This window comes from Eretmochelys imbricata, chromosome 10, assembly GCF_965152235.1.
Source record: "Eretmochelys imbricata isolate rEreImb1 chromosome 10, rEreImb1.hap1, whole genome shotgun sequence".
In the NCBI taxonomy this organism is placed as follows: Eukaryota; Metazoa; Chordata; order Testudines; family Cheloniidae; genus Eretmochelys; species Eretmochelys imbricata.
The window spans coordinates 39,753,733-39,825,821 of record NC_135581.1 but is presented as its reverse complement, the minus strand read 5'-3'; the positions used below and the strand labels follow the sequence as shown (position 1 = coordinate 39,825,821).

General features: G+C 47.7%; 2 protein-coding genes across 2 annotated transcripts in view; one reads left to right on the top strand and one right to left on the bottom strand.

The window, feature by feature from the left end:
- The window catches only part of ISLR (immunoglobulin superfamily containing leucine rich repeat), a 1,269-nt gene extending 884 nt beyond the window's left edge, over positions 1–385 (top strand). The window contains exon 1 of the mRNA XM_077829121.1: positions 1–385. This exon is cut by the window's left edge and continues 884 nt beyond it. Coding sequence (XP_077685247.1) covers positions 1–385 — 385 coding nt within the window.
- A 13,377-nt stretch (positions 386–13,762) lies between these two features.
- Positions 13,763–58,718, bottom strand: STRA6 (signaling receptor and transporter of retinol STRA6). Its single transcript, XM_077828459.1, is given in 19 exon segments — positions 13,763–13,941; positions 14,563–14,700; positions 15,654–15,817; positions 16,711–16,812; positions 18,061–18,178; positions 24,402–24,535; positions 24,852–24,927; positions 25,316–25,352; positions 25,354–25,415; positions 28,436–28,619; positions 29,347–29,408; positions 29,993–30,063; positions 31,957–32,024; positions 36,146–36,268; positions 36,708–36,874; positions 37,885–38,024; positions 40,879–40,964; positions 42,284–42,362; positions 58,609–58,718. Coding segments are annotated over 19 exon segments (2,100 nt in total).
- Positions 58,719–72,089: the final 13,371 nt, after the last annotated feature.

Genomic DNA, 72,089 nt, shown 5'->3' with positions numbered 1-72,089 from the left:
TGCTGGGGGCTCCAAGCAGAGTGCAGAGCGCTTCCTGGTCTATGGAAACGGCACCCTGGTCATCCCCCACCTGAGCAAGCACGAGGAAGGGACCTATACCTGCCTGGCCACCAACGAGGTTGGTACTCGCAAGGTCTCAGTCAATGTGGCATTGGCCAATTCAGAAAACCCGGCAGAAGATCTGCTCAGAAACAACCTCGCAACCAGCAAGCTTGGAGCCAAACACTGCAACAAGGAAGCCCAAGCCAATTCCTCCCAGGCTGGAGAAAAGCTTGTGATCATCTACCGTGTTCCTGCAGGGATGGGGAGCAGTGATGGAGGCACTCTTCTGGAGTCACGTCTCTGGGCTTGCATGTTCTGTTTAGTTGTTTTCCTTTATTGCTAAGGAAAATGCCAAAGGGTTTCTCTGTATTTCTGTATCATTTATATTGACATAGTGTCATGCATGCACTGAGCTGCTGGGAGCTGTCTGAGGCACTAATCAAAGCTGGGGCTGAGATGCAGAAGCCAGGTCTGACTTTCAAACCTTCCTTCACCCCCTAGTTTCGTGGCATTCAGAAACATGTGCTTGGTTCAGCCAACTGTATTAAACAAGCCAGCTGGGAAACCTGATCCAGGATCCCAATCCCACCTCCAAGTCTAAGGTGTTTAGATCTGCAGGCAGGGGTTGATTTCAACTCATCTTTGGTATGAATGTGCTGTTTCAGGATTAATGGCAACCCTGGTGCAATAACCCATATCTGGCATGACCCCACCTTTAAACTAAATAGACCCTCTATTTTTTATTAGCTGTCAATGTGTACAATGATGGGTGAACCCTGGAACAGATCCAGAGGTTTGGTTCAGATAGAAGCCAAAAGCATCCTTTCATCTACCTTCATTAGGGAAGATAAGTCCACCTCTGAATGGTAATACCAGACGGCTGAACAGCTGGCACCTTCACCAGCCAATTAGGTGCTTCCTTTCAAATTATTACCCAATCAGTTTGTTAGCTCCTAGAAGATAATATGATTGTAAGGAATAGCCAGCGTGGTTTTGCCAAGAACAAATCATGCCAAACCAACCTAATTTCATTCTTTGAGAGGGTTACTGGTCTAGTAGATGGGTGGGGGAGCAGTAGACATGATATATCTTGATTTTAGTTAGGCTTTTGACACCATCCCACATGACATTCTCATAAGCAAATGTGGTCTAGATAAAATTACTATATGGGGGGTGCACAACTGGTTGAAAGATCATTCTCAAAGAGGAATTATCATCAATGGTTCACTGTCAAACTGGGCAGGCATGTTTAGTGGCGCCCCTGCAGTGGTCAGACTTGCAGAGGTCAGTCTTGGATTCACTACTATTCAATATTTTCATTAGTGATGGATAATGGGAGTGAAGAGGACACTTATAAAATCTGCAGATGAAACAAAGCTCAGAGATGTTGCAAGCATTTGGGAAGGCAGGGTTAGAATTCAAAACTACCTTGAAAAATTAGAGAAATGTCCTGAAATGAACAAGATGAAATTCAATAAAAACAAGTGCAAAGTACTTCACTTAGGAAGGAAAAATCACATGCACAACTACAAAATGGGGAATAACTAGCTAGACAGTCGTATTGCTGAAAAGGGTCTGGGAGTTATAGTGGATCACAAATTGAATATGAGTCAACAGTGTGATGCAGTTGTGAAAAGTCTATCATCATTCTGGGGAGGACAAACAGGAGTGTCATGTGCAAGGGACGAGAGGTAGTTGCCCTGCCCTACTCAGCACTGGGGAGGCCTCAGCTGGAGCACTGTGGGTTCTGGGCACCACACTTTAGGAAAGATGTGGACAAATTGGAGCGAGTCCAGAGCAGAGCAACTAAAATGATCAAAGGTTTCGCAAATCTACCCTATGCAGAAAGGTAAAAAAACCTGGGCATGAGAAAGGAAGATTGAGCGGGGGTGGGGACTGATAACAGTTTTCATAGAATCATAAAAGATTAGGGTTGGAAGAGACCTCAGGAGGTCATCTAGTCCAACTCCCTGCTCAAAGCAGGACCTTTCAGATAGGTTAAGAGCTGTTATATAAAGAGGATGATGATCAATTGTTCTCCATGTCTTCGGAAGGTAGGACAGTAAGCAATGGGCTTAATCTGCAGCAAGGGAGATTTAGGTTAGACATAAGGGAAGATTTTTAGCTATAAGGGGAGTTAAGTTCTGGAACAGGCTTCCAAGGGAGGTTGTGGAATCCCCATCATTGGAGGTTTTTAAGAGCAGGTCGGACAAACCCCTGTCAGGGATGGTCTAGGTTTACTTGATCTCCGTGCAAGGGGTTGGACTTAATGACCGCAAGGTCCGTTCCAGCCCCACATTTCTCTGATTCTAGAATACCATTGTCATATTAATAAATAAGAGCCTAAGGGTGAATGGCTGAATGGAGAACCATGCTAGTCCCTGGGGGAGCAGCCAGTTGAGATGACTATAAGTAGATGATCATGATCTATGGGAAAAGGCAAAGGAAGAATGGACTCACCCACAGCAAACCCCTTTAGCTGGTCCTCAGCCAGTGTCCTATCCCCTTATTGCTGCCCTGAGACTTCATTCTGATGATCTCTTTGGATTACACGAGGGGCAGGGGTATCTGGTGCAGTTCACACCACTAGATGGTGACTCAGAGGCAGACATGACAAAGCCCCGGCTGGGATAATTTATTTGGGGTTGGTCCTGCTTTGAGCAGGGGGTTGGACAAGATGACCTCCTGCGGGCTCTTCCAACCCTAATCTTCTATGATTCTATGATTCTGTGCTTTGTAGCTAGCAGAGGATGAGCGTATGGTTGAGCTGAGGCAGAGGCTGGGCTTCCAGCACTGACCTTTAGACCGAAGTACATGCATGAGTAGAATCATAGAATCATAGAATATCAGGGTTGGAAGGGACCCCTGAAGGTCATCTAGTCCAACCCCCTGCTCGAAGAAGGACCAATTCCCAGTTAAATCATCCCAGCCAGGGCTTTGCCAAGCCTGACCTTAAAAACCTCTAAGGAAGGAGATTCTACCACCTGCCTAGGTAACGCATTCCAGTGTTTCACCACCCTCTTAGTGAAAAAGTTTTTCCTAATATCCAATCTAAACCTCCCCCACTGCAACTTGAGTATTCCAGAGCTTTTCCACACTTCTATTCCTTTTGTTTCCCCAAAAGGCCCAATCCTGCTAGAATCTGAGTTAAGGATGCTCAGTGTATTGCAGGGAGTGCTCAGCACTTTGCAGGACTGGGCCCTTCAATCACAATTATCCTCCTGTCCTACAGATGATGCATCAATTATACCATGTAACTGACTGATCCTTGACTCACTTTTCCCATTGAAGTCAATGGGCCAGATCCTTAGCTGGTGTAAATTGTCAAAGCTCTGTGGAGATCTAGCATCAGCTGAGAACCTGCCCCACTGAGTTACACCACTGTAAAAGTGAGAGGAAAATCACAGCCCAGACCCTCAATCTTCTCTTCATGCTCATGTCCAAATGGGGCTAAGCAGAGACCCCCCCACAGTGCATGGGGAGAAAGAGAGATGGGAAGATAAGATGAGGGAGAGTGAGTAACTGAGCTGTACTGCCATGGATGTGACATCAGAGCTTTGTCACATGTACTGGGGGCAGGGGGGGACCACGATATGGGCTATAGCCCCTGCTGTCCCAGGGACCTATGAACAATCCAGCTGTTCTACAGGGAAAGGTCAGGGTACTGTACAGCTGTTTCTCAGATACTTAAAGCTCTCTTTCCCAGTGTGTTTTTCTAACACTATCACCATAGGAGCTAGAACAATATTGCTGTATCCACCTCACATTGTTATTTTCAGAACTACGTGGCTGAAACATACAGAGTGCAATAAAGATCTCTATAAAATGACCCTCCCCTCTGGCTGTGGCTCAGGGGGTGAGGGTGAGAGCGCTAAAGACAGCAAACCTCAGCCAGTGGACATGAGAGCAGGATCCGCCACCTTGGCGGTAGTAAAGCTGACTGAAATCCTGACACCGCCGTGAATCACCAGCTGCAGGCTACAGTTAAAGTGTGGGGTGGGGTGGATCTGACACCCTTTGGAGAGGTCCCATGGGAAAATACCCAGCCATGGCTTATGGAATAAACAGAGAATTCTCGATTCAGGTGTGATGGCTGAGGCTGAAGGGAAGTAACCTGGGCTGTCTCCGCTCCCTCACTATGGAACAGAGGGGTCGGGGAGAAGGGGAAAACATCAAACCCCGGGGCTTCATGGGGAGGGCAGTCACCAGCCCCACCCCCACTTGCCTTCTGGGTCTGAGGGGCCATGGGCATGCGAGGGGGAGGGGTGACCCTTCAGGGCCTACTAACCCTGCCAGGAGAGCATGCTGACCCCTCACCCTTTGTGTGTGCCACCAGGGACACATGAAAACAAGCTGAGGCCCTAGACCCCCTGGGACTCCACCCCCACTTGGAATGATGGTTCCCCACACTCCGTTTAGGAGAGCCAGGGCAGCAAAAGGGGTCCCTTCACTGCCACACCCCAGAAGCTGTTAACACCCTAAAGAGTTGCACAGAGCAGCTTACCCATCCCAGTTACCTGCAGACTCAGGCAGATGGTGCTGCATTGGCTACAAGCCGGTCATGGTCCCAAGCATGACTATAACATTCACTTAGAAAAGAAAAGGAAGTTGCAATTCTCATACAGTCACATGCCTCCAGGAGGTGGGGGCCCAGGTAAAGCTAAGCGGTGGGTAGGCCCAGATGCTGCCTACATAGAAGCACAGAGGAGCTAGCCTGTCACCTGGCACTCCACAAGCCCATGCACTTCCCCTACTATCTCATATGACAGCACATGCTGGGCATTCCCTCAGTTCTGAACTAGGGATGGCTGGGAAGTGTCACACTGAGAGGCAGATGCTGGCTGCTCACACTTTGGGCAATTTGTTACTTGCTAGATGAAACTCCAATCTTGTACCAGCAACTGCTAGTGAGCCGGGGTCAACCTGAGCATATCCCCACCACAGCAAACAGCTTAGAATGCCACACCCCAAACTGGGACCTGGCCTGGGCCAAGCAGGGTCCAACGCAGGATCAGAACGAAATACTTTGTGAGGGCAGCTTGGTGATTAGGGCCATTCATCTCCAGGGTGTAACGCAGCATGGCAGCTAAGTTAGAGCTGTGCAAAACTCAAATTTCCATTGCAGGGAAAATATTGACAGTATGAAGTTTGTTTTCATTTCAAAATCACAATGAAAAAGATTTTCAAGATTTCCTGCAAAATGCAAATTCTGAAGAGTTTTGGTTTTAGAAAATTTGTGATTTTGAAATTTCATTTAGAAATTTATTTTTATATTATTTCATGAGCATGTCAGTAGTACATCGTACATAATACTACTGACATGTCAGGAAATAATATTAAACTATAAAAATGAGAAACCCATTTTAGTTTAAGATTCCAAGCTCTTTTGAAATTTTCAAAAACAATGTTTTTCAAAATGAACCTTTTCATTTCAAAATATTTTTCCATTGCAATTTTTTTGCCAAAAACAAAACAGTTTTTTCACACAAAAAATACTTTTAGTCAAAACAGCTTTTTGCAAATGAAATACTGTTTAGACTAAAACCAGCTCTATGCTGAACACCTACTTCAGGGGTGGCCAACCTGAGCCTGAGAAGGAGCCAGAATTTACCAATGCACATTGCGAAAGAGCCACAGTAATACGTCAGCAGCCCCCCCATCAGCTCCTCCCCTCCCCCCATTTCCAGCGTCTCCTGCCCACTGGCTGCCCTGCTGATCAGCGCCTCCCCCTCCCTCCCTGCATCTCCCAATCAACTGTTTCATGGCATGAAGGAGGCTCTGGGTGGGTGGGGGAGGAGCGAGGGCATGGCAGACTCAGGGGAGGGCACGGGAAGGGGTGGAGTGCAGGCAGGGCCTGTGGCAGAGCACCACCTGTGGCAGAGCACCCCCTGGCACATTGGAAAGTTGGCACCTGTAGCTCCAGCCCCAGAGTCGGTGCCTATACAAGGAGCCGCATATTAACTTCTGAAGAGCCACATGTGGCTCCGGAGCCACAGGTTGGCCATCCCTGACCTATTTCAAGGAAACCACGTATATTCCAGTGTGAAAGCTGGAAAATAATGTGACCACAGTTTATGTAGGACCTAACCAAAACCAAATTGGGGGATACATGGTTGCAGCCTTTTTTGGCTGTTATCAACAGCTTACTGCATGGTTCTGCCAGCATCATAGATGTGTTTGTTTAAAGCAGGAGGAAATAGGAAAGACATTAATTTCAAGCTCCATCAAAAACATGAGGGGAAATATCAATATCTGGCAGACTTAAAAATAAAAATAGCAGCTCCTGTTTTCTGCAAGACCTACAGTGTTTTCTGGCTTGCTGCATGAAAGGGAAGGATACAGTCAGCAAAGGGCTGTCATTGGCAGCCCTGTCTGCAAGATGTGCCCCAAGAGAGTCACTAACCAGAGGGCACAGTCCTGCAATGCACTCTGCAGCCCCTAGGAGGTGCTCAGCACCTCAATGGATCAGGCCCCAGAAGAACCATGGGACTGTCCCACTCCTATGAAAACCCAGAAGAACAAGCTCTGCCTTTGGGGGAAAAGGACAGAACAACAAGAGCATTTTAAAAAACCTCCTTGCTCAGAGTAACTCTTTGAATTACACCTCATAGGTTGTACTGATAGACGGCAGCATGGTCCATTTCCATCGCATGCCTCTCACAGTGGGGCTGGATTTTCAAACTTGGCCTCCATGTGTAGGCAGATTTTTGCATCAACAATCCACCATCCTCCAATACATAGAAACAAGGTTCTAGGCAAAGATACTACAGTCTAAATACCCTACTGCACCCGGAAAGTGAGGGAGATGTCACAAGACAGCACTTGTACAACAGTGTCCCCAAGAATGGAGGTCCAGATGGGAGTTCTGAGTTCTGCTTCCTATAGTCACCCATTCTCCACTCTATCCCAGGCTGATGACACTTGAAATGCACACAGTTTAAGGGGCACTATTAGTGCAAGGGTGTTGACACCTGAATACCTACTGGCTTGGATTTTTCATTAACCTGACCAGCTCCTTCCCCCAAAAGAGGGCTGCACAGCTCTTCACAAATGCTGGCTAATTAAGATTCCCAACAACCTCAAGGCTAGGGCTGGGTGGAAATTTTCCATCAAAACAGAAATTGGGGTCTGACTATATGAAATTGGTCATTGAAAGTGACTGCTTTGGGGGGATTTTTTTTTTAATTTCCATCAAAAAACCCAAAGCACCCAAGCAAACAAAAAAAACCCCCCACAATATATTTTGTTTTGGCTATGGTACTGCAGTGTCTTCTGGGAGCTGCAGTTCAGGTGCTTCAGTCCTCTCACAAAAATAACATGTGGTTGGACAACTAGCAAGGTTACCATAGACAATAAAGGGGAAGGGAGGCAGATCACGATAAGTAAAGAATGCATCAGAGATCTTCTGACCAATTTGAATGAATTCAAATCAGCGTGACTGGATGTTATTCACTGCAGGGTGCTAACGGAATTATCTGAAGACATCTCAGAGCTTCTGGCAATAATATTTGCTAGCTCATGGATGACAGGAGAGATTCCTGGACACTGGAGAAAGCTAACATAGTGCCCATCTTTAAAAAGTGGGGAAAGGAGGAGCCAGGAAATGAACTATAGAACTATACAACCTGACCTCAGTACCTGGGAATCTACTAGAGCAATGTATAAAACATCCCATTTGCGAATACCTGCAGCAGCGCTTTACCGTGCCTTGTGTGGTCGTGGCACAGCGCTGGGAGAGCTCTCTAAAAAAAACCTCCATGAGGGGCGTAGCTCCCAGTGCTGGGGCACTGTCTACACTGGCGCTTTACAGCGCTGAAACTTGCTGCGCTTGGGGGGGGGGGGAGGGGTGTTTTTTCACACCCCTGAGCGAGAAAGTTGCAGCACTGTAAATTGCCAGTGTAGACAAGCCCTAAGAACAAATCATGCCGAACCAGCTTGATTTCCTTGTTTGGCAGGGTAACTGGTTTGGTGGATGAGGGAATGCGGTGGACATCATATACCTGGACTTCAGCAAGGCTTTTGGCACAGTCCCACATGGCATTCTGATAAGTAAGCTGGAGAATGCAGGCTTGATAGAACTACCATTAAATGGATACGTAATTGATTAAACAACCACAAACCAAGAGTAACTATTAATGAAATGATGTCAGATTGGAGGGTGTCCTCAATTGGGGTTCCACAGGGATCTGTTCTGGGTCCAGTGTTGTTTAACATCTTTATTAATGATCTGGATGTAGGAATAGAGAGCATACTGATCAAGTTTGCAGATGACACAAAGCTGGGGCAGGGCGCCAATACTTTGGACGAAAGACCTAAAATTTAAAGGGATCTTTATTAATTGGATAACTGGGCTATAGACAACGAAATGAAATACAATAAAGAAACACGTAAGGTGTTACACTTAGGGAAGAAAAACCAAATGCACAAATACAGAATGGGGGATAACTGGCTTGGCAGCAGCACTGCTAAGAAGATCTGGGAGTTGTGGTGGATCACAACCTCAACATGAGTCAGCAATGTGCTGCTGTTGCAAAAAAAAGCAAATGCAATTTTAGTTTAATTAACAGAGGCATAGCAAGCAATTCACAGATGGTACTGCTCTACTCAGCACTGGTTAAGCCTCAGCTGGAGTAGTGTGTCCAATTTTGGTCACTGTTGTATAGAAAGGACGTACAGAAACTGAGAAGGATCCAGAGGGGAGTGACAAAGATGATCAGAGGGATGAAACACAAGCCATAAGAGCAAAGGCTGCAGGAACTGGGTATGTTTAGTTTGGAAAAGAGATTAAGTGGGGATATGACAGCAGTCTTCAAATACTTGAAAGGCTGCCCTAAAAAAGATGGAGAAAAGTTGTTCTCTTTTAACACAGAGGGTAGGACAAGGGGCAATGGGTTCAAACTACAGCATAGCAGATTTAGATTGAATCTCAGGAAAAACTTCCTAACTGTAAGAACAGTAGGACAATGGAACAGACTGCCTCGGGAGGTCACGGAAGCTCCATTACTGGAAGTTTTCAAAAGGAGGCTGGATAGCCATCTGTCCTGGATGGTTTAGGCACAACAAATCCTGCATCTTTGCAGGAGGTTACACTAACCCTTCCTCTGCATCATGGGCAGTTCTTGACCAGTTCATGGCCATAGAGCACAGCCTTCAGCAGATGATCTTGAGGCATGCACTCCATGTGTTCCAGCCAGGGAATCCTGCAAGCATCCAGCATAGTCAGCATAGACTGTAGGCCGGTGATCTCAAGGATCTCAGTATTGGTGATCTGTTGGTCCCAAGTAACTCCAAGGATTTTTCTGGGACAGTGAAGGTGGAAACTGTTCAATCTCCGCTCCTGTTTGGAGTATGTTACCCAGCTTTCACAGCCATACAGGAGGGTACTAAGGACACAAGCCTGATAAACAGACATCTTTGTGTTCAGGATTAGCAGCTTGTTGTTCCAGATACATGAGGTAAGTGTGCCAAAGGTGACAGAGGCTTTGCCTATTCTAGCATCACTTTCCCTATCAAGGCTAACTGAGCTGTTTAAAATTGAGCCAAGATAGCAGAAGTGATTCGCATTGCCAAGAGCTTCATTATTGACATAGATTTTAGGATTTTTATTACCTAGAGGTTTACCTGTAGTAAAGGCACTTACATTTGCTCTCACCAATACAGATGGAAACAGAAATATACTTATGATTTCTTAAACTAACTTCCATTCCAAGCCTCCTCCCCCAACCCATGTGGCTAACTTGACCCAAATTTAAATGGTTTTTGTATATAATTAAATACCAAAACCAAAAAAAAACCCATTGTTGATATTCCCCTGGTGTTATCTGGACCGGTGATCTGCTGGGTCATGCCAATCTTCGACTCTGGGAGCCAGCTTTACCCTGCTCTGCTGTGAGAACCCCCACTCCTGCGCTGTTCATGCACAGCCTCTAGCATGTAAGCTGTTCCCAGTGAGTGAGCACTTTTGGCCAGCTGCTGCTTGGATTGTGCAACCAAATAACTCTAGCCAATATCTCTGGTCCCAGACACAACCCTAGGAGCCTCTGTCTTGCAGTGTCCAGTTATGCCCACTGGATGCTGCAAGCTTATATGAGTTTGTCAATGTAACAAATACATTGATATGTACCAGGCTTGTTATCCCAAGGGGAGTCTGACACACTTCAAAACCAAATGCACTGTTTCAGGTAGAATAAACAAACAAATTTATTAAATACAAAAGATAGATTTTTAAGTGATTATAAGTCAAAGCACAAGAAGTCAGATTTGGTCAAATGAAATAAAAGCAAAATGCATTCTAAGTTTAAGATTCAGAATGTGCATTTACTTTTTATTTTCTTAGGTAGCTATCCCTGACCTTTATACCTATCACTTATAATCACTTAAAATTTATCTTTCTGTAGTTAATAAACTTATTTTAATGTTTTATCCTTACCAGTGAGTTTGTCTGAAGTGCTTGGGGAATCTGCTCAGATTACAAAGGCTGGTGCAAGTCCACTATCCTTTGGTGAAGTGGCAAACTAATTAACGAGCTTGCATTGTTCAAGGGGAGGTCTTAAGCAGTGTAAGACAGTACATTTCTAGGGTGCAAGGCTGGGGGCTCAGGCAGATTTGCTGGTGTTTCCCATTGTATAGTTCACAAATGGCTTGGAGAGCATTCATGCAACATAGCAGGGTGTGTCTCTTCAGGCTGGTGGCTGAGTGATAACAGCTCCTGGAGGGGGTTGCTGCTTGTCACTAGCAAAGCATTTCAAGAGACAGCCCAGGCTGGAGAATTCAGAGGGCACAGCAGTACCCCAGTTCCAGACTGTACACTGGGGATCCCATCACACCCATTAACAACTACCCACTAACCAGGCAACCCGGTCCAGCAAATAATTCCATGTAGACTACTCTGCAGTGTAGAGGACAGCACTGTCACTACATCCACTGAATGAAAAGTTATATAATGTATTCTCCATTTCTCAGGCACTTTCCACCCACAGAATTCAAAGCCTTTTTAAAAAGGAGGGTGAATAGCTGTTTGAATCTTACAGATGGGGAAACTGAGGCACAGCATAGCAAGATCACACAGCAAGTCAGTGGCAGAGCTAGGAATAGAATTCTGATGTCCTGACTCTAACCACCATCTTGCTGCCTCTCGTGGTACTTTCCATATACCATATTCAGCACACACACGCCTACCCCCAGCTTCTGAATTGCAGTGGAGTGAACAGTTCAGGGAGAGAATCCAAATCCATTGGAAGGAGCTACACTAGAGGCTGCCTGCCAGCACCAATGGTTCAGGGGAGAAAACAAACTTCAAACACTCCCTTGTGTCTCCGCCTCATGATAATGCACACTGGTGGGTGGGTGGGTGGAAGGGCCAACAGCATGAGCAGCACCAGAACATATCTGCCCATTGTGGAAAGGGGTTTTGGAGCCTGCAGGCCCCCCAAAACTAGATCCATTGGTAATTAAAAGGTCTGGTGGGATTCAGGGCCCTGTCTACACTGCAGCATGGACCATGTCAGGCAGAGATGCCTTAAAATGCTGTTCTACTTTGTAGGCCTCCAGCAACCTTTGCTGGGTCCCCAAACTAAAGAGATAACTGGCTTTTTAACAGACAGCTCTAATGAGATCTGATGGCAGGAAGCTGGACAAATTTAGACTAAAAATAAAAGGGACAAAGTCTTAAAGGGGTAGCTCTTTACTGGAACAACTTACCCAGGGTCACAGTGGGTTCTCCTTCCCTTACAGTCTTTCAGCCAGGATGTCTTTCTAAGAGAGACATGCTCTAGCTCAAACAGCAGTTATGGGCTGGGTGCAGGAATCACTATTCGCAGGACACTGTTATACAAGAGGTCGAACATCATGGTCTATTCTATGAAGCTCTGGTGATCGAAGTAGACCCGGTTAGAATGATATGCCCCCTCCCCCGCCCATGGAAGATGTGGGGTTTTCAGTAAAAAAAAGTTCTTCTGAAATGTCGCTGTCATGCTCCACACTGAGGTGACCATGGCTGCAGGGAACCCAGCCCATAGAAAAGAATGAGGAACCCAAACTACATCTCCCTTGAGGCAGCATTTCAGAAACAAAACCATTTCAGTTTTCAGGGTTGTTTTCTTTAAAGAACAAAGTTTCCCCACAGCAAGCAGCTGTTTCTCTCTCGCACACGCACACAGTTGAAAACCCACTGAAAAACACTTGAAGGAACATTTGCAGCCAGTCCTATTGTGAAACCTTGTGCTGTCCGTGGCTTAATGGACAATGGTTAGGTCCCATCTACACTAAATCATGGAAACCTGCTTGTGTCTGGCTTTGCTTTCCTTGTGGTTTGGGATTGCTGTTGTGGGGTGCAGAAGAGTGTAACAATGCCCCCAGCCATGCACCAAATGGCCACACTAACCATGGCAAGAGAAGGTCATATTCAAGGGCCCTGATACGTCTCTTCCCACTGTTCTCTGCCCTTCCCCCCTCCATTACCTCCATCACCCTTGTGCTCACCCTTGCTTTCACGGGAGACCAAAAACAGAACAGGCACTCTCCAAGCAGTAGGAAAGAGGCATATTATTTATTATTCCCACCTCACCATTCCAAGGGGGTTTAAACTCACTGTACTCTACAACTACTAGCTCAGCTCACTCCCAATCTGACCTGCCCACCTCTCATAGAATAAGAAAAGAGGCCAAGGAATTATTAGTTTAAAAAAATAGGGCAGGGGGAGCAGGAAGATAGACACCTCCTGTTTGCCAGAAAAGTGGAGGCAAGGACATGAGCAGAGTATGAGAAGCCAGAGGGACACGCAGCATAGAGGATCCACACAAAACAGAGAGATCGCTCTGCCGTCTTGCTGTGAAAGCATCGAGGGCACATTTCCAATTTTACAAAGCTACAGTACCTGCAGTCTATTTATCAGCAACTAGGACTAAAAACTATAGAAAAGACGTGAACAATATATTTAAAAAGTTATTCTTTTTCTTTAAAGGCATGAAGACATATTCCTTCATAAATGCTTCATCAGAATCTCTTTAGTGCTGGGCTCTTCTGTGGAATGGCTGTCTCTGCATGAAAAAGAAAAGTTACCCTGACACAAAGGCAATCTGAAAAAACCTGCCACTACCTGGTGTGTTGAAGGGGATCCAGGTGAGACTCCAATGCAGGCTCTTGAGGGGTGGTGGGGAGGAAGATGGTGGTGCCTTCTGAAATGCAGAGTAGGTCATTCTGGTTAGGGGCAGATCCAGCTTCTTCCTCTCAGTTTGGCTAACACCCCGCAATTCTGTAGCTCCCCTTCTCTCTCCCATTCAAGCCCCCACCTCCTCTCAGCAGGGACTCAAATGTGCCAAACTGCATGGTGGAAGGGCAATTGGGATAAAAATTTGGAGACCACCAAACTCATTTCACTTGTGAGCCCAGCAGGATTTGAATCGGAGAGATTCCTAAGGGGGACCTTTGAGCTGCTTCAGGTTTCCCAGAAGCATGGGGGGCAAAGACTTGGCTTCGGGTGGCTTTAAAGCTCAGTCTCTGGGCAAGATTATCAGGCAGCCTGTCCCCCTTAGCTCCAAGCTGCCCTAAGGAAACAGCCCTGGTCTCAAAGGCAGGCAGGCAATGGGGCGCAGCCATGCTCTAGGGCTCCGCAGAGCCAAGGTCGCTGCTGTGGGGTGGTGGGACACACAAGAAGGAGAGAGGAGGCAGTGAGCAGAGCTGGAACACTTCCCAGAGAAAGGGGAGGGCTCTTCTGTGGAGGTCAGGGCTTGGCAGGGCGAGACTGGGTCCCGTTGGCTGTGGGGTCGGAGAGCACAGTCTTTCGGCAGGCCAAGAGTGATGGGTTGTTGAGGAGGGTGTAGGCCAGGCCCCACCGGGCTCTCGTCTGCTTGGACTTGGATGCCTTCAGCAGCCCCTTCACAGGCTGCATCAGCTGGATCCCTGCAAAGGAGGAAACCTCAGCGTCACTCCCTCCTCCTGTCTGCCTACAGGGCGGGCTCACCATGTCTCTGGGTGAAGGGGGATTGTTCTCCCTGCCCTGCACGTGCCCCTGCACAAAGATGGAAGGAGGAGAGGAACCCACAGCCTGGCAGTGCAGAGCCAGGAAGGAATCTGCACTGATACCCCATATCACCAGGCTGCTAGTCAACCATGTCACACTACGGAGAGGAAGAGGACATGCAGCTCTGAGGAGAAAGCATTATGCAGGGCATGAGACAGTGCATGAGCATCCCCCACCAGGGGGAGCAAGTGGGGCATTTCTACTGACACTGCCCTTGGCAGATTGAATTCTGCACCCTCCTTTGTTCATGGCACCTCCTGCTCCTTTGGTGAAAGGGTGAAACCACTCCCCAGCCCTCCCTTAGAAGGACAACCAATGCGTAGACCCAGCCTATGAATGAGACCAGAAATTTTCAACATGAGCTGCTTGCACTATCAGCACCCAGCATGGGAGTCTGTCCACAGACGCTCCCCCTGGCACCAGGAAATTCTGCTTCTCTTGGCTAGCAGTTCTTTAGCATTCACTTAAAGCTGGGAAGTGGGGAGGAAGCAAGATCTCACCTTCTTCCACATCAGTGGGTTTGAGTCCTGTCTGCCCCTCTGGGCCAGGTACTTGGAGAAGCAAGAAGCAAAAGGCTTTCATCACAGGGTGTGATTGGCTGACCTCAATTTTCAAGTAATGACAGTAAGTACGGTAACCTAGAGGGAACACAGGCCATGTATCATAGAATCATAGAATATTAGGGTTGGAAGGGACCTCAGGAGGTCATCTAGTCCAACCCCCTGCTCAAAGCAGAACCAATCCCCAATTTTTGCCCCAGATCCCTAAATGGCCCCCTCAAGGATTGAACTCACAACCCTGGGTTTAGCAGGCCCATGCTCAAACCACTGAGCTATCCCTCCCTCATATATCAGAGCGTGTAGCAGAGTCCAGAGCGTGTGCACGCTCATACAGGTACACACACACACACACACACACGGAGGAGGGCAGAATTCAGGGTTGCATCTATTTGGTTTTTTCCTCCTCCACAGACGAATGGACTGCAGGGGGGCGGGCAAATCTCAATTTGAGCTACTGCTCTGTAAATCCAGAGCAGTTCTGGAGTCGCTCCAGATTCACACCAATGCAATCAGATATTAGAACCTGGGCTGTGGGCTTCACCCCCTAGGCCTCAGCAGCTTTGGGTGTCAAGAGAAGTCAAGTTTCACCAGAAACAGCCAGGGGGGACAGGGAAACCTACAACATTTAAAGGAAACAGGTTTTCAATAGCAGATAATCGTGCAGTAGTGTTTGGGAAACCAGATTCACCCCCACAGAACCCCAGGCAGGCAATGCCAAGCTGCCCAGGCCCTGTTTCTCATTTAAATATGGCAGGATGGCTAGCTAGGTTACTCCGTTCCCAGGTTCCATGTCCAGGGACAGTCCAGGAGTTAGATCCCTGCATCAGATGTGATGCACAGGATCCTTAGGTTAGCCTCAGACAGACATTCCTTGTCAATGACCCGGATCCTGCCAGAGTCATATTCCCCAGGAGCACCCCACTGGCTTTACAACATTGGGCCCAAGGGAGGACATGCCCACCATGCGTAATGCCAGAACATGGAGGGAGCAGTGTATGTTGGCTCCAGGAGGGGGCTCTCGTGTCCTTTACCTGGATCGAAGGCCTCGACGCCCCGATTCAGCAGGCTGAGGTCCAGCTGGCAGAAATGGACAGCATTGTAAAGTGCAGAAATGAACATTCTCCAGACCCCGGCCAGGACCCCCACCAGGACGTTGATGGGGAAGAGCAGATAGGTCACGATGCAGAGGGCTCGCCTGGGGCAACGAGGCAGAGATGAAACAATAGGGCCAGGAGGCCAAGGAGCCCACCCCACCATGACAAAGAGCCACTTGCTGCAGTAGTGATGCCCAGCGTTAGTCCAGCATACAGCCTGCTAACCCTCCCGAAACTTTCCACACTGCCAGGCTGCTCAGGGAAGCTGAAGGAGGCTGGCAGTGGAGTTTCTGCAGCCCCTTTGGTCCTCCGGGCATCTCAGAGGACTTTACTGACCCTCCTGTCAGTGACCACACAGACAAACACAGCAGTTTTTAGGAGGCTAGCAAGAGCTCACAGGCATGCTGGGAAGTTAGACCTGGTTTCAGGGAGGGAAGGGTTGTTGGCCACTGCGCTCAGGTAATGTCCTGGGCTCACTGCATGAGCTCTCAGGCCTGTGTTCTGCAGGGGACCAGACCAGACAATCAATGGTCCCTTCTCGCCCTAACATCTCGGGAAAAGATAAAATCCCCATTTGTTCTTTACTGGAAAGGCAAGACCTTGGAGTGGTGATCACACAGGCCTAGGGATCCTGAGACTTGGTTTGAGGTCCATCCACTGGCTCCACCTCAGCAGTTGCCATCCCCTCTGACAGGGCGTTGGGAAGCTTCACCAGTGTTGGAGATGTGGGGGTCCTTGGATGGACGGCACTGCCTCATGGGCTCACAGTGAGACCAGGAAAGCTCTCAAGCCTTGTGGTGAACACAAGGTAAGGCATGCTTGGGGGAACTGGAAGCTCAGATGCAGCTCCGGCATTTCATACAGTTCAGCCCTGTGTCACCCGGCATACAGGTTTGTTCAAAACCACGTGCACCAAACCCAGACTAGGTGTCCTACAGCCCCTGGGACCAGAGACAAAACAGTGTGCATGTTTAGCTACTCAACACCCCTTCACCTGTTGGTCAGCTCCTTCTGCAGGTGGTGTTTCTCTAGGAAGTAGAAATGAGCAAGCAAGTTCTGCATGACCACAGCAAGCACCAGCGTCAGCCAGAACGGCCTGGGTGGGGGAGAAGACAAGGAAGGGGCAGATTCCAGTCAGTGGGTTTGCCTGACAGTTCTTCATAGAGCAGATGATCTGAATGTTTGGGCCAGATTATGGCATGGCCTGGAGGGGCCAAATGGGGGGCAGGAGAGGTACAAGAGCCCAGCACATGTGCTCAGGGGCTAGACAATTTGCAGCCCCTATGATTATGAGAGCACAGAAATTGCCACTTGCCAGCGTCCTCTGGGGAACAAGGGTGAGTGAATTACAGCTCCCTCACAGTGGCATTGGCCTGCCCTTGGGAAGGCAACAATGCTGCTACCCCTTAGGAGCTCCTGGGGGCAGGGCAGCCCTGATCCTCAGAGCTTCACAGTACAGTCTGGCCCTTGCTGACTTGTCTGCCCAGTATTATTCCATAGTACCTGCCACTGGAGGGTGAATCAGTGCTTAGAGCTAGGGGAACCCCAAACCATATTTTGATGGTTTGCCATGATGGCCCTGATTTGGCAGAGAATGTGGATGGGGAGGAGAAGGAAGAGAAAGACCACCAGGCCATTAAAAGCATCCATAAATATCAGGGTCAATGCGGCCAGTGTTAGGCCCAATCCAAGCCCCAGGATCAGAGCAGCCCTGAAAAACAGACTTTGGGAAGCTTCAGATCTGGAGCCCTGCTTCCAAGGTCAGGCCAGTCTCTCAGCAGCCTCTGCATGGGGTCACACAATCAGTCATGGCTGTGTGAGAATTGTAGTCCATTCCTTCAGCAGGCAGCAAGAGCCTGATTTTCAGAAATGCTGGGCACTGGACAAGTCAGTCTCATGGGTGCTCAATGCCTCCTGCACAAGGAGGGAGCTATGCAGGGTAAAAATCAGGATGGTGGAATAATCTTTCATTTAGCTTGGAGTCCTTGCCTGCAGCTGGAAGATGGAGCTCTAGGATTGCCACCTGTCTGAAATCCATGGGACAACCCCAGCTTCGCCAGAGCTGATCCTATTGTGCAGAAGGGCAATTGAAGAGCCCCAAATATACCTCCCCCTTCCCCCATGGCATTGTATTAGGATGCAGAACCGCAGTGATTTGTGGATGGAACATCCTGACATGATGCAGCTAGACTGTTAAGTTTGTTTCTTCAAGGACAGCTAGTTAGTTTGTCTTTATCACTTGCCCACCTGAGGTAATTTTGTGGCTTGACTGAGTATCCCATTCCTTATCTCCTTAGCCCAGAGCTCCCCCCAGTGCCTCCTGCTGGGTCTGAAAAGCACTTACCACATGTTCTCCAGGATTTTAAACAGATGCATATTTGTGCCTGACTGGAGTGGAATGACCACTAGGAAGGTGAAGCCCACGGTGCAGACAAAGAAAATCACTTGCTGGGTGAGGAGACCTTTGAGAGACAGAGCATCAGCCACAGTGGAAGGGGTAAAAAATTGCCAGGAGAAGGGTGGAGGAATCACTATCAGTCTCTAGTAGTGGGCGCACAGCCACGGAGGGTGTTAAAACAGACATTTCCTCTAACCCTATTTACTCCCTCATTTATGTTCCCCAGAGCTGAACCATCTTTCCAAGCCCCCCCTCCTTTACACACTACATATCTAGACTGGGGTTATTTCCAAGGAGCCTAAGTGAGTTAGGCACTCTGTTTCCATTAAATCTAATAATTGAAAATCTAAATAATTGAAAATCAATGGGAACTGGCCCCTAAATCACCTACATGCTTTTGAAAGTCCCACCCTATGCACCTAACTCCTTTACACTGCTTTAAAAATAAAAACCCTCAACCTAATTCCATTGACAATCTGTTACTTCCCCTCCCACCTATGTGTTAACTTACTAGGTCTACTCTGTCATGTTCACACTCACACACAATTCATTATTGAATTTAATTGGGGGTCAGCATTTTCTTACCATGTGGCTCATTAGTCACATAGAGAAGAGCCAGCTCTGGGGTCTGGAACTGTGATTTCTAATAACAATCACACCAACACCAGCAGGGTCCACAGGACCAACGATTCATTAACCTGATCTAAGAGGTAAGCAGCGGGATACCATACATCACACTGCTAATTCATTCAGCTCACCAATGTAAGGACATTAAAACTAGGAGTTCAGAAAAGCGTCATATTCCCAACATCAGGATACGTGACTCGTGTGTGTTCTTTCAGGTTCCCTAAGGCAATCTGCCCCAGCCCCCGCGCAGATCGCGATGGCTACAGGCCTGCCACTTCACTACTAGGGAAAGTGCAGCTTGACAGCCCTGCAGACTGAAATCCACCACTTATCTACCAGTCAGATGTGGAAGAGGCTGGGCAAGCGTCCCCTCCCACTTCTGCAACACATCCCATCTGACTTAGAAGGTTACTTTTGCGTGGTGGGAAGGGAGTTCAGGCTCCATGGCCAATGCAGCCCTTGGTCTCACTGCTGAAATGGCCAAAAAGGTCAATTAGTGCCTGCCCATTATGGTCAACCTTTGTTCTTGTTCCATTTATCAAAGGTTAATAGGGGTTTAGTATAGTGTTACTAAGGGTATGTCTACACTACGAAATTAGGTCAATTTTATGGAAGTCGATTTTTAGAAATTGGATTTTATACAGTCGATTGCGTATGTCCACACTAAGCGCATTAAGTCGGCGGACTGCGTTCTCACTACCATGGCTAGCATCAACTTACGGAGCAGTGCAGTGTTGGTAGCTATCCCACAGTTCCCGCAGTCTCCGCCGCCCATTGGAATTCTGGGTTAAGTTCCCAATGCCTGATGGGTCAAAAACATTGTCGCGGGTGGTTTTGGGTACATGTCGTCAGTCGCCCCTCCCTCCGTGAAAGCAACGGCAGACAATCGTTTCACCTTTTTTCCAGAGGCACCATACCACGGCGAGCATGCAGCCCGCTCAGCTCAGCGACACTGCCGCTGTTGTGTCTTGGGTGCTGCTGTCAGCAGACGGTGCAGTACAACTGCTAACCATCATCATCCACTGCTTCTGCTGCAACTCTGCTCTCCTGCAGCTCGGGGGATCCGTTCTGGTCCTCCTGGGTGCTGCTAACCATCGTCATCCACTGCTGCCGCTGCAACTCTGCTCTCCTGCAGCTCAGGGGATCTGTTCTGGTCCTCCTGGGTGCTGCTAACCATCGTCATCCACTGCTGCCGCTGCAACTCTGCTCTCCTGCAGCTCGGGGGATCTGTTCTGGTCCTCCTGGGTGCTGCTAACCATTGTCATCCACTGCTTCCGCTGCAACTCTGCTCTCCTGCAGCTCGGGGGATCTGCTCTGGTCCTCCTTGGTGCTGCTAACCGTTGTCATCCACTGCTTCCGCTGCAACTCTGCTCTCCTGCAGACGCCATACCACGGCAAGCATGGAGCCTGCTCAGCTCACCATCACCGCTGCTGTTGTGAGCACTGTAAACACCTTGTGCATTATCCTGGAGTATATGCAGAACCAGGCTAAGAGACGCCACCACGAGGAGGATTTTGATGAGGACATGGACACAGATGTTCCTGAAAGCACAGGCTGTGGCAATTGGCACATCATGGCGGCAGCGGGGCTGGTTGATACAGTGGAACGCTGATTCTGGGCCAGGCAAACAAGCACAGAGTGGTGGGACCGCAGTGTCACAGGTATGGGATGATTCACAGTGGCTGTGAAACTTTCGCATGCGTAAGGCCACTTTCCTGGAACTCTGTGAGTTGCTTTCCCCAACCCTGAAGCGCAGGAATACCAAGATGAGAGCTGCCCTGACAGTTGAGAAGTGAGTGGCAATAGCCCTGTGGAAGCTTGCAATGCCTGACTGCTACCAGTCAGTTGGGAATCAATTTGGAGTGGGCAAGCCTACTGTGGGGGCTGCTGTGATCCAAGTAGCAAGGACGTTCTGTTATCAAGGGTAGTGACTCTGGGAAATGTGCAGATCATAGTGCAATGGGTTCCCTAACTGTGGTGGGGCGATAGACGGAACGCATATCCCCATCTTGGCACCGGACCACTTTGCCAACCAGTACATAAACCGCAGTACATAAACCGCAAGGGGTACTTCTCAATGGTGGTGCAAGCACTGGTGGATCACAAGGGACATTTCACCGACATCAATGTGGGATGGCTGGGAAAGGTGCATGATGCTCGCATATTTAGGAACTCCAGGCTGTTCGAGCAGCTGCGAGAAGGGACTTACTTCCCAGACCACAAAATTACCATTGGGGATGTTGAAATGCCAATAGTTATCCTTGGGGACTCAGCCTACCCCTTGCTCTCATGGCTCATGAAGCCTTACACAGGCAGCCTGGACAGTAGTAAGGAACAGTTCAACTATAGGCTGAGCAAGTGCAGAATGGTGGTAGAATGTGCCTTTGGACATTTAAAAGCTCGCTGGTGCTGTTTGCTGACTAGGTCAGACCTCAGCGCAACCAACATTCCCATTGTTATTGCTGCTTGCCGTGTGCTCCATAATATCTGTGAGAGTAAGGGGGAAGACGTTTATGGTGGGGTGGGAGATTGAGGCAAATCGCCTGGCATCCAGGTTTGAGCAGCCAGACAGCAGGGCGATTAAAAAAGCACAGCTAGGCACGCTATGCATCAGAGAGGCTTTGAAAACCAGTTTCATGACTGGCCAGGCTACGGTGTGACTGTTGTGTGTGTTTCTCCTTGATGCAAATCCACCCCCCTTGGTTGATTTTAATTCCCTGTAACCATACCACACTCTCTCCCCCCTTCGAAATAAAGTGACTATTGTTTTGAAACCATGCATTCTTTCTTTATTAATTAAAAAAAAAGTGAGATAACTGACAAAGTAGCCTGGGTGGGGTGGGGTGGGGTGGGGGAGGAGGGAAGGACAAGGCCACATTGCTTTTTGTAACCACACTACAAATCAAACTGTTTGAATGACAACCATCTGTTGCTTGGGCCATCCTCTACAGTGCAGTGGCTGGGTGCCCAGAGCTTCCCATCCCCCGTGTTCTTGGGCATCTGGGTGTGGAGGATACGGAACTTGGGGAGGAGGTCCGGAGGTTGTACAATGGATGCAGCGGGGGTCTGTGCTCCTGTTGGCTTTCCTGCAGCTCCACCAGATGCTTCATCATGTCTGTGTGCTCCCCCATTAGCCTCAGCATCGCCTCCTTCCTCCGCTCCTTGTGCTCCTGCCTCTCCTCTTCACGCTCACTTAATGCTTTCCTGGCGTCTAACACTGAATGCCTCCATGCATTCAGCTGTGCCCTATCAGTGCGGGAGGACTGCATGAGCTCGGAAAACATGTCATCACGAGTGTGGTTTTTTTGCCTTCTAATCTGTGATAACTTCAGGGATGGAGATGATGCGGGAGCATAGAAACATTTGCACCTGGGCGGGGGGGGAGATAAAAAGGGAGAGTAAAATTTAAGATGATACATTTCTGAGAACAAAAGGGATACTCTTTCACATTGAATCAAGCAATTCACAGCAGACAGTACATGTGCTTTAGGTACAAGGTCACATTTTGCCTTTTATATTGACCGCCTGCTGGTATGGTGAGACATCACACACAGCTGGGCAATAGAATTCAGTTTCCAGGCAGCCATGGTAAGGCACAGGGTATGCAGGGTTGGCTTCTTACGCATAACGTGGGAATGGTTTCAAACTGCAGTGCCATCCTTTCCCATAGCAAGCAATGGGTTGGGTTTCACATTTAAAAGGAGGGGCTGCAGTTTTCGGGCAGCACACACCTCCCCCATCCCACCGCGTGGCTATTCTCTGGGATGATCCCTTCACCCCTTCCACCGCCACAAGGCAAAACAGCCCAGCATGAACAGGATCCTTTTACTGTTCCCTTACAAAAATTCCCCTATTTCAACCAGGTGACCATGAATGATATCACTCTCCTGAGGCTAACACAGAAAGATATAGACCACATGTTGCTTGAATGCGACCAAAACCCAGGACCATTTGCTGCCACGCTTTGTGCTGCAATGATTCCAGAATACTTGCTAGTGGCTTGCTGTGGTAAAGTGTTCTACCAGGGAGGACGAAATAAGGCAGCCCTCCCCAGAAACCTCCTGCAAAGGCTTTCAGAGTACCTCCAGGAGAGCTTCATGGAGATGTCCCTGGAGGATTCCCCCTCCATCCCCAGACATGTGAACAGACTTTTCCAGTAGCTGTACTGGCCGCGAATGCATCCCAATTCTTCAGGGCAAATCAAACATTAAACACTATTGCTTTTAAACCCTGTACTGTAGTTACAAATGTGCACTCACCAGAGCTGCCTCCTCTGGCTTCAGGGTCGGAGATCCTGCCTTCGGAGGGTATTGGGTCCAGGGTGATGAAAAGGTCCTGGCTGCCAGTGAAAACGGATTCACTGCTCGCCTGCTCCACATTCTCCTCCTCCTCTTCCTCATCAACAAAATCCTCCTCCCTGTTGCATGAGACTCCCCCCTTGCAGGTGTCCATGGACAGTGGTGGGGTAGTGGTAGGGTCCCCCCCAGAATGCCATGCAGCTGATCATAGAAGTGGCATGTATGGGACTCTGACCCGGAGAGCCTGTTTGCCTTCTTTGTCTTTTGGTAGGCTTGCCTGAACTCCTTAACTTTCATGTGGCATTGCTGCGTGTCCCTGTTGTATCCTCTCTCCATCATGCCCCGTGAGATTTTGGCAAATATATTTGCATTTCTTCTTTTTGCTCAGAGTTCTGCCTGCACAGATGCTTCTCCGCATACAGCGATCAGATCCAGTGTCTCCCTTTCGGTCCATGCTGGAGCTTGTTTGCGATTCTGGGGGGACTGCATGGTCACCTGTGCTGCTGAGTTCGCCATGCTGACCAAACAGGAAATGAAATTCAAAAGTTCCCGGGGCTTTTCCTGTGTACCTGGCTAGTACATCGGAGTTCAAAGTGCTGTCCAGAGTGGTCACATTGGAATATTCTGGGATAGCTCCCGGAGGCCAATACCATCAATTTGCGTCTGCACTACCCCAAATTTGATGCAGCAAGGACGATTTTAGCGCTACTCCCCTCGCTGGGGAGGAGTACAGAAGTGGATTTTAAGAGCTCTTTAAGTCGGCGGAACGGGGTTGGTTGTGTGAATGCATCCATTTTTAAATCGACCTAACGCAGCTAAATTCCACCTAACCCCGTAGTGTAGACCAGGGCAAAGTCTGTTGGATTTGCCAAGGGGTCAATAGATTGCTCATAACCATGTGTAGCTTCTTCCGATAGGCTTAATGCCATCTATAAATATACCCTACTTATGTCTGGAACATGCTCATGACATCTATTAACCAGGGCTGCTCAAAAGATTTTCCATCAGAGGGGTAACCAGGCCTACTAAATAAGATTGGGGGGCATTTTAAACAAAGGATTAGTCTTCCACAGAAGATTCCACTTTTACTGACAAACCGAACTATTTCCACTTCTGTATCCTGGTGTGGTGCTTCCTGAGTGCTGCAGTTGGTGTCAATCCTGGCAGTTGCATTAACTGTGAGTGGAGCTCTGCCAATTGACACCAGCTGAGGAGTTGAGCTTATGTATCTCAACTATGCCTGAGCATTTACCTAGAGCCTGTGAAAATTCGACTCTTCCCTCCAAAGCCCCAGCCCATGACACCATCTCTTAGGCCTAAGGACCAACAGAGTGTTTGGTTCCTCTTTGAGGAGGAGTTACCCAAGCAGGCGAATGCAGTCTGGAAGCTGGCAAAGCTCATCCAACAGACCAGAGCCTGTTGGGAAGGGCAGAGCATCTGGGCACGGCAGAAGACATCTAGGACAGCCCCTCGGTACAAAGCCTTCAGATTGGCCCTGTGGAAAGAGAGGCCAAATAGACCTTTTGTACATCCAAAGGCAGCATGGGAAAGGTGTGTGTAGGGGAGGCATCTTGGTTCTATGACCAGGGTTATCCCAACCCCTGAAGGAGTTCAGGGCAGATGGGTAAGCAATAAAGCTAGTATGAAAGAGAGTATGTAAGAGTCCCTCATTCCACCCGCAGGCCCAGTCTCCCCACGTTCCACTATCTGGGGAGATCTCAGACAGGGAATAGGGTGGGGAAGACGTAGAAAGCTCTCTCTAGTCCACCGTGCTGAGGCTTGGGAACAGAAAGTCAGAAACAGGCTCTCACCTGTGCATCACCAGGGACCTCATCAGCATGGAGAAGGTGAGCAGGCAGGAGAGCACAAGGGAGCAGACATAGCACACTGTAAGGGAGCAGACAGAGACAGCTGTCATTTGAACCAGAGCAATACAATGGATTGTGCTAGATCCAGAACTGGACCCAGCTACTGCCCACCATTCAATGGACTTTCCCCCCTCACATCTTCCTGACACTGATTTACAAGTTTATTGTGACATTTTCATCGCTGCATCTCTAGCACATCTCTAGTGCCAGAGGGGCAGAACTGGATGACTTCGGGCTCTGTTTATGCAATCACTGCAACATATGCAAGGGCAGCATCAGGCTTCCCAGCACTGTCCTGTTAGCACACTTCCATCCTGCCCCAGAGGGATCTCCACTAGCAATCCCATTCAATCCTCGGCCACCTTGCTAAAATTGGAGGAGGGAGGCGTGATGTGGTTGCTCATCACCTGGAGAAACCACCTGGTGGTTAAGGCACTGGACTGGGACTCGAGTTCAGTTCCTGGCTCTGCCTGTGTGATCGTCCATAACCTCTGTGCCTTAGTTTCCCTACATGTAAAATGGGGAGAATATTTCACTATCTCACAGGTGCATCACATGGATACATTCAGCAGCCTCCCATGTGCTTGGCTCCTCCAGTGATTGGGTGGGGTGCAAAGAAGCAGGCCAAGCTAGCTTGTATCATGGAACAGAACTCCCACCCGATAGGAATGACAGCCAATAACCACATATCCACACGGGGACACACCATCACCCTAAGGTTACAGGCTCCGCAGCCACAATACGCAGTCTGGCTTTGAGCTAGCTGCTGCATGGTTAGACATCCCCGCCTTCCAGCCTGGTTTGGTGGCTGCAGTGACAGCCTACAGCTAGGTCATTAAAGACAAAAGTCCATCCGTCCTGGGGTATCCAGTCTCAAAACTGTGCCCAGCCACTCCAAGTCTCTTTCACCCCTCAAATCAAGCAGTGAGTGATTCCCAGGGCTCGCTACCCGGAATCTCCTTCTGGGTCTCTGCCCCCCACCACCCCAGCCTGAGTTAACTATGTGATCTACCCAGCATGTGACTTCAGTTCTTTTCTCCACCTGAAAGATGAGCTAAATGTTACAGGTGGGACAGAACCTATCTCCCTTTAAAGGGCCACTCACCCAGAGACAGTCTCCATAGTCATTACCAGTCACCCCATTAGCCACTCTCTTCCCACCCTCACTCCCTCCCCAAGCACTTAGTGAGTCTACAAAAAGAGTTAGACATGTTCGAAATGTCACAGCAGAAATCAGCCAGCAGAAGTGTGAAAGGAATGACAGGCTGTAAAAATATCTTTGGAAGGGGGGAGCTGGGATGTGGAGAGAGATGTCAGGAAGACAATCGCAAGCAGGATTTTTAATGTGTCGCTGTTTGCAAAGAAGTGCTGCCATTGTTCTAAGTGCATAAAGGAGAGGCTGACTGAACAAGGGGGGCACCATGCTAGCCCCAGGCAACAGGGCCAAGAGCTCATCTGCCTGTCCTCCTTTCCCAATTAGCCAATCCCCCACCCCTCCACACCAGGGCTTTGTAGTTACACACTCTAGAAGCCATCTGCTCAATTCCAATACATATCAAAGTCCCCCTGAACAATAGCATCTGTAGCATGGAATTGCTGGCTGTGGATACATTTCTCCTCTTGCCCCCCTTCCCTGCTTGGCATTCACAGCACTCTTTATTTGCTGGCACGAGACCAGGGTTTTCTTTTCATGTCTCCATCTCTCTGCCTTTTGCAGCAGCATCCACATTTTAGAACTTTGCTATGCAGCCTGGTGGGGGTTTTAGTGACCAGGCCTAGAAATTTCAGGCCTGGAAAGTGTCAGGAAAAGAGCTGACAGCTCCTGCTTTGAGTAAGAGGCACACAAACTATTTCAAACAGGGCCATCTCTGGCTCTCCATCACCACCATATCTCACACTCTTTAGCATCCAAAACCCACTATGAGGCAAGGCAGAGCTGTTATCCCCATTGCATAGATGGGAAATAGGGGCAAAGAGAGACTAAGTGACTTGACCAAAGTCATATAGGGGAGCATGTGGCAGAGGAGGGAATTGAACAGGGGTCTCTCAAGTCCCAGGTTACTCCCCTAACCTTTGAGCCATTCTCTTCACTCTCCAAGACTCCTTTCCCAGCAGCCCCATATTCCAGTTTCTAGAATTTCTTTGTGATTGGGACCCATTACCACAAACTGGAGGTACAACCCCTGCACTGAGCCAGCCCACATGGCACACCTGTGCACCTAATGCTAAGAAAAAGCAGGGGAAGAGTGTGTGTGTCGGGGGGAATGAATCAGAGAGGAGGTGAAGGAGAGACTTCAGACAGATCATAGCAAAAAAACATGCTCTGGGCCTTTTAGAAGTTGTTAGTGGAAGTAATTTTCAATGGAATCAAAGCACTATTAGGCACTCACCTCCCAGCGACTGGAAACTGGAGTCCTGTTACATTAATTTTCCTGGCATCCTTCCAGGGGACCAGGCCCCTTCTAAATTTCAAACCAACCTCTCGGAAAGACTCAGAGGACAGTGCAGCATTTCAGATTGTCCCAATTCCCATGACTATGCTTCGGTTTGAAAGTTTCTCCTATCAAACCCCTCCCACCAACACTACCACAGAGAGCCCATGAGATCAGCTATTGAACCCCAATTCAGCAAGGTATGTACGTACATGCCTTACTGAAGCACTTGAGTAGTTTGACCCTGCATATGCTTCTCTAGGCATGTGCTTCGATACCTTGCTGAACTGCAGCCTCAAGGCAGACCCACAGTCCAATGATGTCAATGAAGAAACTCCTGTTGACTTCTTTGGATCAGACTTTTGAACTTTTAATCTCTTACATCCAGGAACTTCCCTCCCAACACCAACCACACCTCACCTCCCTGCATACCCACAAACAATGGGATTAGCAACACGCTCAAGAGCAGGGACAGAACCCAAGATTCACAGTGTTCACACTCCTGTTTTAAACATTACATACCGCTATGTAAGCCAGTCTAGCTGATGGTCACCGCCCTGCTATGCAGGTGTCTCTATTACCATGGGACAAATGGCTCAGTGACTGAGTGGAGCCCTTAGTTATTTTTACTCATTAAAAGGAGAGAGAAAAAACAAACCCAAGCAGCTATTGTCCTCTCACTCTGGGGAGCTGGGAATTTGCTTTGGTCTGTGCAGCTTTGCTCTAGTTGAAGGGGAAGAGTTGATACTTAAATGTTAAGAGGTCAGGAATTCTTTGGTGCATCTTGATCCTGAGGGTAAGTTTCAGTATCACAGACCTTTGCTGTCACCTAGACAAATTGCCTGTTTCTTGGGCAGTCTCAGCAGAGAGCTCCGGGACAGAGAAGTGTGTATAGTGTGGGGAGGAAGGAGAGGCATACAGACTGAACACCCCCTTCAAGACGTCACGCCAAAGCATGGCAGTTTGGAAGCTTTCCTTGCCATCCTCCATGCTGTACCGGACCTCTACACAGACAGCCCAGGATTTAGGCAGGGAAATGGGACTGGGATCATGGGCACCCCCAGCATCAAGCTTGACAGACTTGGAGAGACTCACCTTCCAGTGACCAAAGATAGTGTCTGACTGTGTTCAGCTCCCGCTCCATGTCTCCAGGGACACTCCCCGGGTTCTCTGAGGGCACAACACCAAACTGAACCAGCAGGACAGTGATTTCCTTCGTCATCCCTGCCCTCACTATCTGAATGTTGGGGACGAAGACGACGAGCAGCAGCAAGGCCATCTGTGAACCAAGAGCCTGGTGAGCGCTACAGACAGTGTGCAAGGGAGTGTGCTCATGCATGTACACCAGCAACCTGTTCACCGCCACTGTGGTAAACTCCCACCCCACAGCAGCTGCTGACCACATCCTGGACACTGCCATGGAGTGGAGGAAGCAAGGGGGATGTGGGTGCCAGAGCCTCAGACTCAATGGAAAGGTGACAGCAAGAAAAGGGTTAAAAACTCCAGTCTGTTATGCAAACTGGGACTGGCCTGAGGCTGCCAGGGCAGGAGTCCTCAGTTCCAGTCTCTCGCCCACTGCGTTGGCAGGAACACACAAAATGAACACCAACAGAGAGAGCTGTAGGCAGCTGTCATGTCTGGCCCTGCTGCAGATGGAAAGCAGGGCTGTGACCAGAGTCTGGTCCTTGCTGAAGCTGATTACCCTGCCACAGCACAGTGACAGCTGCAATGAGTACAGAGGGGTGCTGCAGGCTCCGTCAGCCAGGAGTGACCCTTGGGACAATGCAGCCTGTCACTGAGGTTAATCCTTCTTGCCCCTGGGAGAACCCTTGCAGTGCCCAGGGCAAGTCACAGACTGGGTGGGATGGGTGCAGGAGCCTGGCAGTTGGATGGGGCTGCCCATCTTGCTTCCCCACTCACACAGAATGTAAGTAGGGCATGGGAAACAACAGGACAGGCTAGCACAGCCATCCACAGGCCCAGCAGGGGCATTGCTACAGGCTTACCTGGTAAACAGCAATCACGGCTGTGGTTACAGAGAGAACCAGCTTCAGAGGAACCTGGAACCCTGAAATCCCAGAATGACAGGGGGACATAAGAGACAGGAGACCAATTCCAGCCTGAGGCTTACGAGCAGCAGGGTGACAAGTTAGCAAAAGGCATCCATCTGGGCTTCCATTCCTTCACAGTGTCAGTCACTCTCACCATCCATCCAGTTTCATTATATCTGTTCATAGCTGTCTGACCCCTCTCCTTATAGACAAAAGCATCCCCACCACTATGGTTTCATCCAAGCCTTCCTCAGCACATCCAGATTCCACCTATCCACTCTGTCGATGCAACAACAGTCAACTGAACTGCTAAACAAGTACATGAGGGAAGAAGCCTAATAACACAGAAACCTTCATGCAATCTGGGACACAAGGTTGTCATGCCAATGGAGTTAGCACTCTCCTTGCAACGCCCCAAATTTCCTTTCACAAAGATGACAATTCATGCAAATTGAGTTGTGCATATTTAGTACGGCAGCTGCCTCGGCATAGATACTTTGAGAGAGAGAGCCAAGAAACAGTTACTTCATGTGGGAGGAAGTCTGGTGCCAGAGACCCTGCTATGCCTAAGAGCGCATCAGAAGATCTTGTCATACGGTACCTTCCTGGGGTGTGTAGATGTAAGAGCGTAAATACATCTGGGCCCTTGAGAGGAGACTTACTTTCCTGGAGCTGGAAGAGGAAGAATTGCGATGAGTCAGGTATGAAACGTTGGCCCAGAACAAAAGCACTGCTTTGATTTTTAACACTTATCGATCAGCACCAGCAGCCTGTCCTTTTGGGTGGAAGTTCTGATGAAGCTAGTACACACAGTTCTGCCAATACACCTCAGTCCTGACTTGTAGCATGCACAGCCACTCCAGCCCCAGGCTCCCCATGCGCAGCCCAGCCAGTGTATGTGGTCCTGAGCTTACCACCACCTCGAGAACAGCTTCCTTTCTAACAGCCGCAAGTAGCACTGTTCAGAGCAGCATTTCTCAACCTTTCTAGGCCAGCCACCCCTCATTTGAAGTCAAAATTGTCAGAATGCCCTTACATTTGGTATAAGAGTAAAGAAGTGTCAGTGATAACAAGAGTAATGGAATCCAAAGTCAGAATGGATCCAGTGGGATTGTCTAGTCTGACCCCTTGTATGAGATGGGCCATACAATTCCCTGAATGCCCTGAATTCCCTGATGCCCTGAATTCCTGTGTGAACTACAGCATGATGGTCATGTATGAAACCCAGTAAAGATTACATTTACATCCATAATGTGTGTGTTTTGAGAAGGTGACAGAATACTTGATGTTGGAGGGTAAGGGTGTGTGGGGAGGGGAGAGAAAGATTTTCTTTGCTTTAGACTAATGAAGTTTTCAATGTCTCACAAGTAAGGCTGTGAGTTTGTCACAGAGGTCATGGAATCACGGAAAGTCATGGAATCCGTGACTTCTGCAGCAGCTGGTATGGCTGGCCTGGGGGCTGCCTGAGCAGCTCGGGCGGCCCCTGGGCCAGCTGCACTGGCCGCTGCTGGGGCAATCTTGGGTCATCGCCCACCCCACCCCCCAGCAGGAGTTTGGGTAGGGGGCTCAGGGCTGGGGTTGGGGCACAGGAGGGGGTGAGGGCTCTGGGTAGTGCTTTGCAAGCTCCGACTGGGGGCGTGGGCTCTGGGGTGGGGTTGGGGATGAGGGGTTTGGGATGCAGGAGGGGGCTCCGGATTGGGGCAGGGGGTTGGAGTGTGTGTGGGGGTTCTGACCCATGGCAGGGGATTTGGGTGCGGGAGGGGGTTCTGACCTAGGGCAGGGGGTTTTGGCTCCGGCTGGGCGGCACTTACTTCAGGTGACTCCCGGTCGGTGGCACAGCGGGGCTAAGGCAGGCTCCCTTCTTGCCCTGGTTCCACGCTGCTCCCAGAAGCAGCCGCCATGTCCAGCTCCTAGGCAGAGGGGCCAGGTGACTTTGCTCAGTGCGTGGTGCCCGCACCCACAGGCGCTGCCCCTGCAGCTCCATTGGCCATGGTTCCCAGCCAACAGGAGCTGCAGAGGCAGTGCTCAGGGAGGGGGCAGCACGCGGAGCTTCCCTGGTTGCCCCTGCACCTAGGAGCCGGATATGCCGGTCACTTCCGGGAGCTGCTTGGAGCCAGGGCAGGCAGGGAGCCTGCCTTAGTCCCGCTGCGCCACCAACCAGACTTTTAACGGCCTGGTCAGTGGTGCTGAACAGAGCCGCCAGGGTCCCTTTTCGACCAGGCATTCTGGTCAAAAACCGGATGCCTGGCAACCCTAGTCCCCCACTCTCATCCCCCAGCACCCGAGCCGACACCCCCCCCCAAGCACCCATAGCACCCCCAGGCTGCCCCCCCACCCCAAGATTTAATCAGGGGTATATAGAATAAGTCATGGACATGTGATGGGCCATGCATTTTTGTTTACTGCCCGTGACCTGTCCATGACTTTTGATTAAAAATACCCGTGAATAAAACGTAGCTGTACTCATAACCCCCATTGTTTACTGACCTATCCCCAGGCAAGAAACACTGGATTAGAACTAGGCAGAGTTCCTGCAGAAGAGGAAGAGCATTGTTTTGGCCGTACCTTCTTTTGTGTGTTCTTTTGGCCAGGATAGTCTTCAGGTATTCCTTATAATAGCCATTCCCTACAACCTAAAGAAAGCAGCACAAAAGCCCACTTGTTATTTGGATACAGGACACAGTCAGATGCCTGAATCAACACCATGGTTCTCTCTCCTTAGAGTGGTTATCTACAAAAGCCCTATAGGTAGCCCTGTGCTCAAAGGTTTCTACCTTTGTCCAATTCTTGCTTCCCTTCTGTCCCCTGGCCGAAGAAAACCCTTCCATATATACATTCTTTAGGGAAAGCATTGCACCATCTACTGGCAGCCTCCGATACTGAATTCATTCAACACCTAGCATCTTCTTTCAAATAGAATCATTAAGCAGTTGCATTCAGCTATAGGAATAAAACTTCCACACCAAGAAGTGTTACACAATCCCCTTTTTAGATGAACAACTTTTATTGACATTTTGCAACAAAACATTTGAGTTAATCACTCCAGAAGAACACTGACTCATTCACTAGAGCCTAAATATCAATCTAGATGCGAGAATCACAGGCTCCAGCCTGAAAGACCATTTTGATACCAGACTGACCAAAAGGAAAACACTCAGTCCAATGCTAAGAAATGCTGGGAGCAGGATTTAGGTGAACTAGAGGGTTCTTTAGACTAAATCCAGGATTTGGTATAACACTAAGAAATCTGCAAGGGGTGAATTTGTTTTGGTTTTGTTTGTTTGCTTGTTTTTGGTGGTGGTGGGGGGGTCAGGGAGAGAGTTTGTGTTATTATATTTTTAAAATAGGTTTCCCCCCATATCCTCCAAACAAAGGTTGTCTGATCCTAAGGGATTATCCCCTACTGCCATGAAAACCTAGGGGGAAAACAATGAGACACCAGTTCTGGGCTGAATGGGACCCATTGATGCCTAAGCTTCTTGAGCTAAGGAGTTTACACAGAAGAGAGATTTTCTTTCCCTCCAAATACAGCAAGATAAAAAAAACCCAGAACCATCAAATCCACTGCCCTCTGGGGCACTCGTGGGCACAGCCAGTGTGCCAAGAACTGGCAGCTAGGATGGGGATACCTGGAGAACTTGGGATACAGAGGTGGCAAGTGGCAGGGGCTCAGCCAGAGGGAGCAGGTAGGGAATAGGCAGTACTCCCAGCAAAGGTTCAAAGATTAGCATTGACAGCACCTATGCTGAAGTAGGAGGGGCAGGCATTTAGAACAAGTTAGACCAATCACCTTCTTTCCTCAGAGCCCGGAATGATGGCAGCAGATGGCTTCCTTAGCCTGGATCATTCCAAGACAACTCAAAATGGGAGCCTTCCCTTGCTGAACAATAGCCAGCTGCTTTGCTCTCATCACAGGAGGTTTGTTATGCACCAGAGGTGGAACAATTTTTATAGTGGGAATGCTGATGACAGAAACCATGGAAATCATGTTTTTTTATTACTACTTCAAGCCAGGGGGTGCAGCAGCACCCCTAGTTCCAGCACCACCGTTATGCACTGAACTTCAGCCACACTTCTCTTACTCTGGGAGATATAGGGAAGGACAGGAGCACCTTGTGCATTTGTGGGAGCAACTAGAGTGCCAATGGCAGCATTAGAGGACTCCGGCTGAAGCCAAGTTCCAAGGGGTAGGATCCTGGGAGGTGACCAGGCACAACAAAACTGATGCATTAAGGACTGATAACTCAAGCTTGGGAGATGAGCACCTTCCAATTCCCCTTGCATGTAATGACACTTGGCTGGAGTGCAATCAGGATGTTGCAAGGAAAGAGGAAGTTCAGCATCTCAAATCCCTTTTCAAACAGGACTGACGCTGGATGTGGAGGAAGGCTGCCTGCTGGGCCCATGATAGCAGAGAGGAGATAAAATAGGAAGGTTTGTTTGCTTGGAAGAATAATTAAAAGTAACTTAAGTGATTGCAAGCCCCAGAGCAGGGGGTGGGTGGGAAGTGATGAACACAGAACAGAGTTTACTGGAGAGTCAATAGCACTGAGTGAAGAGGCTCAGCAGGTTGGCTCAAATGAACTTATAAAAGCTTGATGTTCAGCTGACACTCTTAGGTTTGCAAGCTCATGGGGACATTGATTTCCTCTGCTTTCTAACTCTGGACAAGCCAAATGTGCCCCTAGAACAGCCTCTTCCCACCATTTCAGCTTCTGATCTTGGCTGGAGCCCAGAAGTAATGAAATACCAGGGGGGAAAGCTAATAAAATATTTGCAGAGTTTGGACTAGAGCAGTGGTTCTCAAACTGTGGGTCAGGACACCAAAGTGGGTTGCAACCCAGTTTTAATGGGATCGCCAGGGCTGGCATTAGGCTTGCTGGGGCTTAGGGCTGAAACCAAAGTCTAAGCTCTGCCACCCAAGGCTAAAGCCCTCAAGTTTCAGTGCCCCGCAGGGCGGCAGGGCTTGGGCTTTGGCCCCTGAGCCCAGGGCAGCAGGGCGTGGGCTTTGGTCCCCCTTCCTGGGGTCGTGTAGTAATTATTGTTGTCAGAAGGGGGTTGCGATGCAATGAAGATTGAGAAAACCTGCAGTAGAGGCTCTGTTCACAGCTTAGTGTTTAGTTAAGTCAGTTCCTGAAGCCTAACCCTACAGAAACACTCAGGGCCAGCTTTGCAGAGCCTGCCTCTGGTTTTCACCCAGCCATTTCTATCTGCTCAGCTGATTAAGCCTGCAGACAAGATACAGACGTAAATAGCCATGTAAGCAAGTGACGCACTCGGGAAGTGAGGAAACTGACTTACATGCACAGACAAGGGATTTGTGCACACGGACAATCATCCCAGTGTGCAAAGTTGGATGCGGAAAGTGTACCTTACAATTAGAGAACTTGGGTGGCCCCATTCGACCCTAAAGGCTTATCTACACTTGAAAGTTATTTTGGATTAGGATGGGGTGTGAATTTTAAAAAGTCACACAGTAGCTATTCAGGAGCAAGAAAGCGTCCACAAAGGGAACTACTGCAGGTAGTGATGATATATGCCATCATGTTCCAGCAATGCCCCTCTGCCATGTACATTGGCCAAACTGGACAGTCTCTACGCAAAAGAATAAACGGACACAAATCTGACATTAGGAATTATAACATTCAAAAACTAGTAGGAGAACACTTCAACCTCCCTGGTCACTTAATAACAGATTTAAAAGTAGCAATTCTTCAACAAAATAACTTCAAAAACAGACTCCAATGTGAAACTGCAGAACTGGAATTAATTTGCAAACTGGACACCATCAAATTAGGCCCGAATAAAGACTGGGAGTGGATGGGTCATTACAAAAACTGATTTTACCATACTAGTTTCCCCGTACTGTTACTCACACTTTCTTGTCAACTGTTTGAAATGGGCCACCCTCATTATCATTACAAAAGTGATTTTTCCTCCCTTGGTATTCTACTGTTAATTGAATTGTCTCATTAGACTGACCCCACACTTGGTAAGGCAACTCCCATCTTTTCATGTACTATGTATATATATACCTGCTACTGTATTTTCCACTCCATGCATCTGATGAAGTAGGTTCTAGCCCACAAAAGCTTATGCCCAAATACATTTGTTAGTCTCTAAGGTGCCACAAGGACTCCTTGTTTTTACTGCAGGTAAATTTCCCTGTAGACAAGCTCTAAGTAGAAGGCCAGACAGATGTGGAAACAATATGAGAAAACCATCTGGCAGAGCGATGACCAGTCAAAAGCATTTAGTGACCATGGATTTCAGAGAACCAAGATCAGTACCTCAGGCATTTTCACTACAAAATGGGGATGATCTATTTCACACATAAAAATAGGAGAGACCTGCTATTAAGGAAAAAAATTAATACACATGGCATTTAAAGTATTGCAAAACTGATCAGTTTCCATGCCAATAAGACAATACACTCCAAAATGTGTTTTAAAAGACATAAAATACACAGAATGGCATATTTCTCGAAAGTTGTCTGATTCATGCCACATTTTGTGTCTCTTCTATAGCCACATCTGCTCTGCTGGGCACAGCTTCAGCTCTGATTACAGACACTAAAGTCTTATTCACTAATTAATTAGCTCACACACACGATCAAAATTTGAACCAATAACTAGTACATAACTGTTGCAGAGGAGTGGAACTAACATAAAAGGGGCAAAATTTATGTTTTCTACACAATGCCCTTAGCGGAGTCAACACAGCATGGATTTGAAAGGAAGCTGCAGTGCATTACCTCTCTAGCAGTCTGTTTCTCCTGTGTGAAGCTCCTGACAAGCAGTACTGGATACCAAATGCTCAGGACTATGAGGCAGAGGATAATAGGAACATAAGATAGTAGGGAATAATACCTGTAAATCTGGGGAGAAGAGGACAGTTGCTAAGTGTGGTTATCACTTCATACTTCAGTACAAGCCTATACGTACTATTCTATGTACTGTGACCTACAACTTCCTGCTCCTGTTGCCCCTCCATCCAAAGAGTTCAGATTCACAGTTTAGGATTCCTCAGATGCCTGCAGGTGCCCAGAATGCAGCAGTAGCCAAAAGCCTTATTCCATCTGCATTAGGTTAGGAGATTGCAAGAGCTCTGCTCCGATGTGGCCTACACTACAGTTATCCACACCTTAGGCTCAAGAAGAGCCTGACTTGAGGCTTCACCGTGAAAGTGTCTCTCCCAGTTCCAAGCACCAGCCATTCATCCCCTCTCCCTTTCCACTTACCTGGAGTTGTCTTTAGTAGCTGATATGACCAGGAAGGAAGAACAATATCCATGTTATGCATCTCATTTGCATTTACCTTGGACGACTGAGGGCAGTCCACTTTCTGCCAGATATGGACCACACAGTGGCACCAGGAGAGCAAGCAGCCTACGAAGTACCCGGCTCGGTGTCTGATTGTGGCGCATGCAATTAAAGGATAATAGAAGGCAGGGTAATAGAGCAAAGCCATGATCTTCCAGTACTCTAGACAAGGGAGTGGGGAGAGAGAAAAAACAAAATTGCAGAGCCCTCAGTACAAGGATTAATAGGCAAAGTGATGCCCTTGACTTGCATATTGGCTTAAGAGGAGACATTAAGCCACCCAAAGCTGGAGACTGGAAATCCAGTCCATGCTAATGGCATGCAGGAACAGCCAGCCATGGCACCTCTCTTCCCCTTGGCACCACCATCACATGAGGGCTTCCCATCAGCCTGCCCCATGCAAAATGCTCACTGGATGAGACCTTAGGGTGCTGCCTCCGCCTAGCAGAGTTTAACTGCCAGGATGCCTCCACTTTGCCATATGAAGCTAAGATGAACCGTCACTTTTTAGATCAAGGCGCTTCCCCTCCAGCCCCAGTTGGTTTTGTCTGGTTCAGTTCAGAGGAGCTCAGCATCTGCAGCTCCCATTCACATCAACTGGAGCTCTGGCTTCCCAGTGCCTCTATGGCAGGCCCCACCAGTACTAATGCAAGCCATGGAACAGCAGTACTAGGCAGGGCCTGACAGAGCACAAGGCTGCTTCACAAAGTTTTGCCCAAGTCACAACAGCACTGGCTTTTTCAACGGAGCCCTGCCCATCCCTGCTGGAGCTGCAGTCCCTTTCCCTGCTCCCCCAGTTGTAAAATAGTCCATTGTTAGCAGTAGCACATGCTGTCTGGAAATCTGGAGTATATTTGCACTGATCTGTGTGCAAGAGGACATGCAATAGATTGGCCAAACATTGCCTGGGGAAGGGCCAGGGGAGGCCCAACACATTTTAAATGTTAAAACAAACAAATGTATGCATGTGGGGAAAGGTAGCCAAAAAATGAAGACAGTTATTCAGGGTGTCACCCAGTTAGGGGAAAGCCTGCACTGGGTCTGAATGAGATCCCTGTGCCCACCTGGGACAGCCTGTGGGGACAGCCCTGGCTTCTGAGGGGCCCAATGGATTGAAACAGCAAAACACCCGCAAACTTCAGAAAGGGATGACCCAGCACCACCTGCATTACCTCGACTGCGTGGGGAGGAGCTGGCAATGAAAGGCAGGGGGTCGGTATCCAGCAACAGCACACAAACAGAAGAGAAGAGGATTCCAAACACTGCTGCCACAAGCCCCTGGTGGCCCTCTGCCTCCAAGAAATTCACAGGGCTGCAACAATCAGGGGGGGTGGGGGGTAGAATGAGAATAGACAGGGTGCTCCTTACCCCCACCTCCCCATGGAGATCACCCTTCCCTCCACTGCAGACAGCTTGAGAGAGAAGGGCACAGTGGTTTGGGGCACCACATCCACCTGTCTCTGCCACAAAGGGTAACCACTAGGTGCATCATACAACAGCTGGGCTAGGGGAGTTACCACAAAGCCCCCATTGAATGGCCAGTGGGATGTACCTGTCTGTCCCATTTGCCAGCATGGCTCATCACCAAGATATCTGGATGGGTCCCCCATATCCTCTGTTTAGCTGGAAGAAACTGATCCCCAACCTGACCCTGGCACAGCCATACCCTGGGCTTCTCTGAGCTGCCCTAAGGACTCAGGTGGTTCTTCACGGTCATTGCTGAGTGTCCCTGTCACATTTGCAGGGAACATGGAGCTGCAACCTCTCTCAGGGATGGAAAATTCTTATTTCTACTGTCCCAAAGGCATGCATGGTGATTTATAGACTAGAAGGTGAGATCATGGGAATTCATGATCCATATGGCTCTGTGGATATGGGGAAAGCAGTGCATGTGATATACCTTGACTTTAGCAAAGCTTTTGATACGGTCTCCCACAGTATTCTTGCCAGCAAGTTAAAGAAGTATGGATTGGATGATTGGACTATAAGAAAGCTGGTTAGATCATCGGGCTCAACAGGTAGTGATCAACAACTCGATGTCTAGTTGGCAGCCAGTATCAAGCAGAGTGCCCCAGGGGTCACTCCTGCGGCCAGTTTTGTTCAATATCTTCATTCATGATCTGGATGATGGGATGGACTGCACCCTCAGCAAGTTTGCAGATGACACTAAGCTGTGGGGAGAGGTAAATATGATGGAGGGTAGGGATAGGGTCCAGAATGACCTAGACTAATTGGAGGATTGAGCCAAAAGTCATCAGATGAGATTCAACAAGGACAAGTGCAGAGTCCTGAACTTAGGATGGAAGAATCCCATGCACTGCTCCAGGCTGGGGACCAACTGGCTAAGCAGCAGTTCTGCAGTAAAGGACCTGGGGATTACAGTGGACAAGAAGCTGGATATGAGTCAGCAGTGAGCCCTTGTTGCCAAGAAGGCTAAAGGCATATTGGGCTGCATTAGTAGGAGCATTGACAGCAGAATGAGGGAAGTGATTATTCTCCTCTATGCAGCACTGGTGAGGCCACACCTGGAGTACTGTGTCCAGTTTTGGGCCCCCCAAGACAGAAAGGATGTGGACAAATTGGAGAGAGTCCAGCAGAGGACAACGAAAATTATTAGGGGGCTGGGGCACATGACACATGAGGAGAAGCTGCGGGAACTGGGGTTATTTAGTCTGCAGAAGAGAAGAGTGAGGGGGATTTGATAGCAGCCTTCAACTACCTGAAGGGGGGTTCCAAAGAGGATGGAGCTAGGCTGTTGTCAGTGGTGGCAGATGACAAAACAAGGAGTAATGGTCTCAAGTTGCAGTGGGGGAGGTCTAGGTTGGAAAAACTAGTTAGGAAAAACTATTTCACTAGGAAGGTGGTGAAGTACTGGAATGGGTTACCTAGGGAGGTGGTGGAATCTCCTTCCTTAGAGGTTTTTAAGGCCCGGTTTAACAAGGCCCTGGCTGGGATGATTTAGTTGGTGTTGGTCCTGCTTTGAGCAGGGGATTGGACTAGATGACCTCCTGTGGTCTCTTCCAGCCCTAATCTTCTATGATTCTATGATATTAGAGGTAACAGTAAGGAATGATGAACAGGTGGAAGTAGTCAAAGGACAAGGGGGTGTCTACTGCACTAGAGTTACTAAATAATTGCCCAAGTCACTCCATACCCCCTATTTAATGGCAGATCAGATGCCCTCCCCCCACTCCAAGTTCTAGAACACAGATATCAAGGTCAGCTGGTAGCAAAGCTCCCAGAGTCACCTGGCATAACAGTGTGAGCAAAGGTCTGGGATCCTGGAGGAGGATACCAGTGGGAAGGGTTCCAGTTACTGACTGAATTTAAAATTTTCTGTGACTGGGGATAGATTGTTTAGTCTTCTGGTATCACAGTCAACCCCCGCTGCTGGGAGGAGAATGGCAACATCATTGCTTTGCACAAAGAGGTGCACAGCAGGGTTTCCTTGGGAGCATAGGCCTCTCTTCAATTTGATTTTAGTCTAGTCTGCAGCCATCTGACCGGAACAGTGTTGGGCTAGACCACCAGGCTAGCCATCAGGGTTGCCACATGAATGGCAGAGTGACTCAGAAGCAACCATTCTGGTCATAGCTCTTAGTTTGTCAAAAGAAAAGCTGCCCCATGCTCTTAGGTCAGCCTGCTGGGGGAAGAGGAGTGGAAGGGGGGAAAGCCATGAAAGCAGTAAAGAGAAGAAGGTTCAGGTTAGGTTAGATAACGCTCCCAAGCTTTAAGATTCTTATCGTGAACTTGGAGACAGCTGAAAATTTTGACCAGAAAGAGCCTGATCCAGCCCTTCCTGCCTCTAGCCTGGGGTTTGAAATGCAGCCTTGAATTCTACACCTGCCATTTCACCTCCTAGCCTAGTTACATGCCATGCTGTAAAGTGCCAAGGTGCCAAGCTACCCAACAGCCGACTCTCTGCAAATCAGAACACTAGATATACCAAGGGCTAACAGGTGCACCCACAAAACTGTGCTCATAATAATTTTGGATGGCAAAATCAGAGACAGTTGAGGAATCGGGGTCATTAAGAGATTTCAGCAATTCCAGTCTGAACAGCATCAGGGAGTGCAGAGTCACATGAAAACAAATGTAAACCTCAGCCAAAGGAGCAGTGTTGTTAGATGAGTGCAGAGGTGTGGATATGGGGTTATTCTGGGTACCTCAGCAGTCCAGGTGCTCCATTCCAACAGCATTTATAGAGGCTCTTGCGTTTCACCAACAGAGACAAGACTATCAGCACGGCTAGCTGCAAAGAGAGCCAATGACAAATAATCAAAACAGTAAAAGTACCTATGAGGGTGCAAACCCCTGGCCCCATCTCTTTAAACTCTGGCCTCATGGGTGGATGTATGGGGATATCAGATACCCAGTGAGGTGTGCTGCTGTGCAAGAAGGTGCCAAACAGAGAGATGCTTATAGGTCTAAGTAACAGGGAATCAACAGTGGGCAATAAATCAGTCCCTGCCTGAGAGGGCTTGCAGCTCCCACGTGCAGGTTGGTGAAGCAATAGAATAAAGGGCAGGAACACCGTTCGTGTGGCACGGAATGAACCAAAGAACAAGAAAGGGAGCTAGAGCCTCAGTTGATGTACGTCTGTAGCTCCCATTGACTGTACCGGAGGCAGGCTGATTTATACACACTAGCTGAGGTTCTGGCCCTTATCTACACCCCAGTATTTGAACAGATATAGAACAAAGTGGGTCAATACAGTCTCTTGCCACCCTATTCCTTGTAACCTCTCTTCCTTCCTCCATCACTCCAGTGGTTTCACCTGAGATGCGTTGTCTTTTGTGATAATAATCCCGTTTCCAGGACACCAGATTCGTCTCTGCGCTGGGTGGCTCTACCCAACCTTGTGGATATACAGGCTCAATCAGCTTCTGCTAGGGCCACCTAGGCCCTAGCATGAATTTCTAATTCTCTCTGTTGAAGGGAAGCATGATCAGCGATTGGGGAACTCCAGAGAGGTCCAGGGGAGTACCCAGTCATTTGGGTCTTTCTCCCAACTATTCCAAACTTCGGGTGGTGGTGACCAAATGTCATTACCAATTAGTGCCAAGTGAGTGGCCTAGGTGAAGAGTTGCGGGCAAAGAGGATTTCAGTGGAGTTCTAGTGAACAGGCGTCTATCTTGCAAAACTACTACTGTTATTGGCATGCTTCCTGGGAACCTCTGAAGAGGGGCCAAAGGCTGAGTGGGACACAGGGAGCAAACTACACTAAAAGCGACCCATTGGGCAGCAAGTGGAAACATGAAGTACAGGCTGCAGCAGAGCATCTGTTCTTCTGATAAGCTAGGGACTTTCAGCACCTAAAGAGGTGCTTGATCGATAGCTCTGCTGAGTTAAACCTCAGGCACTCGTATCACTCTCATGAGCACGGCTCACAGATTAAGGCCAGAAGGGCCCTTGATGATCATCTGACCTTCTGCATGGTCCCGGCCGGAGAAGCTCCCCCATCCCCCAGTAATTACTGCCTCAACGATACAGACAAACGGATGTGACTTCCCTCAGAAGGCTGCACAAACCCCAGCCTCATCCAAAGATGGAATCTCGACAGATACTTACAGATATAGGAGCCATGCAGGTGTGATAAAGATGGTTGGGGATGGTGGGATCGCAGGCTGGGATAACACTAGGAAACTTACTGAAAGAAGAGAAATAAAGCCACTCAAAATATATTCATTACATAAAGGAAGAGCGAAGACTTAGGAAAATCAAATGTAATGACATGCTGTGCCTAGAGAAGCTAGAGGAGAATTCTGCAGTTGTGTTCTTCCAGCCTCAAGGAGAAAGTATATTTTTTATTCCCCATCGATTGCCCACTTGTGTCAATATCTTAGCCATGCCTACAAAAAGCTTGCCTTCTGCGGAGCAGCCCAGCGGGATGCTAGGCAGATTTTACATAGTAGTTTAAATATATTCTACTAATGGGAAAGGATCCGTATTACAAAAGGAAGAGCAACCAAATGACAGAGGGGCTGGAAGGGCTGATGTATGAGCAAAGATTAAAAGACATTCAATATGCATAGCTTGGCTCAGTGACTCAGAGAGACTGATCATCATGTAAAACATGTTTGACAGGAGTAAATACCACAGCCAGGAAAGAGAAGGGGAATTGTTTAGGGTGGACCAAGGCAAAATAACTAGGAGTAATGGGTTCTAATTAAGCAGAGGAAAGTTTAGGTTGAATATAAAGTCAAGTTGCTTAACAATGAGCCCAATCTTGCCAGCACTGAAGTCGATGAGCCTTTTGTCATTGACTTTAATGTGAGCAGGATGGAGTCTGATGGCTGTGAAAGAGGCTGCTGAGGGAGGTAATTAGAGACCTAGTCCTCACATAGTCTGGACAAAGCACTGGGGAATGTTTAGAGGAATGGGATCAAAGAGGCTAGGTGATGCTCCTAAAGTCCCAGCCAGACTCAATGTCAGAGTCATCCCCAAATGCTGACTCCCAGTCCTGTGTTAATTTCATTAGGAAACAGCAGCTGGAGGATTTGAGTAGGGATGGCAACCAAACATTCAGATGTTTGTGAACAATCTGGGGGCACACAGTCTACAATTCAGTATGAATTGCTCACAAAAGTTCCCAGACCTGGGACAGAAATACCACAAAATGCACTTGGGGGGCAGGGAGGAAGTGTTTTAAGAACTTTTCGAAACCTTTATAAAGGTTCAGGAAGAGTTTTGGATGAAACCTTGGTTCATGCATCCTTAGTTTTAATGGAATTCTATGTGAGGCTCGAAAGCCTCTCGGTTTGAAAACCATTCCTGCTTCATGTTACATGTCCCACAGGTCCCCTGACTTTGATGTAGCCTCCAGAGAAGAGTTATCCTGTGACAATACCCCATTCTATTGATGTTACCTCTTAACTATAGTTTTATGACACATATATCCAGCCACATTTGAATGTTTAAAGGCCTCTGAAACACAGCCAGGAGTCTAATGGCCCAAGCACAGAGCTAGAGACTTAAGTTCTAGACTTGACTGCCACTAGTTTGCCCAGTGACGATGGACAAATCACTTAATCTCTCCATTGCATCAGTTTCCCAATCTGTCAAACAGGGATTGTGCTTCATCACTTTTGTAAGGTGCTTTGAAAGCCACATCTGTGCAGCACTCTGTAATGACTATCATCATTATTGAACATCATTTGGTTTTAGATAGCCAGTCAGAAAGCATACCGACCTTCAGCGATCTCGGCTCTTTTCTGTGCTTACTGCAGGCAAACTGTAACATATGTACTTGAGTCTTCCCAAGCAGATTTCCATTTGCTCCTGCAGAGCTGGGTTTCAGACCGGGAAGAACCCATATTCTCTGTGTTTATTAAATTGTTCTGAGGTTACCATTAATGCAGTTATAGATACAGCTCTGGAAGTAGAACTGAAAATCTAAGTCAGACGGTCTGAAAATCTAAGTCAGATGATGATCAGAGTGTGATAGAGAAACCCTATACTTTAATTAGTGCTAACCACACAGCAAGTGTATAAACCATTATAAAGCAATCATAAAATGCTTCTACAAGCAGTCTGCATTTAAAAACACATTCAACTATTCCTGCTCCTCTTCTCTGCTAACTGCTCTCCTTTGCCATATTTGAAGTCTCCTATCATCTCAGGATTCCCCACCCCACAGAAGCACCACACACTTTCCATCTGAATGGCTTTTGTTTTAAAAGTAAGATAAACAAGAAAGAGCAAACAAAGTCTCCAAAGAGCAGCGTGTCTCCTCTGTAACAGGCAAAACAACAGCTGGCTATGCAGTATGAGTTAAATTCCTCTTCACCCATAAGCCACTCAAAACAAGGTCACAAGGCGATGTGAGATATATACCCCACAGCACCCAACAGCCTCATAAGCAGTTACAATGGAACAGTCCATCATTAACTCACAATGTAGAGTTAAGGATTGTTCAGCCAAGGAAGTTATTTAATTAGCTGAACATTGCAAATTGTCATACAATAGTAACAGCCTCCACTTATACATGAATTGTCATCTGAGGACTTAAAATCAGCCTACAAAAGATGGGTTGGAATCATTACCCCATTATAGTGATAGGTAGGCTGAGGCACAGAGAGGTAGATTATATTCTGAACATGACAGGACAAGGCAATGCTCTGCGCACGTTGCCTCGATTTTGGAACAAGCAGAGAAAGGACTGACCTGACTAACTCAAAGACTTTATCTTGAGCTCAGATCATGTTGGGACAGTTTTGGAATAGCAGGTAGTATTCGTGCAGTGCAGAGAAGAGCAAGACAGCTTCCTTTATGTATCTCTGTCATAGAATCATAGAATATCAGGGTTGGAAGGGACCTCAGGAGGTCATCTAGTCCAACCTGCTGCTCAAAGCAGGACCAATCCCCAATTTTTGCCCCTGATCCCTAAATAGCCCCCTCAAGGGTTGAACTTACAATCCTGGGTTTAGTAGGCCCATGCTCAAACCACTGAGCTATCCCTCTGCTCTGCAGAACATGTGGCATTAATACTTTCTTCTTTTCTCCCTGCTCACTCACTTTCATGTTCTGTGGAGTGTTTCTTGCACATGGGCGAACATTTAATAATGTTATGCTGACAGGTACTGGTGAGTGCAGGAATCACAAATGTCTTTGAGACAGGATGTGAACGCAGCCTTTAATTAGTGCTAACCACACAGCAAGTGTATAAACTTAGATTCATCTGTCAGGATGAATTAATCAGAAGATTCCCCCTGCCCCATGTAACACAAAAGGAGGTTGTGAACCTGCACAGGAGTTTGAACTGAGTGGGCCAGGGAATTGCTGTGAGGTGTGTGTATGGACGTGTGTATCTATCTATATACATTGCACACAAACTGAGACTGGACAAGAACAGAGAGAGAGACAGAGGTAAAAAGCAAGAAAGCCAAGCAGCAGCTGGTGAGCAGAGCATGATCCTGGATAAAGCTAGAGAGAGCCGTTGGGTCTGTTGGCTAAAGAGGCTTGGGCCTGTAAGCTAAGAAACTGCTCCTTTTGCTCTTGGTTCCTCCTGCATTTGGATAAGCTTCATTTATTCATTCCTTGTACTGAAACAAGACTTCATTAGAGAAAACACCACACTCCATCAATTTCTATTTCCATCTGGAACATCCCCAGGACAAGGGCCCATTGTACTAGCATCTGGGCATACACATACTGAGAGATTTTTTTATTATGGGACTGTGATGTTGCACCGCATAATGATTTATGGAAATATGCTTATGAAAGTAAATATGACATAACCGGAATATGTTTTATGCCAGATATGCCATGTAACATATCTCTACAAAGGTTATGATCTACTGAATATATTCATCCTATTTGTATGCATGTATCATTTTTGTATTTGAAGTTATGAATATTGGCTGTGTACTTGTTTGATTTTAAGTAGCCTAAGTAAGGCATTTGGTCAGCTTCTTTAGAAAGGAATTTGTCAGTTAAGTGCCCAATCAAGAAACACTTAACAGACAATGGATCTTGGAAGACTCCAATCCACATAAGAAGTCTACCTGAGGACATTCAAGGTAGCATGTGAACAATGGCTGCTACCTATAAGTTGAGTCATGCATGGAAATGTGACTTGCCCATGTGACTCCAAAACTCCATCTTATAGCTGGGATTCTACACAGGGGGAGGGAGGGGTATCCACCCACAAGAGAAAGCCTATTTAAACCCCTGGGAGACCCCTCCATTTTGTCTTCAGCTGGCTGAAGAGATAGCCTCTCCCCCATCAAAGGTTACCTGAAAGAGATTGGAACAAAGGATAGTAACCACAGTAGTGTGAGTGATTGCTGGACCCAGACTAGAAGGAGACTAGTCTGTAAAAGAAGCTTACTGGGACATCTCTGAGGGTGAGGTTTCATCTGTAATCACTTTCTTACTGTATTAGGCATAGACTTGTGTGTTTTATTTTATTTTGTTTGGTAATTTATTTTGTTCTGTCTATTACGTCTTGGAACCACTTAAATCCTACTTTTTGTATTTACTAAAATCACTTTTTACTTATTAATTCAGACAGAGTATCTATTAATACCGGGGGGGGGGGGGGAAACAGCTATGCATCTCTCTCTCTCAGTGTTATAGAGGGTGAACAATTTAGGAGTGTGACGGTGTCCCGCATAAGGCTTTATGGAAATATGCTTATGAATGTATATATATGATATAACTGGAGTATATTTTATGCTACATATACCATGTAACACATCCCTGTAGAGGTTATGATCTACTGAATCTATTAATCCTATTTGTATGCATGTACCATTTTTGTATTCGAAGTTATGAATATTGGCTGTATACTTGTCTGATTCTAAGTAGGTTTTAGTGAAGCAGTTGGTCAGCTTCCTGAGAAAAGACTATTCTCAGTAAGTGCCCAATCAAGAAACCCTTAAGCCAACAATGAACTTGGAGATGCCAATCCACATCTGAGCTTTTCCAGGAATGTGGCTTGGCTGGTAAGGAACTCAGTCATGCATGGAGGAGTGGTAGATACGCTGGAGGGCAGGAATAGGATACAGAGGGACCTAGACAAATTGGAGGATTGGGCCAAAAGAAATCTGATGAGGTTCAATAAGGATAAGTGCAGGGTCCTGCACTTAGGACGGAAGAACCCAATGCACAGCTACAGACTAGGGACCGAATGGCTAGGCAGCAGTTCTGCGGAAAAGGACCTAGGGGTGACAGTGGACGAGAAGCTGGATATGAGTCAGCAGTGTGCCCTTGTTGCCAAGAAGGCCAATGGCATTTTGGGATGTATAAGTAGGGGCACAGCGAGCAGATCGAGGGACGTGATCGTCCCCCTCTATTCAACATTGGTGAGACCTCATCGGGAGTATTGTGTCCAGTTTTGGGCCCCACACTATAATAAGGATGTGGAAAAATTGGAGAGAGTCCAGCGAAGGGCAACAAAAATGATTAGGGGTCTGGAACACATGACTTATGAGGAGAGGCTGAGGGAACTGGGATTGTTTAGTCTGCAGAAGAGAAGAATGAGGGGGGATTTGATAGCTGCTTTCAACTACCTGAGAGGTGGTTCCAGAGAGGATGGTTCTAGACTATTCTCAGTGGTAGAAGAGGACAGGACAAGGAGTAATGGTCTCAAGTTGCAGTGGGGGAGGTTTAGGTTGGATATTAGGAAAAACTTTTTCACTAGGAGGGTGGTGAAACACTGGAATGCGTTACCTAGGGAGGTGGTAGAATCTCCTTCCTTAGAAGTTTTTAAGGTAAGGCTTGACAAAGCCCTAGCTGGGATGATTGAATTGGGGATTGGTCCTGCTTTGAGCAGGGGGTTGGACTAGATGACCTCCTGAGGTCCCTTCCAACCCTGATATTCTATGATTCTATGGACATGTGACTTGCCCAGGTGACTCCAAAACTCCATTTTGTAGCTGGACTTTGCATAGGAGAAAGGAGGGGGTCTCCACCCACAAGAGAAAGTCTATTTAAACCCCTGGGAGACGTCTCCATTTGGTCTTCAGCTGGCTAAAGAGAGAGCCCTCTCCACCCCCAAGGATACCTGAAATAAACTGGAACAAAGGACAGTAACTACAGGGGATGTGAGTGATTGCTGGACCCAGACTAGAAGGAGACTAGTCTGTAAAAGGAAGCTTACTGGGTGAGGATTTTACCTGTATTCAGTTTTATTACTGTACTAGACTTAGACTTGCGTGTTTTATTTTATTTTGCTTGGCAATTCACTTTGTTCAGGCTGTTACTACTTGGAACCCCTTAAATCCTACTTACTGTATTTAATAAAATCACTTCTTACTCATTAATTAACCCAGGGTATGTATTAATACGGGGGGCGGGGGCAAACAGCTGTTATAGAGGGTAAACAATTTATGAGTTTACCCTGAAAATCTTTATACAGGGTAAAATGGATTTATTTGGGGTTTAGACCCCATTGGGAGCTGGGCATCTGAGTGTTAGAGACAGGAAAACTTCTTAAGCTATTTTCACTTAAGCCTGCAGTTGTTGGGGGACATGATTCAGACCTGGGTCTGGGTTTGCAGCAGGCTAGCGTGTCTGGCTCCAACCAGGCAGAATGGGGTGGGATCTGAGTTACTAAAGAGAATTCTTTCCTGGGTGTCTGGCTGGTGAGTCTTGCCCACATACTCGGGGTTTAGCTGATTGCCATATTTGGGGTCGGGAAGGAATTTTCCCCCAGGGCAGATTGGCAGAGGCCCTGGGGGGTTTTCACCTTCCTCTGCAGTGTGGGGCACGGGTCACTTGCTGGAGGATTCTCTGCACCTTGAAGTCTTTAAACCACGATTTGAGGACTTTGATAGCTCAGACATAGGTTAGGAGTTTGTTACAGGAGTGGGTGGGTGAGATTCTGTGGCCTGCGTTGTGCAGGAGGTCAGACTAGAAGATCATAATGGTCCCTTCTGACCTTAAAGTCTATGATTCTATGATTATTTATCCCTGGAGCTGCTAAGTGGTGGGCAAGGCTCAGTCCAGTTTGCCTTCAAGGGCCAGCCGGTCCATGGCACCATCCCATCGTCAACAGTGTGCCCTTGTTGCCAAGAAGGCCAATGGCATTTTGGGATGTATATGTAGGGGCATTGCCAGCAGATCGAGGGATGTGATCGTTCCCCTCTATTCGACATTAGTGAGGCCTCATCTGGAGTACTGTGTCCAGTTTTGGGCCCCATAGTACAAGAAGGATGTGGAAAAATTGGAAAGAGTCCAGCGGAGGGCAACAAAAATGATTAGGGGTCTGGAACACATGACTTCTGAGGAGAGGCTGAGGGAACTGGGATTGTTTAGTCTGCGGAAGAGAAGAATGAGGGGGGGATTTGATAGCTGCTTTAAACTACCTGAAAGGGGGTTCCAAAGAGGATGGATCTAGACTGTTCTCAGTGGTAGCTGATGAGAGAAGGAGGAGTAATGGTCTCAAGTTGCAGTGGGGAGGTTTAAGTTGGATATTAGGAAAAACTTTTTCACTGGGAGGGTGGTGAAACACTAAAATGCATTACCTAGGGAGGTGGTGGAATCTCCTTCCTTTGAGGTTTTTAAGGTCAGGCTTGACAAAGGTCAGGAAGATTTAGTTGGGGATTGGTCCTGCTTTGAGCAGGGAGTTGGACTAGATGACCTCCTGAGGTCCCTTCCAACCCTGATATTCTATGATTCTATGATCCCTGCTTCAAAGACACGACAGACAAAGGGTGGAAGGAATTATTTCCATTTTTATAGCTGAGGAGTTGAGTCACCCAGAGATTAAGTGAATGATCCAAGGTCACCCAAGCAGTCTGTGGGAGAGCGAGGATTAGAACTCAGATCATCTGAGTCCTGGTGCAGTGCCTTAACTATATGTTAAGAGGAAGCCTGATCACCACAAGCATGAGAGTTATGTGCCAAGCTAGCAACATCCAGTTCTCTTCCCTAATAATTTCCCCATATGCTTTAGATCAGAACTGGAGGCAGTACTTGCCCCAGCATTCCAGTGAACTAATTTGTATGTTTTAATATGCAGATTACACCCCCAGATTCCAACTGACTAAGCCTCCTCAAAAGGCTTCAAAGAGGCTGAGAAGGGTCTCCATTCTCTTGCAGGAATGGAAGAGAAGCAAAGAGAAAAAGTCGGCAAGATAGGAAAATGACAAAAATCAATAGAGGCTTCTACAGGGCCTCAGAATTCCTTGGGCTAGCCTTCTTACAAGGCACAGTCACAAGTGAAGAGAGTACCTATGCAATAACGCTGAACAAACATGGAAAGGAAAAAATTAAACAAAAATCTCCTCCAAGAGTGAATTTTTCTAGGCAAACTTGAATTTAAAATGCTAGACAACATCGTGAGTTGCCCTTACTTTTATTAACTTATAAGTACTTTCTGCAATACCAAGACCTCAGACCTTATGGTTATTCCAGCTTGTAGTAGGGCAGTCACCCAGCTCTTGTTAGGAAGGGGTTAAAAGCCGGGGTGAGAGGGAGGCTGGTTGGGTAAACAGTCACAGGTGTGGCCACACTCGATTAGGATCCAGCTGACCCTGATAAGAGGGCAGGCTGAGGGAGTGAGAGGAGACTCTTGTTCCAGCTGAGGAGCAGAGAGGACCAGGCTGCCTGGTAGAGCAAGCAGGGTACCTGAGGCAGGTCAGGACAGAGCAGAGAAGGGCAGAGCAGGGCTGAGGAGCTATGGCCTGGTGATTCCCCAGGCTGAGGCCTTGCTAAAGGCCAGGGGAGGTACTAGGGCTGCAGGGAGACATCTGGGGCTGGAAAGGCAGCAGGTCCAAACCCCTTTGCAGATTATGAGTGGCCACTTCAGACTGCAGTTTGCCCCTGAGGGAAGGGGCTAAATGAGGACTGGCAGTGGTTCACTGAGGCAAGGTGGGTTTAGGGTATTGGGATTCCCCATGGAGGGGAGACTCAGAGTGTGGGGGCACTGCTGTGGGGCAGTACCCCAAGGTAAGGGGCACTGGGGTCCAGGAGGGACATGGGGCTGGAAGTGCTATAAGTGGTGGAGATCAGGAGGAAGCAGGCATGGGTAGGAGGTGCTCCGAGGCTGGAACTGAACTAATTCCTAGACAACCAGCAGGAGGCACCGCAGCAGTGCGTGCCCGCCATGCTACACAGCTGTATAAATAGCAATCAAGTATTTCCCCTAGTGTTGCTGAGTTCTGCTTTAAGGTTAAGCACATTGATATGGAGATCAGATGTGCAACAGGAGAAAGGATTTGCTTTCACACACTGATAGCTTTAATGCAATGGGTTGTGCCAGACATATGGAATATTCTTGCCTGCCTCCATGATTCATCAGCAGTCCTCTTCCAAAGTGTTTAAAATACATGATGCCATCTTAAGATTGTGTGTTTTATATATTTTATATACTTAAATATAGATTGTTTTGCATCATATTCTATGACCAGCGTTAGTGAGTTGCAAGCAGGTCGACTGCCTGGGACCCCACACCACAGGGGATCCTGTGAAGCTAAGTTGCTCAGGCTTCAACTTCAGCCCTGTGTGATGAGGCTTGGGGGCCTGGGCTTCAGTCCCATGTGGTGGAGCTTTGGCATTCTGTCCTGGGCCCCAGAAAGTCTAATGCTGGCACTGCTTGTCAGACTCTCTTAAACCTGCTCACAGCCCTCCAGGGGGTCCCAGACCACTTGTTGAGAACCATGGCCTAGTAGATACACCATTGGACTGTGACTCAGGAGACCTGAATTTTACTCCCAGCTCTTCTACTGATTTGTTGAGTTAGGTCATTTCACTTCCCTGTCCCTGTTTCCTTCTGTAAAATGGGGGTAAATTAAATGCTTTGAGCTCTAGGGATAAAAAGCACGTTATTGGAATAAAGTTCATTTGAATGAGTTATTAGACCAGACTTCAATGACACCACGGAGGGGCTGGGGATTTTTTTGGGTGGTTTGGGCAGGGCAGGAAAGTAAGAATGGCTTTTGGATCAGATTGACAATACTCTGCAAGACTTTCCATTTTAGTAAAAATGTTTGGTTTTGTTTTTTAATGAAAAAAATCAGAAAATTTTCTTGGTCAAGATTCTCGTTTTATTTTCAAAACCTGAACATTTTTACTGAAGATTTTGGCAAGGTGTGTTTATTTTGATTAAGGAAAAAGGAATGATTTTTTCCCCAAAAATCTCCCCACAAAATTAAAAATTCTCACCAAAAACTAGCATTTTTCACCAAGATCTGGTTATGACAACCTACAGCACAGTTTAATGTTCAGTAGCATATTTTGTAAATTAGTGCATCTTCCATAATTCAGTCTTAGTAAATCTTTGCTGAAAGATTGGGACATAGTTCTCATAAAAAATGGCTGTCAGATATTTGCTATGGCAAAGTTCTAATGAATTTATGATATAGATATAAAAAGAAAGCTGTATTTTTTTAAACTTTACCCCCAAAATGTTTACTTGTGACCTGAGAGTAAGAATGAGACAAAGTTAGGAGGGGTCAAGAAGAGAACTGGAATGGAATTGGTAACAAAAGCTTCGATATTGCTTTTCATAAGAGCCAGGGGTGGAGTGACGGACATTCTTGGCCCAAAGTTTTCATTGAAATAAACAGATAATCTCAGAGCAGCCCTGTGAGCTACTGGAAATAAAGCAAACCTTTCTTCAGAAAGATGTTGGCACAACAAGTTTCTGTCTACTTGGATTGTCAATTGCTTGGGGGCAGGGAGCACCATTTTGTTCTGTGTTTGTACAGCCACTGGCACAAACCAGGGCCCCACGGCGCTGCTACAGTACAAACAGGTAAATAGTCCCCTCTCCCGCCCCCCAGGTGTGGGGAGGCAAGGTGATTGGCTCTAGTTCTCATTCACACAGAGACCCCTTAATGAGAATCAGGTCTCAGAGCGTAAATCATTTCGATGATGTGCCGCAGGTAGCAGCCCAATGGCACTTTACAGTGCAAGGGATGGGTGGGTTACACAACATGTTCATCAAGCAATGTGTTCCAGCAGAGGAGCTGGAAGACCCATTTTACAGCTGACATTTTGTTTGCACTTTCAGTGTGAGGGCAAAAACAATATCAATCTCCTCACACAGCAGAATTCTCCTGGCATCCTTACGGCATGATATGCCCTCACCATGCGGTAATGCCAGGAGATAGGGGGCAGAATTACATTAATCTGAGAGGTTTTCATCTTCCTGAGAAATCAGCTCATAGGACAGAGCCAAAGAGATTTGGCTTAAGTGGCAGCCACAGGCATTAATAACAAATGAACATTGGTTTTGGTGTCTAAGCCAGGAACAGAAAATCTGCTTCCTACTCACTCCTCCTCTGCTTGCCTGTCCCTGCCTCTCCCCCTGCTCTTCCCTCACCCCTAGCTTATCAGTGAGCCCTCCTCATTTTTGGAGACCCTAATTACCACTGCACTCCACCACCAGCTCTTGCCTCCTTTCTTCCCCCTCTTCCCCCCCACCCAACACTCACTCTAGCTGTGCTGAAAGCAACTCCTGCTAGAAGAGGGCACAAGGCCTCCTGGGAGGACGATCTTGTGGTGAAGGCACTGGAATGGGGCTCTGGAGACAATGCTTCAATTTTCTGCTCTTCCACAGACACCCTATGTGACCTTGGGTAGGTCACTCAGTGTCTCTCTACCCATGTGTACAATGGGGATAACAGGGCTTTCTTGTGAAGGGCTTATGATATAAATAGACAAGGCCTGGCTCTCAGTAGGTTTTTATACAGCACCTGGCACAATGGGACCCCTAGCCACTACTGTAATACAAAGATGAATACTTTGTCATAGACCCATAGGAATAGAAGGGACTGCAAGGATCATCTAGTCTAATCCCCTGTCAAGATGCAGGATTTGTTGTGTCTGAATCATCCAAGACAGATGGCTGCCCAGCCTCCTTTTGAAAACCACCTGTGAAGCTGATCTCCCCCATGCCAAGTTCTCCAGCATGGAACTGCTTCTCAGCTCCATGCTGAGTGGATCTCCATGCTGCCCCACTAGACTGCTGAGCCCCTTTTGCTTCCCAGCATGAGGCAGGGAGCCAGAGCAGCAGGAGGGGCCAGGTGAGAGGCTGTTTAGGAAGCTAACTTGGCAGGGAACAGTGTTAGCCATATATCCCACCCACAACATCTCTAGTACATGGGCAAATCACGAAGGCTCAAAAACCCTGTGATAGCCAATGCCCTTAGGGGTTGGCCAGTAGAATGGATGATTGGGCACATGGTTCAAAGAGGAGCCTGGAGTTCTGAAAAGGCTGCTGGAGAGATGGAATGGGAGGCAGGTTGGCTGCCTCTTTTAGGGGCCTGTGATAGATGAAGCGAGAGTAGCTCCCTTTTATGGACACCAAATCAGCCAGTTAGCTGTAAAATCCCTCTTGGTGTCTGTTCTCTGTTTGCTTTACCTATAAAGGGTTAACAAGCCCACAGGTAAAAGAAAAGGAGTGGGCACCTGACCAAAGGAGCCAATGGGAAAGGGCTAAAACTTTTTAAAATTGGGAAAAACCTTCCCTTTGTGATCTGTTGTTCTCTCTGGGCTGCAGCGACATGGAGCAGCAATGCTATAAGCAGGAATGCTGTATAAAGCTTTAAGCCTGGTATGAGAAATCATCAGATCATACCTAGAATTACATATTTGCAGGATTTCAAATAAGTAAGTAAATTAGAAATGTTTAAATAGATGCAATCAGGTTTATTTCTTTAGTTTGGCTTGTGGATCTCCTCTGTGCTAACCCCAGATGGTTTTGTTTGCTTGTAACCTTTAATCTGAACCCCCAAGGAAGCTATTTTGGGTGCTTGATTTTTGGAATTGCCTTTTTAAAATCTAGCAAAAGCCTAAGTTCCAGATGTTTTTTTTTTCCTTTTTGTTAAGAAAATTTACCTTTTTAAAGAACAGGATTGGATTTTTGGTGTCCTAAGAGGTTTGTGCATGTTGTTTGATTAGCTGGTAGCAACAGCTAATTTTCTTTGTTTTCTTTCTCAGCTCTTCCCCGAAGGGGGGTGAAAGGGCTTGAGGGTACCCCACAGGGAGGAATTCCAAAGTGCTCCTTCCTGGGTCCAAGAGGGTTTTTTGCATTTGGGTGGTGGCAGTGTTTGCCAAGCCAAGGTCACAGAAAAGCTATATCCTTGGGAGTTTAATACAAGCCTGGAGTGGCAAGTATTAATTTTTAAAATCCTTGCAGGCCCCCACCTTCTGTACTCAAAGTGCCAGAGTGGGGATTCAGCCTTGACAGGGCTGCTGCTGAATAAGAAGAGATGATGATTCAGGAGCCAGCCATCAGCAGCAAATCTATGAGCTGCCAGTGGAGGAGGATAGACCATGGGAGAAAGAGAGCAGGTGGGAAGGAAGAGAGAGAGGAACAGAACAGATGACAGAAGGGTGTGAAAAGCAGAGCAGTGGAGCGAATACAATATAAGCTTTAAACAAACGAAGGCCTGATTTTAGGCATCTTACTTTGGAGTTGTCCAACTTGATTATCATAGAGGGCTGAACACCCTACCTGTGACCATAAGCCCCCTTTAAAAGGAGTCCCAAGTTATGCCCCTTAAAATTAAGGCACCTAAAATCATTAATGACTGTTGAAAGTTTGGGCCCAAGACAAACCCCTCTCCATTACAGACAATAGAGAATGTTACTTTCAAGGGATAGTGCAATGGCCACAGTGAACAGGAGGGAAAGCAGGGCTGGGCAATCCCACCTAGATGAAGTATTTTGCAGACACATGCACTCCACACACTGACATTTGAGATCCTCATATCCTGAGATCTATCAGACCTGCCTTCCTCATAGAAGCACATGTCAGTCGTGTAGTAATAATATCTAGCTCTTATCTAGCACGGTACAGTTGTCTATCTCAAAGCACTTTACAAAGGTGGTCAGTATCATTACCCCATTTTACAGATGGGGAAACTGAGGCAGATTCAGAGGAAATTACTTGCCCAAGGTCACCCAGCAGGCCAGTGGCAAGAACCAGGAATAGAACTCAGGTCTCCCAAAACCCAGTCCAACACTTTATCCACTAGGCCACACTGCCTCCCTAAGTCACACACTGAGGGCTTGTCTTCATGTACAGTGCTACAGCGGCACAGCTGCAGCCCTTTAGTGAAGATGGTACTACACCAACGGGAGAGCTTTTTTCCGTAGATGTAGTTCATCCATCTCCCCGAGAGGCGGTAGCTATGTGGGAGAAGCTTTCCCATCGACATAGCACTATATACATGGGGGGTTAGGTCAGTACAACTATGTCACTCAGGGGTGTGGATTTTTTACACCTCTGAGTGACTTAGTTATACTGACACAGATCTGTAGTGTAGACCTGGCATTAGGGGTCATTGACTTATTTGGTCGTTAGTGGAGGACTAGAGAAGCATTCTGAAGATACTTCCCTGAATCTCCCTCATCTGCAAGAGTCTGCTCATTAGGTCTTGGGTTTGACCGGAAGAAGTGGTGTGTTTTTAAATCAAGGGCGCTACCTCAACTCTAGCTGAGACAAAATTCTAGTGCAGACAAAGCACTGTCGTGTTTACCTCAGTGTAGCTAGCCAAGGTAAACCATAGGCCTCCTGCACCAGGGTAAAAATCTTCCTGGGCCTTTAGTCTGTTGATGTAACAACCCAGTGGAGACATCACCGTGTAAGACACCCCCTCTTTTGCAGTGAAGACAGCCTATAAGAGCAGGTGTTTTAAGAGATTTGGGAGACTTTGCTTATTTCACAAGGGTAGAAATACCCATGGGACAATATTTCAGCACCTTCGCTTCTTCCAAATCCAGAAATGCAGAGGAACATAAAATCAGAGTCAGTAAATAACACGAATGTTCTAGAACCTTCAAAGCAAAACAGTAATTCAAAAAAAGCTGTGTTTAGTTTAATCCAACCTTTTTTGACAGTTCTCAGTGATCAACCTCCAATCAACATTTCAATGATATTTACCCTGATATGAATCAAGATTTAGAACCTCAGTCAAAATATTATCAGATTCTGCAAACTTTAGAGGCTTTTTGTTCTATACATGGTGCTAACCCCTATTCTTCTTGGCAACCCTAGAGCAAAGGAGTTAATTGTATTTCCACTGGGAAAGAATAAAAATATTCCATTCCCCATCATCCTTACATAGGAAGGATCAAATTCAAGAATGCTTACTGTTGATCATGTGCTTGAGTGCTGTCCTAAATCAGGGCAATAGAGCCAAAACTTGACAGTGCATGGAAATGAAACAAAACTTTGTGCCTAATCCTGCTCATATGGTTTGCAGGGGAGCAGGATCAGGTGGAAGTGAGAAAGAAAATGTGCTTTGCTAAGGCATGGTGGAGCAGATGCAGGAGCTGTTGTCTCTGCAGTTTGCATGGTAACAAGGATTTGCCACAAGCCATCAGCTCTTGCTAGCAATACACTATATAAATGCATCTAAATATGCAGTTAATCCAAAGGGATAATATTTTTCCCAAGACAACAGATACATCGTAATGCTGCAGTAGTTACTGAAAACATCAACTTGAAACAAGTGTTAGATGGCTAAGTGGCAAAGGACTCCTTTGAGAGCACCCTGCACATAAACAATGTCACCAACATGGACCTACAAGACTGGGGTACCCACATTGCAGTTATGGGATTGTCTCCCCCGGCAGACACTTGGGGATTGCAACACAGCCCTCAGGAGCTAAGAGCATGAGCTGCTACAACTTAGGCTAAAGAGCCAAGGCTCCTTAGCTGTGGGGTTTAAACTCACTCATACCCTCTGTGGATTGGACACAGACTTGGACCTGTAACACACATACCAATATGGTTACACAGTCAATGTAATGTATAATGCATTGTAATGGAGAACTCTGTCCCATATGGCAAAGCAACTGTCTTAACTGGCCTGGGTGGTATGTCCCAACCTGCAGTTGTCAACAGGAGCCAATTTAAAGTGCCCATGCCAGGAAGTAGGAAAAGTTGGAGAGAGGAAGTAGAGAGGTCCCTTAATGATACCATGGGCCAGCTGTGGTGTCATGCAATGCTGCATATCACAGCCTCTCATCCCCAAAAATCAGATGTCGTGAGCAGCAACAAAAAGCAACACCAGTGCAGTGATGCACAGATAACACTAACATAGCGCTTTGCATGCTGAAGGAACATCAGTACATGTGCCAGGTAGCTGGAGGTTATTAGTTCCATCTTAAAGATGGGGAAATTGAGGCATAGAGTGGTCAGGTTTTATAACCAGAGTCAAGTGTTGCTACTGACAATTTTTTATTTGGTCATTTTTCTAAAAAGTCACTAGTGGGAAGTAGCAACGAGGAGAAAGTTGGGAGGGTGGGGAGACAGGAAGAGTTGTGCATGCATGGAGGGGAGTTCCTACTTTCCTTGATCAGAAAAATAAAATTTAATTCCAGGAAAATGGGAATTTGAGACAAAAAATGATTCCCCTGCCTAACTAAGGTCAGGGTACCCTCCAGCTGCAGGGCATAACTGGGAAAAAAAAACCCAAGGGTTGATCACTCACTCATCTTGTGGCATCTCGGGTTCCATGGATTCATACATGTACCAATCAGAACTGGCAAAGTCATCATAAGCAAGGGAGCCGTGGGCTGCCAAGGAGCTGTCGTTCACCATTCTCTTCTCTCTCCACCTCCTCTGGGAAAAAGAAAGAAGAATTAAAAAAAAATTCTTGCCTTCTGCTCTTGGTAGAGCAAAAATACCCACAAGGATTGCAACAAATATTTTCCCTGGAGTTCTCTAGGGTCAGTTCAAAATGCTAAGTTTGCACAGGCTACTTTATGCTCTCGGTACTGGAGGGTCACATTGACGGATTGGGAGGTGGGGGGTAAGAATCTCTCCCTTCCAGTTAGGACTCTTTGCCATGTGAATTTGCATCATTTCAACAGCTGATACAAACAAAAGTAAAAAAGCCAAATCTCTACCGTGAAAAATCCAGTCTTGATTGGAGCTAAAAAGATTAAAGAGCTCAAAGCATGTTTAACTGGGTCCCTTCCACTCTCTCCTCCACCCCTCCTACCCAGCCTCAGTGCCCAGAGAATCAGAGTCTTTGTTTCAGTTACTTAACAGCATTTACATGAAAGCCTGGGAGTTGTGCAAGAGTCAAGATTTGGCTCCCTAGCAAGACACAGGCTAATCTAGAAAAGAATCAAGAAGGTCAGTGCGGTAACTGTCTGAACACAGGATTGAGCCAGGCTCTGCTCCCTTCCTGGGGCATTTTAAGCTGCTGTACCACATAGTACATGGCTATACCAGTCAGAAACAGTCCCCTGTGCTTTTCACTCAAGCTGATGCTGTAACTCCTCTGCCTCTAGCCTTCATTTCATCTGGGACATTTCAGACCCTGGAGATGAGTCAGCAATGACGCTGCTTCTCTCTGTTCTACTGCTGAAGAGAAAGACATCAAAGCAAAGGGATGGAGAACAACCTTCCTTATTGGCAAAACAGAGGCCCAGAAATAGGTTTCCAATTGCAGAGCAGAACAAATGCCAGACAAGCACTGCTAAGCTCCTTGAATGGACTTTCTGTAGAAACTTCTGTAATGCCAACAGTTGCTCAATGCAGCATCACAGCTGTTTGTAGAGAGGCAGAAGAGGTCATTTAGAGGCAGACTGCGATACCCTTCCCCGCTTGATTCCAAAGAGTCATCCCACTCGCTTGAGTCAGGCACTGCTCAATACGAGCAAGGGGACCAGCAGTTTGCCCTTATCGAGCAGCCTGACAGAGGTCAGAAGCAGAGCAGAGGAAAATAGAAACAGGCCAAGATTTCAAACTGGGATTCTAAAGTTAGGCTCCCACATCCATACATTGGCATCTAAATAAAAGCGGCTTGATGTTCCGGAGGTATTGCATATCCATAGCGTCTGTTGAAATCAACGGGAACAGGAGATTATCAGCACTTATTTAGGTCCTGTGGATTCAGATGCCTAACTTTAAGCTCCCAGGTTTGAACATTCTTTTTCCATGGTTCCTTTCCCTGATACTTGGAATAACCCCCCTGCTCAGAGAAAAAAATATTTTGTGTTCCTCAAAGTTGCTTGTTGCTGCCACAGATTGGCCTGGACATTTACCATCTCTCTTCAATAATAAGAAGAAATAGCAATTTATTACAGTATTGAATTTTTGATAACTTTTTCCCCCAGCACTTTCAGCATTCTTTTTAACTAAGGCACCATATGGCTCCCACGACCACATTATCTGAGCACAATCTAATGAATTTCCCATCATGACACTCCTGGGAGGTAGAGCAGTGCTCTCATCCCTGTTTTACAGATGGGGAGCTGAGGCACAGAGACTGAGACCCTAATCTGCAAACGAATTTAGCCTAATTTCCATTGAAATTAACAAACCTCAATTCATTAGTTTCAGTGGAAGTTGGGAGCCTAAATATCTTGGAGGGTCTGGGTGACTTGCCCAAGAGCACAGAGGGAGTCTGTGGCAGAGCTGGGAATTGAAAGTGTTTAGTTAAAATAAGACATGACACTGGTCCCTGTATCTGACTTCCCTGGTTGCACCTGGGACCAAATTAACATCCCAAGAGATGCTTTTCTTATTGTATCTCCAGCCCAGTCAAAACAAAAACCAGGAAGTGCTGGAAATACCCCAAGGCAGCTGGATAGGAGAATTATAGCCATATTTGCAGACTCCTGGTTCAATTAGAGGCTTCTGGGGCAGGGGCGCACACACACACACACAAAAACCCACAAACTAAGAGTACGGTTAGTGACATTTCAGGTTCCTCTAGATTCCCCCATAACCTGCAAAGCATGGAAGCAAGGAAAAAATCTCCAGCATTCCTTACCACCTTCATGTTACCTAAAATGCTGCTAACAACACACTGGATGAGAAATTATATTATATATCCCAGCTTCTATCCACTTCATGCTCCACTGCAAACTTTAGCAGCAACATCATATACTCTTGATCAACAGATGTGCACATCTGACCGCCCTACATTTATACCATTGAGAAGTTATTCTCCTTTAGTGGCACCAAGGTTGCTATTAAGGTTTTGCATTAGAGCATGTTACTCCCTGGAGAGACCAAGCCAGGAATCTTCTCTGGGGCAGCTGCTGAGGTTGTTCCATGGCACCATTGCTCTTTCTGTGGAAGGCACAAGAAGAGTTGTAGATAAACATTGCAACAGAGCAACAGTGCACAGCAACACCCATACTTACATAGCAAGTGTTTGTCAATGAATAATACTGCTCAGCACTCATTTTATTTTCTAGACACAACAAATCCTGCATCTTGGCAGGGAGTTGGACTCAGTGACCCTGGCAGTCCCTTATGACCCTATGATTCTATTTGACATCTTCAAAGCACTTTCCAAGCAAGTCCCCATTTGTCCTCTCATACAGATAAGGGAATGATCACCAGCTGCTTCCATCTGGTGCCACTCTGGAGCCTAGGTAGCTGGTGCAGAACGATGCTTTGCCTTCCACAGTGGCAGGCCCAAAGACACCCCTCCAGGTCCAGACACCCCAGACTTGGGGCATGTTTGGATTCAAGTCCCAACATTGCAGCTGCCCCTTTATTTCCATAATGTGCTGAATTGAACACTCAGTCTGGAACACCCCAGAACGTTTACACCATCCAGATTAGCTGGGCCCCATCTCAATCCATTGGTTCCCAGAGCCCCTACCAAGGGTGGGGCCCTCTTGTGCTATCTGCTGTACATGCACATAGTGAGGCCAACCCTGTGCTGAGGAGCTCTCAGCCTAAATAGATGAGGCAGACAAAGGGTGGGGGAGACAGAACCCAGCAAGAGCTGAGGCACAGAGGCATTAAGTGGCTTGCCAAGGTCACACAGGAGTCTGGCAGAACCAGGAATCAAACCCAGGCCTCCTGAGTCCCACTCCAGTGCCTTAGCCACAAGATTCATCCTTCCCTCTCATAAGGAATCCATTGTACTACCTCCTGCATCATCATTAGTTCTCCCTTTACAGACCCCCACGTGGAGCCAGGACTACTGAGACCATCATGTTTGGTTCAGCCTGCTCTGAAGCCAGGCCACTGCAGGTGTGATTCACCTGCCAAGAATGTAGCACTCAGTAAAAGAAGGAGCCTATAAAACCCATGCAGCTCCTTGCAGCACCATAAAAGAATCGGTTCACCCTGGAAGGCATCCTGAGGGTGTACCCCGGGGTTTACAGAACGGATGGACCAGGGCAGCTTTTAGTAAAGCACCTGCATTTGGAAACTAGGCTTCAACATATGTTGCAACTGCTGCTGCTAAAACATATGACCAAATGTTCAACTGGCATATGTCAGCATTCATGGAGCATTGCCAGGCTGCACCAGCCAAGGATCTGGCCCATGGTATTTAAATTAAACATAGCTCCAAGCCTGGCATTTGAGAATAGTCTCCATCTCCTTGCTTTCAGACACACAACACAAAGAGCTAGAGAAAGTACCTGCAGACGATGTGCGGCTACAGAAACACTGGGGAGGGTGGGGGGGGGGGTAGAAGAGAGGAATGAACCTTGATTAGCAGCTCCATTTGTACGAAACCAACAACAATCTCTAGCTCTTATATAGCTTTTTTCATCAGCACTTTACAAAGGGAAGTCATTAGCCCCATTCTTCATATGGGGAAAACTGAGGCACAGAGCAGGGAAGGGAATTACCAAGGCCACCCAGCAGGCCAGTGGCAGAGCTGAGAATACAACTCAGGTCTCCTGCATCCCAGTTCAGGGCTCTAGCTGCCTGATGTCACAGCCTAATGCAACTCTGTAAGAAAAATCAAGTTACAATTTTGCAAGTTGGAAACTCCTTCTTACCTAGGGTGACCATATGTCCCATTTTGGCTGGGACAGTCCCTTTTTTTAAGCCCTGTCCCAACCATCCCAACTTTATATATATCGACAACTTGATCACTTGGCAAGAGCAAATGGGACAAATGCCCACTTTTGTCAAAAAAGTGGGGTGCTGTGCGGAGGAACATGCCGGGGGGGGAGCGAAGATGCCAGCCCTGCACAGGCAGGGAGGCAGGGCTGGAGGGGTAGCGTTCCAGTATGTGGGGGGTTGGCAGGGTTCCAGCAACAGCCTGGCATGGGGCGGGGGGGGGGGCGCACTCAGGCAAGCAACTGGGGCTATCCAGTTTTTCCTTTGGGAAATATGGTCACCCTATTCTTGCCTGAAGTACCTTGCAGGGTTTATACATCACAAGTGGTCAGGGTCTTGGCTTAATGTACAGTCTTGAACTATAGCAAGCAAACTCTAGAACCATGCAGCCACAGGGTCAGCACTGACCCAGAAGGCAGAGTTCCACTTATTGATCCCCAACAGCCCATGCTTTTAGGAGGTCTCCCATCCACGCACTGGCCAGCCCAAGCGTCTTTAGCTTTTGAAGGCTGGGGGCAGGGGGGAGGCCAGGGGAGGCTAGTTTTGTTCTGTATCATTGGCTGATTGGAGTCCCACATCTGTGACTAAGGAACAGCTGTTGAGGACGGGCAGGCAGGAGGAGCCTCAGAGACTTTCCAATGCTGTCATGGATTTGGCGGTTCAAGGCTCTTCCTCCAGGGCTAAGTACAATGATTCTTCAGCGCTCCCATCCTTAGCCAGACTACTGGGGTGAATCAGATATAGGATTCACTAGCTGACTAATCTACCAATGCAATGCTGGCTCCCTGGGGTCATGCACCCAGGAGAGAATCTTGCACTTACACCAGTTTGCCTCTGGAGAAGAGCCAGAAATGGGGGGATGGGGTCTGGTTCCTAAGGACAGTCTCTTCAGCACAGCTATCAATGGATGCTACATGCCTTAATGCTTGAGGACCTGGGACATCAGGTGTAGCAGTACACTGGTGACATCGCCTTAAGGTGCGATAAAGTTTTGCACTGCTGTATGGCACCATGAGGATTAAAGAAATAACAGTGGGAATGGGGCTCACAAGACAGCCTGTCTCGGCCTGTGGCCTGCAGAGCAGAGGCTATGCAAGAGTGAGAGGATTCTCAGGGCTTGGGTGTGAAGTTGCTGGACTAACAGTGTTCTGTTAGTCCAGCGGGCCTGGCCAACTTCAACATGAAATCTTGCTTAGTAAAGATTACAGGATCAGGCCCATACCCGAATTGGAAATCCCAGTTTGAGCCCAAAGCTAGTGAGAGTAGCTAGAGTGATTGAGCGACTCCGGTTGAGGATCAGGCTCAACATATGGAGACAATGTCTCCACACGGACCAATTTGTTTTGGAGCCCTGTCAAGCCTCCGCTGACCAATCCTGAGCCCGGACCTCTCCCTGGCTCCAGGCATTAGGAGTAAACATTACCCATCCCTCATTCCCCACTGAGCTTGGAACACAGAGATCCTTGTGCTCTCCCACCGCACAGAGCCCCACTCCACCCAGCCTTTAACCGAAACCTGATCGCTTTGCTCCTCTAGCTAACCTCTGCCTGGGAATGCTGGGGCTTTGATCACAGCAACACCAGTGAGATTGATGGTCTCAATAAAGGCCCTTCATAGTCTTCATTTCCCACTATCTATCACTCCCTGGGGAGCTTTTGCATCTCACCACTATGAAGTGGGGGGGGAGGGGGGAGTGAGGCTGGGAGAGGTGGACTCCCCCCGTGTAATGACAGCTTATTGTGCAGCTTTTAATAAAAATGATAAAGATCCATCTCCAGAACTGTTCTGGGAGCCCTTTTTATTTTTAAAAGGGATTTCGTTTAATTCAATTGAGCTTCGCACAGAGCTGAGGCAGGAATGAAACAAGACGGAGGGATCGGCTGTGGCTCGTCCAGAACTCCCCACAGTGCCTGCCGCATTTGTCTGTGCTGGGTTTGCTTAGTCTGTTAGATTTATTTATTTGCACCAGGGAGGGGCACCTTTTAACACACACTGTTTGCACAGGTGCCAGTTAAGCAAAACAGCTGTCAGCTTACCAACGGTTAAGCAAATCCATAAAGAAACCATTAGCCATTTGCTCTTAAATTCAATCATCCCCTACTGGCATCAAGATGCAACCTGGTGATGTGGTGTAATAAATCTGTGGCTGCACAGGAATTCATGCTAATCACCATAGTGCCTGTGATATCACTGTGGTAGTGGCGGAAGAACTCAGAGCCTCCTGCTCCAAAATCACCAACCCTTCCCCACTTTTGCTAAAGGAGAATCTCCCCATTAGCTGTTAGCAGTATAGGGTCTATGATACAGCTGTGTAGCTCTGATTCCATGCAGTAAAGAGCAGAGGAATATCCAATAAGGCCAGTGCAGGCCAAATCCTGAAAGGTATTTAGGTGACCAACTCATTGATTTCAAGACCTTTGACGATCAGGGCCTATGTTATGTAACGTGGATATATTAGCCTACTGCCTGTTTTTTAAGAGGTGGACCTCATCGGCCACTGCAGGGCAGCCCCTGCCGGGCAGCCCCTGCCACACCCCATGTGAGGGGAGAACAGGGGTGATTTCCTGGAGCGGGGACACAACTGGCTCTGTGCCTGAAGTAGAGGCCCCCTGCACTGAGGGCATTCTCCAAGACTGTCCTTATGCCTGCCCTATGGCCTCTGCTCCAACCTCGCTAGCACAATGGGCTTCATGGAAACACTGAATCAGGCCAAAGTGGCCAAGCACAGCCCCTGTGAAGCCAGCCATCTCTGCACTAGTGCCTTAGGCCCAGATTTTTGAAGCTATGTAGACACTACTGCGCTTGGCGTCACACCACCACACCAATTTAGGAGTATAAATCTCTCTTTCAAAAGGGATTTAGACACCTAGGCATCTAAACCCCATCAACTGGAATTCTGGCTCCCCAGTTCCTAAGTCCCTTTTGAAAGGAGGAGTCAGGCGCCTCAATTAATTAGGCATTGTGATGCTGAGCGCAATGCCTACATAGCTTTACAGACCTGTGCCTTGGTGGCAAGGGGGCATGGAGACACCAGTGATCTTGATAGCCCATGAAGTCCAGAGCCTTTGGAATTGCCCCAGTACAGCACTAGTGAGAGCGAGACACACATTCATGGGGCAAGGGAAGTCACAGAATATTCCATGCCCCTGTCACCCACATAGCATTCCCTTGCACACAGGAAGCCTCCTGGAGGTCAGCAGCACCCCCTACCCCCACTGCCTCCAGCCTGGTGGGAGTGGGAGACCCTGGAAAGACAAGCACATTTACTGTTGTGGCAGTCTGGGCAAGAGGGCACTTCTCTGGCTGTTTGCAAGCAAGTTTGGTGTTCATAATGGAAGCGCTCCTGGCTGGTGCCAGGCAGTGTGTGTTCAGGGGCTGTGCAAGCTTCCCATACTTCACACACATCTCTGCTGAGACACTTCACTGACTGTACCCCCTGCTATACCTGCCCTGTACCCTCAGCTTCCCCGCGGCTCTGCCAATCCTCCTCAAGCCAGGCCAGTAGCCAAGGCTGGATCCACCAACCAAGCAGCTGTATGCCAGTCCCCACCTGCGCTATTAAACCTTCAGCCCCGACTCAACATTAAAGCAGCACATGGTGAAATGCTCAGAGACTGAAGGGAGACAATGGTGCCACCACTCCATGGAGCACTGAGCTGCAGCGCCTCTTCTAGGCTGCTCAGCACCAAACAGGCTAGTCAGCCATGGAGAGTCTCCTCACCCCACCATCTGTCCTCACCACTGATCACCCAGCCTGCCAACAGTCCAAATAGCAGCCTGCAACAGTCACTGCACCCTAAGCCCCCCACTTCAGAAGCTAATTAGCTCACATGCCCCTGCTTGTAGCACATTTCCCCCTCCCCCATGCACCCTTGGCCACAGAACCCATCCAATGACTGAACTGCAAGGGGGTGGGGGTGCATGGCAAAGCATTAGTCCCCAGTCTGGACAGCCTCTGAATGTTAGAACAGCTGCAGCTGGACTAGGCAACTCAGACCAGCTCTAGAACAGCGGTTCTCAGAGTGACACTTGAAAGCTTATAATGGTGATTAGAAATCATTAGCTAAGCAAACTCAAGGGGGGTTCTAAATGCCTTTTGCTCATGTGATATTTTGAACATCAAGAACAGAATTAAATGCCTCAAACAAACTCTCCCGCAGCCAGGAGCAGCGGATTAAAGTTTGCATTTATTAACTGGAGTAATAAATAGTGGAACGTCACTAGTCACATGCAGATTCAGTAGCCTGAATTTCCCTTATAGTTTGTCAGGCTAAAGTTTATAAACAAAGTCACCCCTGCAGCAGGGAACAACAACTTAACACAGCCCAACAAAGTAAAATGTTACCTTCTTCAGTCAACTCTTCTGAGCGGAGAGCAGATGCACAAAACTTCTCCTCTCCTCCGCAACAGTAGGAAGACGGTAATCCTGTTAAAAATACAGTCTCATTGAGAGAAATTTACAGATCAGCCACTTTCCTGCTTTCTCTCCCTGTATTTCAAAGTTACTTCAAGAGCTAGTTGTCTGGAGGCAAGTGGACTGAGCAACTGCTGCAGCTGCTCCTGTGTTTCCTAATCTGATCAGAGGATCCCAGCAGAGATGCAGCCATGCAAGCTTAAAGGCAAAGTTCAGCACACCGGAGAGAGGAGACTCTCTACTGCTGGGGAACTTTATCCCCTCCATTGCTAAGAGGGCTTGGCTCGGGGCCACCCCAGGGTTTAGAAAATTAAAAGCAACCAGTCAGTGCTTTGCTCACCCTTTGATTATCCACCACATTTCTGGAGAGTCTTCAGACAGCTCTCCGCCCCAGCACTTTGTCCACTCTGCTGTTCCCCCACCCCACGTAACACACACACAGACCATTAAGAGCTGTAGTGAACCCAGAGCCCTGAGGGACCAAACTCCAGCAAAATAGCCCCCACTTTCGCCTGTGCTGGCCGACATGAAAGGCAGGAGAGCAGATTTCCAGCTGGGGTAAACCGGCATAGCTCCACTGGAGTAAATGGGCCAGCTCATCAGCTTGTGTAAATCAGAAACACCCCATTGATTTCAGTGGAGCTATGGCAATTTATATCAGCTGAGAATCTGGCCCAGGAGCTTCCCTCTCTTTCCTCTATGTCTGACTTGCTCTGTTCCTTTGCCCCGCTACCTCTAGTTGCTCCAAATATATGAGGAGGGCTTCTCTGGCCTAGCCCCAATTCAACACGGCTTGGGGAGAGAGCTGAGTTAACTCAGTTTTTGGTTGTGTGTGACTATAGCAAGGGGGAAAGGGCCCGCTGACAACCCTAGAGACTTAAGTCCTCTCTAGTCACAGGATAGGTACAGCTCAGCCAACAGCAGTGCAAGCTTCCTCACTGCCAGCGTAACTGTGCCCTGTCTGCTGTTAACTGACCTGATGGGAGGGCATTTGCAGTGCAGAGCACCCACATGAGTCATCCCACAGCAAGTGCAAGCCTGGTGCATTGCTACCCTGCATCCCCACTTGTACTGTGCCTCAATCTTCCTCCTGTATCTACCTATTGTAGAGATACCTATCTCTAGGTACCTAGCCCACAGAAACAGTGGCTTCTGGGAGATTTCAGAAAGCCTTCTGGAATACTTCCGTGAACCCAGGAAATTTGTGTGGAAGAGGGCAGATTCCCCTAGTCTTTTGGGAAACTTGCATAATTCCCCACAGACCATGTGTGGAGACTGAGTCCAGCAGCCCATGCAGCTTCTCAGGAGGACAGGTGACATTTGTTCACACAGAAAGGCCTTTTGACGAAACAAATCTTCATGAAAAGTGGTTGACGTAGTCGAACTTAGAGCCAAGCAAGCACAGGAAATGCAGGATATTCCAACATTGGCTTTTGTTCCAAATCAGGATGAAAAGTTGAAACATCTAATTTTCTCATGGAACAAAATGTTGATTTTGGAATTTTTCAATAGAAATTAAACATGTCAATATTCTCCAGTTAAAACATTTAATTTCAGTTTGTTGAACTGACGTGAAACATTTCATTTTGAGGCATTTCAATGTTAAATTGCATTTATTATTTCTCTTAGTATATAATTTATATGTAGATAGATGTAATTTATTTATATGAACTAATGTTGCCAGTTGTCTTGTGGGAGCTGTAGTTCAGAATGCCTGATGCCCCCATTCTCCTCTGTGGACCAGTGTTCCCTGGGCAGACTACATTTCCCATTATGCACTTGCAGCTGTATGACTTCCAAGATGCACTACATCAGAGGGAAGACTCTGTTGTATCATGGGAGATGTAGTCCAGCCAGGGAGCTCAGCCCATAGGAGAGAAAGGGGGCATCGAATCACGTTCTCATGGGCAACAGGTCACAATAGGGAACTGCAGATTAATGTTGAGTGTTTCAGTTCAGTTCAACAAACCAAAATATTTCAGTTCAGGTTCCCCAGAAGAGCAGCCCACCCAGCAAATGAGGATCAGGCCAGGAGAGATGTCATTATGGATGAACTGAGCTGGGTGGGCCAAGGATGGACCCAGTGGCAGCTACTTGCACTGAGGAGGCAGGGTGATGTGGATCTCGTGACACTGGGAGGTGGGTGCCTCATGAGAGGCTACCTCTGTCCTTTTACAAACATGAGGGGTGGTGTTTATAAGAACCCAGAAAACCCTTTTCCCATCTCCAGAACCTGCAAAATCAGTCCCCTTCTGTGCATATTAAAATAGCAACCTGCACATTGGCATATTAGCCCCCTTGTTTCCTACTTCCACCTCCCCATGCCAGCTGCCATCAGCACAGTTGTGTCAGGATCCTGGCTGTACCCCAGACAATTCCAAAAATCCTGGTACAGTATCAGGCATGTCCCAGGCCCTTCCCTCACCCCCCTGCTTTGGAAGTAGTTTTCCTCCTCCCTGTCCTTTGTGATTATGCTGCAAAGAACTTCCACGTTGTGCTGGGTGTAATACACAAAAGGCTGGACTGGGAGTTGGGGTTCTGTTGTCAGGTCTGCCACTGATCTACTGTGTGACCTTGGACAAGTCACTTCCTCTCTTCCCCCTGCTTTGTCTGCCTGGTCTATTTCGACCAATCTCTTTAGGACAGGGACTGTCTCACGAAATGTGCCTACATCACCTAGCACAAGGAGGCCTGACTTTGGTTGGGGCCACTAGACCTTACTGCTGGGCAAAACCCTGCAGTCCTGACACAGATTAAACTCCCTTTGAAGTCAAAGGGCATTTTCCGTGACTAAGGACTAGAGCAGGGATTGGCAACCTTTGGCACGCAGCCCACCAGGGAAAGCCCCTGGCAGGCGGGTCAGTTTGTTTACCTGCCGCGTCCGCAGGTTCGGCCAATCGCAGCTCTCACTGGCCACGGTTCGCTGTCCCAGGCCAATGGGGGCTGCGGGAAAGGCAGCCAGCAAATCCTTAGGCTTGCGCCGCTTCCCGCAGTCCCCATTGGCCTGGAGCGGCGAACCACGGCCAGTGGGAGCTGCGATCAGCCGAACCTGCGGACGCGGCAGGTAAACAAACCAGCCTGGCCCACCAGGGGCTTTCCCTGGCGGGCCGCATGCCAAAGGTTGCCGATCCCTGGACTAGAGAAATGCTACACGTTTGGGATCATCAGATGTCTTTTATTAAAAGTATCTGATCTTGCTTCCAGTTAAGTTTATGAGACGTCATTACATTACCGGCCATGGGAGCCAGATAGGATCCACAGTGTTTGACAGAGATCCTAATGTTATGTAATTCTCCACCTCTAACTATCCCAAACTGTAATCATAGAATATCAGGGTTGGAAGTGACCTCAGGAGGTCATCTAGTCCAACCCTCTGCTCAAAGCAGGACCAATCCCCAACTAAATCATCCCAGCCAGGGCTTTGTCAAGCCTGACCTTAAAAACCTCTAAGGAAGGAGATTCCACCACCTCCCTAGGTAACCCATTCCAGTGCTTCACCACCATCCTAGTGAAAAAGTTTTTCCTAATATCCAACATAAACCTCCCCCACTGCAGCTTGAGACCATTACTCCTTGTTCTGTCATCTGCTACCACTGAGAACAGTTTAGATCCATCCTATTTAGAACCCCCTTTCAGGTAGTTGAAAGCAGCTGTCAAATCTCCCCTCATTCTTCTCTTCCGCAGACTAAATAATCCCAGTTCCCTCAGCCTCTCCTCAAAAACCATGTGCTCCAGCCCCCTAATCATTTTTGTTGCCCTCCACTGGACTCTTTCCAATTTTTCCACATCCTTCTTGTAGTGTGAGGCCCAAAACTGGAGACAGTACTCCAGATGAGGTCTCACCAATGTTGTATAGAGGGGAATGATCACATTCCTCGATCTGCTGGCAATGCTCCTACTAATGCAGCCCAATATGCCGTTAGCCTTCTTGGCAACAAGGGCTCACTGCTGACTCATATTCAGGTTCTTGTCCACTGTAACCCCTAGGTCCTTTTCTGCAGAACTGCTGCCTAGCCACTCAGTCCTTAGTCCGTAGCAGTGCCTGAGATTCCTCCGTCCTAAGTGCAGGACTCTGCACTTGTCCTTGTTGAACCTCTTCAGATTTCTTTTGGCCCAATCTTCTAATTTGTTTAGGGCCCTCTGTATCCTATCCCTAGACTCCAGCATATCTACCACTCCTCCCAGTTTAGTGTCATCTGCAAACTTGCTGATGGTGAAGTCCACACCATCCTCCAGATCATTAATGAAGATATTGAACAAAACCGGCCCCAGGACTGACCCTTGGGGCACTCTGCTTGATACCGGCTGCCAACTAGACATGGAGCCATTGATCACTACCCGTTGAGCCCGACAATCTAGCCAACTTTCTACCCACCTTGTAGTCCATCCATCCAGCCCATACTTCTTTAACTTGCTGACAAGAATACTGTGGGAGACCGTGTCAAAAGCTTTGCTAAAGTCAAGGAATAACACGTCTACTTCTTTCCCTTCATCCACAGAACCAGTTATCTCATCATAGAAGGCAGTTAGATTAGTCAGGCATGACTTGCCCTTGGTGAATCCATGCTGACTGTTCCTGATCACTTTCTTCTTCTCGAAGTGCTTCAGAATTGATTCCTTGAGGACATGCTCCATGATTTTTCCGGGGACTGAGGTGAGGCTGAGTAGCCTGTAGTTCCCAGGATCCTCCTTCTTCCCTTTTTTAAAGATTGGCACTACATTAGCCT